We start from the raw sequence: 72089 nt of genomic DNA, 5'->3' as shown, positions 1-72089 counted from the left end.
TAGCTCATATTACTCTGGTGAGCGATCCAGGGTCATCATGACCCTCTTGTTTTTCATTTTTAATTTTCCATCAATATTTATAATCAACATGTGAAATTTTGTTTCCTCTCCCTTTCCCCCGCACCCCCACACCCTTAAAAAATAAATATATATACATATATATATTTCCATTCCTTTTTTTTTTTTTTTTAAATGTTCAAACCTTCAACATGTTAAGTTGTGACTGCACAAGCCTTGCCCTCAGTCATGTTCAAGACTTACCAGTGTTCTCATAAGGACATCAGTTTTTTAAAGTTCAAATGTACATGTTAAACAACAACACCTGGTGCCAAACCACTCAAAGACAATATTTCGTTCCAGTTAAAATTCAAGCTCATATTTCAATTAACTGCATTTAATTTTAAAAGCTAAGCTTATTACAGTAAGCATATCCCATTCAAAATAAATTCTTTAGTCAGGATCAAAGTATCATACATTTATTATGTACTCTTTAATTAAACATTTGTTTTCTGTTAAATTGATTTTGACTAATGGAATTATTTGCTTTTTATTAACATCCTTAACTTTTTGCCGGATATATTTCTTTGCCATTCCTCACCACAAACCCTTTCGGCGGGGGATACCAATTCATCGAATTTGCTTGTTCATTTTAAAATTTATAGGTGTTCCAATCCAAAGTATCTTGGGTCATGCTTTCGCGATATTTCTTACGACGTGGGCGTCTAAATCACGACTCAAAGGTGTGTCCATTTTATCCCTATGTCGCTTCAGATCACTATGCTTTTGTGACCGTCTTATTTCCGACCTAGCAATATCAACCGCTTGGGCTACGGGTGTCACAAGTCTTACTACGGGGAGATCTTCCCCTTTTTGTTCTTGTTTCATTGCTTCCCTTTCTTGTTTCTCTTTTAATTCAGCCATTTTTCTTCGATGTGCACCGCTACCTACTATGTAACGGCCCGTATGATCAGGATATACATAACCATCCCTCAAGTCTTTGAAGTGTTGTATCCATTTTGCCGGGTCCGGTTTATCCGGTACCCATTTTTCTTGTTTATAATCGTACACTTCTATGGAACCCATTTTGGCATGTTGAAAGTTAAAGCACGCCAATCCTTCTTACAGCGTTCATTCATCATCATCCGATTCTTGATCGTCATCACTTTCTTTATTATCCTCCATTGAATATTCTTCTTTGCTTTTATGATCGGGCCACAATTCAACAAATAGGTCTTTTCTAAGTGCAATGGCTTGCCGAATAGATTCTTTGACAGTCATGCCGTGCTGACTTCTTAGTTTCTTAGCCGACTGTAGAATCTGCTGCTGAGTAGGGTCATTTTGTAGCTCATAAAAGTCAATTAGAAATCGGGCATAATTTTGTCTCAGTCTCTTTCTTAATTGAGGTAATTCGTCATTAGCAGTGCGACGGAAAGCTTCTTCAAAAGTGAGCCCTTGTTCTGTATAGTTGTTAACTTTAGCTCTAAATTGTTCTTTAATAGATTGTCTGAGGGGATCCTGAAAACGCTTATCCCAAATCTCACGACGTGATCGCTCTTCTATCATCTCAACTTTTCTACGTTTACCGGGAGGTCCCTTGATCAAAGATCGTTTCTTTACAAAAGTTGTCATTATTCCTATTTTCTGTTTCATCATCACTACCATCATCATCATCATCATCATCATCATCATCATCGTCATGGTCATCATAATCCTCCTCCTCATCTTCATCCTTGTCATCATTTTTGTCAGATAAGTATCCTTCTCCATTGAAATAGTTTTCTCGTTTATATTCATCATCTGTTCGTTTTCTCTTTTTTGGATTGTTCGCCTCGAAAATGTTATCACGTAAACAGTGTTGTTCTGGGGTGCTCGATTTTAAGTCTACCACCAAATAACCGTGCGGTCTTGATGTCGCTCGTTCAAACCGTTTCATAAATATGTTACTAGACGAAGGATAAATTCTTCTTGCCAATGTAGCTGTCTACCAATAGGATTATTAAATAGCACCAGATACTGCGTATTCAAAGCGATATCTCTGCAGGCTTTACCTTGAGGGAACAAATTTTGGTTGAGATATACGACAGATATGTTCCTGTGGTGACTGCCCTTGGTAAAGAGATCAGCAATTCTTTGATCGCATTTAGCTTCAGTCATCAAGTCGTCAAAGACCAGCAGGTTCCTTTGATTGACATTTATATATTGGGAATCGTTTAGGTAGTCTGGAATACCGTGTACAAATTCGACCCCGGGGATATCACGCTGAAGTTCATCATACAATAGTTGCCATTGTCCAAAACACCATATGATACGCTCAGGCTGAGGTCTTACAAGATTTGATGATAACAGTTTTCTTGTCCATTCAGTTTTTCCACTACCACTCGGTCCTGAAACGACCATAGAAAATGGATGTTGAAACGTCGTCTCTCTTGAGATGTCCCATGTTTGTAATGGCGGTGAAAAACTGTCAGTGGCTTCGTCATTTCCGTGGACATAACGTTGATATCTCCGCATGTTGTCAATCCTAGAGAAAGACTGATTGCAAACAGGACACTGATGCATTTGTGAAACCGATGTAAATATCTTTTATCAAAAAGACACTGCTTTATTCTGTTAGCAATTCTTACGCTTTCTTGGGGCAGAGGAGAAGGAAGAGGAGGAGGAGTGGAGGAGGAGGAGGAGGAGGGAAGGTGGAGGAGGAGGAGGAGGAAGAGGGGAGGAGGAGGGGAGGAGGAGGAGGAGGAGGAGTGGAGAAGGAGGAGGAGAAGAGGATGAGGAGGAGGAGTGAAGGAGGAGGGGAAGAAGAGGAGGAAGAGGAGTGGAGGAGGAGGAGGGGAGGAGGAGGAGGAGGAGGAGGAGGAGGGGAGGAGGAGGAGGAGGAGTGAAGGAGGAGGAGAGGAGGAGGAGGAGAGGAGGAGGAGGAGGGGGAGGAGGAAGGAGGAGTGGAGGAAAAGGAGGAGGAGGAGGAGGAGGAGTGGTGGAGGAGGAGGAGGAGGTGTGGAGGAGGAGTTGTTGGTATATACAGTAGCTCGTAACACCTTCCGTCATGGCTAAATTTACTTTTGACTTATACTACATATATATGACTTATGCGTGTGATCACTGCGTGACCAATCAGAATGCGTCATATCGCTAGCCAATCAGAGCATTGCTATAAGCTTTACTGACTAATCAGAACGTTCGTTTGGCTTTATTAATTATATTTCTCCCTGTGAATTCGTTCATTGTCATTTTTGATCTCAAAGTGTATGGATCGGGTAAGCTTACTTTGACGTATTTCTCGCATGAGTGATTTGACTTCCGGTTTAAGTTTATTGCCTTATAGTACTTATCGAGACCTTTGGTTAGATACCCTACATGCCTAGCTTTTGTTCAATAATGAAGGAGTTAGCCGGGTTTTAACGCTTGAGTGATTTTGGCTCATTATTCGGTTCCTTTTGGAAACACGATGATCAAAGTATACACTTTACGAATCTTCTTGTGGAGACCTTTCCAACGATACCTTACTTGACCAGGTTCGCGTCCAGGAACTCGCAGATATGTGAATTTTACGCACGATTGAATTCACTTCCGGTTTGAGTATACCCACTTTTAGTACTCGTCGAGACCTTCGGTTAGATACCCAACATGCCTAGGTTATCTTTAATAATAAAGGCGTGAAGCCGGGTGTTTCCGGATGAATGATTCCGGTTTTAATTGCAATATCTGGAAAACGGATAGAGATAGACCCATAATAGTACATATTTTCCGAACCTACTCGAAAAGATCTTTCTAACGGTACCAGTCCCGAGTCTGTACGATGACTTTGAAATTTAATGACTTCATTTCCGGTTGGCACCTAGGTTACGGTAATGTGCACCCTAAAGGCTTTTCAAAAACGTCTGATACCCAAAATGTAAAAATGGACCCTTAAACGTCTTATTTTTGATGATTATTAAGCAGCCTTCTCAAAAAGTACCTTACCGGTTCTAATACTCTAGATGGTCATTGAAAATGTTGGCAAATATTTTAGAAAACTTTCAAAATCTTCTTTAACATCATATTATTGATGGTATGAAAGAGGCACTAATACCCGAGTTCCCAGTCAGGAAATTTAATGTGTTTTCCCCATACTTGCTCCGATAGGCATCGAGTACTTTGTCACGCGTGAATTCCAAGTCAGGAAACTTAATGAGTTTTCCACATGTATTCAGAGATGCAGAAAGTGCCCTATCACGCTTCAACGCTATTCCGAAAAAGATAATGAGTTTACCACATGGACTCAGAGATGCAGGAAGTGCACTTTCACGCGTGAGAGCCAAATGGAGAATTTAATGACTTTTTCATCCGGTATAAATTTACGCATGAATACCAAAGCTCAACCATCAAAGACTCGTTTGATTAATGACCATCGTTACGAGCATACAGTACCTAATAGCAGTTTCAGCGAGGCCGAAGTTCATTCTAAAATTAGACTATGTGTTCATTTGAATGACCTCTTGTTAAAACAAATACATGGTCATTTACTTAGTGAACGCCAAGGAGGAAACATCGTAAGCAAAAAAGTAGCCTTTTATTTTCAGTTAACGTTACTTCTAACGTAACTATCTTAAATAAAGATTTATGTTTTTAATTTAAAAAGTGATACATATTTTACTTTAGATTATTATTAATAAGTTCTTTGATTACCGTACAATGTATATTACGTTATAGATAAATCTATATGATTATTAATTCAACATTATTGATATATAGTTTTTGTTTTCGTGTATAATCTCCCCGTCTAGGGCTGAGCACCTGACCCTCAATGTGCGCGAACACGCCCTAGATAGGTATATAAGTCAGCTCTATATACTTCTGGGAGATATAAATAGCAAAGTGAGGTCATTCTAAAAATAATTCTAAAAATAAAATTCAAAATGGCCGCCGCGCATGACGTCATTCTTACGCATGCGCACTCGTGGGGCCAAAGAGACCCCTATACTACTACTGTCAATGAGAACATTTGCATTTACAGACGAATCTTATTACGCTTGTGTTCATACCCGCAGTTTAGCTCTCCGTTTGGAAGATGTTTCTTAGTGTTGACCTGTCAGACCAGCACCATCACAACTAAATCTAGATGATTGTGTAGTCATGGTGTAAATGCATTGTACCATGGTTTGTTAGAGAGCGCCAACTGGCATGGTACGTCTGTCTTCAGCTCTCTAGGTTTTATTTCGGGGTTACCTTTTCCTTAGATTCCAGTCAAAAGACCTACCCTGGAATCACAGGGGATCTGTTCATGGGCAAGCAGGACATACCCACGCACCGGTGTGCCTTGCATGCTGCATGTATTGGGACAGACCTCCTCCGAGTCTTATACAGTTCTGCCTGAGGCCGCAGGGTGCTCAATATCATGTGTCGCCACGAGAAGGCACTGCATATGGCTTGTCTACAGAAAGGCTATGTACTGGCAGGGAAGACTTACGCACTTGGCTTCCTTTTTGCCCAAGGGCTAACCGGCGACAGAGGCTGAAAGCGGAAGGTGAAAAACACACACCACACAGCACACCACACTAGACGCATCAGTAGACCATTCGACACACGGAAATGAGAATGCAGACAGATTAACCAAGCTTGGGGCTACAGATAACCAGCCGCCACAAAATGCCATTACGCAGGAGGAGAAGGTGACAATGATCAAAGCACTGACAAAGCCAAGGCCAACCAAGAACGACTACCACCTACTAGACAGATGGGAACAAGTCGTCATCTTTAGGCTTCGCACAGGACATAACAGGTCAAATGCCCACATGTGCACAAAGCTTAAATTGTCTCCTTCTCCGATGTACCCCTGTGGCCTGGAGCAGTAAACTTCTGAGCACCTTCTGCAGAGATGTCCACGTACGTCTGGAGGAGAACGGTTATTAATAAAACCCGGTCCGACCCGGACCGGCCCAAACCACGGAAAAAGCCGATTCCTATCGAACGGAAACCGCTGGAAACTTACGGATGGAAGGCTAATATAATTACGAATGATATTGTGTCGATATCACCTTACATTTTATCACATATATTTAGAAGATAAAGTAATTTGTTCATATTTATATATTAAAGCTTTATAATCACGTTCTCTTGTAGACCAATAGACAATATTTCTAATTTAACTGGAACTTGTTAAGATTACATATTCCACCTGCTTAAAAATTGAAGGACCGCTATTAATTATAGTTTCCTTTTTCCCCTCGCCAGTTTGTAGGATTATCGTCTAAAATATAAGATCTACGATGAACATAATCTTAAAATAAGTAGGGCTTCAAAGCTTCAGATTTTTACGAAACCGGACTTTCAGATTCACTAATCTTCATAATCGTCGCACTTTTCACATCAAATTGGAATAATGCAGAATCTTAGGACACTGTTTCCAAAGAAAGTATAGCGGATGAGACGAAAGTAGAAAGTGCACCAAGTATTATTATTACAATTTTGCATCTGTATGAGTCTGAGTATACATAGTGAAGCACTAAATGTTTTGCTGGGATACATTTTTTTCTGTGGTTTATAATTCTTAGGTCTTTGTTTTCAAATCACTGTCAATTGCACGTACTTAATATGCCATGCCCACCCATTACATCGAAAAAGCAATTTGTAATGGTCACCATATAGCGTGCCTGTTCTAAGAACGTATACATGAATGTATTTAAGAAATAATTTATAGCAAAACAGTGCTTTATCACTATTTATACACGATGGGCGGTTATAGCGAGCTCGAGAATCGAGCTTTACGGTAACGCAAGTATACTTTCACACTTAGTGATGGATTTGAAAAGTCGGAAGTTCTTAAAAAGCGCACCCTAGCGGACATGTGCTCACAGGAAATACTTCTTGCCGGAGTGAATAAAGAACTTCATTTAATTGCTAAAAATTATTCATCACTCAACAATAATGAAAGAATGATTTCCAGTTGTTTGAAAAAAATATTATTTTCATTTAAAAGATCAAGCATCGGCCAGAAAATGGAAAAAATGTCATTAATAAGCAGAAAGAAACGGGAACGCGGTAATGCCGTGACACCGCCTTCCCATAAATTTTGCAACGTATGATATTCACTGTTATAGGTATGGTGACACTAAATGTAGACCTTTCAAGTGAATAAGTTCTCCTGAATTCTTGTGACTAGTGAATAGTTTCTTTGATACAAATAAATGATGCATAATATTTTTAGCTAAATCCGATTTCTTTGAGCTCGCTTTGAGGCTTTGCCTTATTTCATATTAATATACATTCTAATATGGCTAACAATGCTTTAATCATCACAACGATGTTATGTTGACGTCACGTCAACGTGATATTTAGCGCCATGTACGCATCAAGAAATAACCCTTTTAAATTTCATGAAATATTTTACTTAATAACATGTTTTAAACGAAATGTCACATTGCACAAATGTTTTGATTAATTTATAGGGGATTTATCCACGGCGCGAAGCGCCTGGGATGAAAATTCCCTGAAACGGTAACGTCCGTATATAGTTATTCGTCTATGTTGTCTGCATATACTGAGGCAATGTTTTCGATGTTTTCCGGTTCCGGTTTATATACACACCGCAGACTGGTTGTCTGCATGAACATCCGAGCACCCCGAATCAGTCATAGAAACTCGTAAACCGCGCTAACATGATTACTTTACTTCTTTTTCGTAATGAAAACTGTACATGCAACTGAAAACACTTTTAAAACCGTAAGGAAGTGTAAAGGCCGTCAAGTTTCTGCGTGGAGTGCAAACAAACAAAAAAAAATCCTAAAAGCTAGTGCGAGAACGCTGAATGACGTCACCGTCACGGCTTCCATAAATTTTGCAAAATATGATATTTACTGTAAGAGGTATGATGACACTAAATGTAAACTACACAGTTTAGAGCAAAGTTTCACTTTCTTGAGCGTTGAATATTTCTTTCTTTAGAAGCGGATATATAAAAGATAAATCCCCAATGCTAGGCGTTGCCTTAATTCATATTACACATATTGAATTAGTTATTCGCATTGCTGAATATTTCGCAATAATTTTCGCTCGAACTGAATTCTGCCGCAAGACGTATTACCGTTTCCGGTCCTGGCGTGTTTTAACAAATACCTACTATTGGCGCCATGCTTGCGCGAAGAAACAGTTCCATCATATTTGATATAAATTTTACAATAATGAACATATTAGAATCGAAATAATTTATAGCCGCTGAAAACAGTGCTTTATCACTATTTATACACTCGGGCGGTTATACGTCGTCCGAAATAATTTCACTCGGGCTGCGCCCTCGTGAAATTATTACGCCCGACGTATAACCGCCCATCATGTATAAACAGTGATAAAGCACTGTTTTGCTATAAATTATTTCTTAAGTAAATCAGTTATTTTGTATCAGCTGTAGTGAATAAACATAGTGTTAAACAATCCCGTCTTGGGTCAGTCATTTAGACTGATACATATTTCTTTAAGTGTCCGAAATGTTCATATGATGATTAGAACATTACACCGTTGAAAACGGGCGTTGAACTCCGAAAGACTTTTTTAGTTTAATAATATTTATTGCATTTAATATATACAATGGGATTGGGCACAAGTTATATCAACATTATTAAAACCCTCTCCCAGAAAATTAACAAAACAATGGCAACTGCAAGAAAATACATGTAGTTACAAAATCAAAAGTATACATTGTATAATTTAAATAAACAAAAAAAAAACAAACAAAAAACGGTTGTCAATAATTACTGAAAGTAAAGGATTATTTATAGTGGGTGTGGACATTCTAGAAAACATCATACTCAGATAATAATAAAGTATACAGTTTTCTTAAAAGCGTTTTGAACTCTTCAAAAAACGATGCACTGTTTGGAAGATATATGCGTTTTCCTCAAGAGAGAGAGTTTCACAACCGAACAATAACAAATCAAGTGATATATCATACATAGACAAACTTCTCATGAGAGTAAATCTTTCATCATCATATAAACAACATTCAAAGAAATAATGACAAGCATTTTCACAAGGATTACCACATATGCACGACGGATCGTCTATAATATTGACTCTATATAAATCATAATTTAAACTACTACAATGATGTCTTAAACGTGTATGCCATATGTTACTTTTCCTTTCTCCAGTAAGATAAAATGGAGGTACATCATTTTTAACAGTATTAATAGAAGTTTTAAAGGAAGATAAGGTAGGTTTGCGTCTACAATCAATTTCTAAATTATTCCATAGCCTAATTGAAGACGGTATAAAGGATTTATTACTTAATGTCAGTCTGTTATTCGGTAAAATATAATCTTCGCTATTTCTTAAGGGATAAGCAACAGAATCCCTTACTTGACTAGGGAGTAATTCTATTAAATAGGTGGGTACAAGGTTGTTATGCATCTTATAGAAAGTACAAAGTTTACGCTTTTCTCGTCTAATAGAAAGTGGCTCAAAGCCTGATTCAAAATAAAGTGCATCTTTACTACAAAATATTGGCAAACCACATGCAATTCTGGCCATTTCTAACTGAACTGATTCTAGTAAGTTACTACTTTCGAGAGAGCAGCCATCCCATACCTCTGAAGCATACTCTAAAACCGGAAGAATAAAACAATTATACAATCTAAGAAGAGTTTTTCTATTCAAAATATATTTTAACTTTCTTAAGACACCCACTTTCTTCATGCAAGATGTATAGATATTTTCAACATGACAAGCCCACTTTGCATCGGATGAGATTGTGACTCCAAGATGTTTGTGATGGTCTGTTGCGCCGAGTTCAACATTGCCAAATTTGAGCGAAATATTTTGTCTTTGCATGGAATTTGTTATGAACAACATTTCTGTTTTATTAGGATTAAAATTTGTCAACCAGCTGTCTGACCATATTTTAAGTTTCTGTAAATCTGAATTAATATTTTCTTGAATATCAACTGATGAAGTGGAAGAGTAAGACAAGGAAGTATCGTCAGCAAACAACCTAGTTAGACTTTGGATATCATCAGCAATATCATTCATGAAAATTAAAAACAAAAGAGGTCCAAGCACTGATCCTTGAGGGACTCCATCATTTATTTTACCTACGGATGATGTCATATTATTTAGTAATACACATTGCTCCCTATTAGAAATATAATCACGTAACCAGTTAAATAAATTTCCACTGAGTCCATATGCTTTCAGTTTTGTCATTAATCCACGATGCCAAACTCTATCAAAAGCCTTTGATATGTCACAAAATATTAAACATGTATGTTCTCTCTTTTCAAGAGACTGACAAATATTATCATAAATTTCAATAAGCTGATATGCTGTGCTGTGAGATGGCATAAATCCTGACTGGTATTTGTAAAATAAATCGTTTCTTACAAAATAATTGTGTAAATGTTTGAATATTACTCTTTCAAACACTTTTCCAACGCAAGATAGAAGTGAAATTGGCCGGTAATTGGTAACATCATGTCTATCGCCTTTTTTGTAAAGAGGTAAAACTATAGATTCTTTCCACTGTTTTGGAAACATTTGTGTTTGTAATGAAAATTGAACAATATCTTAAGGGGTTTGCATACTGTAAATTTAGTGCCTCTTAACATTTGGTGACTAATCGTATCCTTTCCTGAGGCCTTTCCTAGCTTTAAGTTTTTCAAAACATCACATATTTCGTCAGATGAAACCTCTAAATCACTAAATGTAGCATTTGTTCTCTTTTCAAAAACTGGAACATTTTTATCATTATCGTTAATAGTAGATATAGAACAAAAATAATTGTTTAACAATGATGCTTTACACTTATCATCAACTATTACCTCTGAACTGTTGCTGTCAATTAGAGGAGGTATACGGCCTGTTTTACCAGAGGTTTTTGTTAATTTACCTATAAGTTTCCAATATGACTTTGGATCATTTGTCATAAAATTGTCAATAATTCCGTTAACATTTTCAAAAAAGTTTTGTCTAGCATACTGTTTCATATTGTTTACTTTATTTCTCTGATTTTTAAAAATAAGAATGTCATTTGGTGATTGAGAATGTCTGGCTTTTTTATGGAGTTTATTTCGCAAATGTATTTCTTTCCTCAGTTCAGAGGTCATCCATGGTTTATCATTTGGTCTAATTGTTACAAATTTTGTTGGTATGCATAATCGGGCAAAACTTAAGAATTTCTCCGTAAATTTTGGACAAGCTATATCAATATTACTATCTTGGAAGAGCAGATACGTATGCCAATCAAATGCTTCAATTAATCTGTTAAAGACTTTTATAACTATGTGTTGCAGCCGTATTATAGATTGATGAGACTATTTAAAATGCTAATTCGAATGATATTCAGTTATTATAAAATTATCTACAAACTCATTTATTAGATCTATTTCGTTTTTCACAGAAATAAATAGAGGATATTTGTTTGTTTTGAGTGAATATGGAATATATCTCACTGAGAAGTGAGAAAATGTGAACATTTTCTCAATTCGAGGTGAGATATATTCAATTTTCACGAAAAACAAACAAATTTTCTTTTTATTTTATACTCAATTACGTTGAGATGTGCATTTTGCAATTATTTTTAATCTCAGTGCGGGAAACAGACGCGCGTAAACTTGACGTCAGACATGTTGTGACGTTAGAACGTTCCATTTTATTTAAGAAATAATATATCTCATCGGTCATTTGTCGCTGAATAAATCACTGTTTGGAGTTCAGATGCGAAGGAATTATATCACGAGGGCGCAGCCCGAGTGATATAATGCTACGCATCTGAACGACAAACAGTGATTTATTCAAGAGCAAATCACTAAATGAGATATATTATTTCGATTCTAACACGTTATTAAGGACTTTAAAGTACATCCTTGTCGGCATGCATTAAATATTTGCCCGTTTTCAATCGGGTTCTTTTCCAGCGCGCCGCTACGCCGCTTGACGCTATGACGTAATAATTGTGACGTCAGAACAGTGAATTGTTGTTTAATAATTCACTGTTTCCAGCCTTCTTTGTTTAATAGGAAAATGAATCGGGTCGTGTTAGAACTTATTTTTTGCTGCATAACGTTATGAAATTCTTCTTAAGTAAAATTATTTGAATAACATTATTTTATGCTAACTAATGAAATACTGTATTTTATTTTATGCTAACTAATGAAATACTGTATTCTATCAGTTAAATATTTTCATATCTCATCGCTCACACTGAAAATATGAAATCTATATTTTCACACTGTGAGAGATATGAGCTCCGCCCCCTCATACATTGTGTATGAATTTTAAATTATTTGCTTAACAGGACGAAAATTATAGTCGCACTTTGTTCTTTATAGTATATTTCTCGATTCAAGTTATTTTACTTAAAGGGAATTTCATACCGTTATGCAGCAAAATATAAAACAAAATGGAACTTTATGCTGCATGCGTATTTATAACGTCACAGCACGTCTGACGTCATGCCTGTTTACGCGCGTCTGTTTCCCGCGCTGAGATTAAAACCGTTGCAAAATGCATTTCTCAACGTAATTGAGCATAAAATAAAAAGAAAATTTGTTTGTTTTTCGTGAATATGGAATATATCTCACCTCGAATTGAGAAAATTTTCACATTTTCCGAAAATATTGAAATTTTCTCACTTCGAAGTGAGATATATTCCATATTCACTCAATCTCTCTATCCTCTATCTATCAGTTAAATATCTTTTATATCTCATCACTCACACTGTGAAAATATGAAATCTATATTTTCACACTGTGAGAGATATAGCTCCGCACCCTCATACACTGTGTATGAATTTTAAAATTGTAGTCACACTTTGTTCTTTATAGTATATTTCTCGATTCAAATTATTTTACTTAATGAGAATCTTATAACGTTATGCAGCAAAAAAATAAAATGGAACTTTATGTTGTGTGCGTGCGTCTTTCTAATGTCACAACACGTCTGACGTCATGTCTGTTTACGCGCGTCTGTTTCCCGCGCTGAGATTAAAAATTGTTGCAAAATAACAACAACAACAATACAATTTATTGCGTAAAACATTGTACAATGCTTATAGCAAATACAAAATTACAATGTTACAAAGTAGGCAAAAGGCATTTTACAAGACCAAAATGTTATCAATGACATTTACATTCTTAATAAATTGGCGAAGTAGATAAATTTGGCTAAATTTCTTATTATTACTCTGGATTTTTCCGAAATAAGATTTGTAAATTTTTGGATATTTGGCCACGTATAATAATATCGTTTTAAATACTTGTTTCTGAGAATGCTGTATTTAGGACATGTGAGAAGAAAATGATACTCAGACTCAGTCATATCTGAATTACAATTATTACATATTCTTTGATTTCGAGGTTGATTTTGGTACCTTCCACGCTCTATAGATGAGTCATGTGATGAAGTTCGGAATTTTGTCAAGTCTATTCTAAATTTATTCCATTTGATGAATTCCAGGTGTTTTTCAAAAGAAAACGAGTGTTTAAATAGACAATATGTACTCAAACGTCCTGAATTATTGATACATGAGTACCAGCTTTGGTAATATGTATATATCAAGAATTCTTTGTTTTAACTGGTTATAATCTATTAACATATTGTACTGGTAAGATAATCCACATTCATCGATTATAACTTTTACCTGGTATGCCCAATTGTTTTTATTACACACGGAGTTGTTATCTACATCTATTTTAGCATATTATACGTTTTTAAATAGCAAAGATTGTCTGTTCAATTTAACAATTTTAACCAATATTTGACCATCAATAATTTTCTTCTAACAAACATAGGTGGTTCTACCAAGTTCTTCATAGGTGCATCTAAGTTAGTGGAACGTTTAACACATAATAGTTTTCTACAAAATTTAGAGTGTAGAGTTTCGATATCACGGTCCTCGTTGTATCCCCATACCTCGGCCCCATAGTTAAGGACTGGAACGACAGTGAATCGAATAATTTTATCTTATTAACTTATAGGCAAATCTAACTGGTTGTAAACCGTGAATAAATTATGAAGTGAAAAGGATGCATGTTGTGCTACTCTTTTTGTGTCGATTCCAGTTGCCATTTTTAAAGAGATGAACTCCTAGGTACTTGAATGATTTCAACTACTTCAATTTTAGAGTTATAAATGAAAAAATCATACTGCGCATGTCGCCCATGTTCAAATATCATTATTTTTGTTTTATTGACGTTTAGACGTAGTCCCCATGTATTACAATAAATTTCTAGATCATGCAACATGGATTGTAAAGATACTGGCTCATGAGAAAACAAAACCGCGTCGTCTGCAAACAGAAGTAAAAAAAGTTGAAGTTCATCTATTTGAAGAATATCGGTGTGAAGTGAGCAGTTAGCAGTTGCAGCAGTTCAGCAGTTAACTGCTAGAACTGCTAGCAGTTACAGCAGTTAACTGCTACAACTGCTGGCAGTTACAGCAGTTAACTGCTAGAACTGCTGGCAGTTACAGCAGTTAACTGCTACAACTGCTGGCAGTTGCAGCAGTTTACAGCTACTTGTATTATAGTCCATCAAAGGGAAATTAATCAGAAAGAATTCCTCAGAATTGCCTTCCCTTATAATTGTAACCGTTCCATCTGCTCAGACTTAAAATAGTGCCAACTTAAGCTGATCTTGTAAGATGCACTTAACTAGCAACCCTCAAGTTCACTCAAGTTTCACTAAGCATGCAACTTTCCAGCCATGCTATAGCTCCAAAGGGCAGATATTTCAGCGGGGTGGTTACTACCCTAGGTTCGTACACTGGGTATATCAAGTTTACTCTAAAGTTAGACCAAGTAAAAACCAAGCTGAATAGCAGTTTTCAAATATATTTACAAAACCCTTTACAATAGCGAACAGCTAAGTTAATACATCATAAAATAAAATGTGACAAGTAAAATCATGAATACTAGGTACAGTTCATAGATGAGGCTTTGCTAAGAACTTGCGGGTTGTGACGGAAGAGGGCCGTCCGTAACCCATAATGTACCATATACTATATAAGGGTTATGACAGAATTGGGCTGCCTGTACCCTTTTAGATGTAGAAATTTATGTGATCAGCTGGGTTATGACAGAAAATGGCTGCCCGTAACCCACGGATTGTGACAAACAAATAGCTGGACGTAGGGTCAGAGTTGCTGACCTGGTTGCTTCGATTCATTAGTATTTATGTAAACTTCAGTAACAGTTAAACTGGTATGAAATTAGCATATTAACAAATTGGTAAGTAATAAATATTTTACTCATATCATAATCAGAATTCTTTACATTTTAAAGAGAAATAAAATTGCTCTTAGAAATAATTATTAATATGTAATTCTAACAAACTGTATATATGCTATGAAACAAATGTAATTAAATTTTCAGAATAAAGGGGAATTAATTCATGTGATATTACAGAATTAAGTAAGAGTTACTAAACTTCATATTAGCATAAAGAAAGATCAAAACCATTATATATTAACTTCACTAAAACGAAAGTAGGGAATTCCAAATTTCAAAGTGGAAACTGAAAAGATTTTGATAGTTTCGCATGTGTCCCCGGGCAGTAAATTATAATATAATACGTATATGCATTTACATGCATAATATTCAAGTAGTTATTTATCATTATAATTGAACAAAGGAGAGGTAAAAAGAATAAACATAATGTATAACAAGAAACGAAATGAGTGGGGGTGCTTCAAAGTCTGGGCAGAACGTAAAATGGCGAGTTTCGGTGTCGGGGTCCAGTCCCGCAACAGTAGAAGAAACTGGGGTGCCACCGGGTGGTCGTTGTAGAGAGGGTGGGCGCCCGACACGCCCGGGTGGTGGCCATCCTGGTTAAGGTCTGGTTTCCGAGCAAGGGTGGACTTTGGTGTTTGGCCGGGAACGCTCGAAAACGCCATTTCGCCTCCAGCAGTTGATTGCCTGCCCGTAACCGTAGAAGAAACTGGGGTGCCACCGGGTGGGCGTTGTAGAGGGGGTCCGTGCATGCGGACCCGGCATAGCGGCCATCCCGGTTAAGGTCTGGTTTTTTCGTGAGCGTGCGTCAAAGTCTGGGCAGAACGTAAAATTAAAAGCTAATTTACGCACAGTGTATGGATTACTAGGTACGCAGGATAGAACTCACTCTACGCACTCCTACGTTTTTTCAGCGTTGTTAGCACAAATACACGTTGCACGGTGACGTGTCCACCTACAATATTTGGTGCCTTAAATGAGACGTGAACTAGTGCTTCCCCATTCTTCCATCTACGTTTTTACATAAAAAAAACATATTACAATCGATCGAAATAATAATCAGCGGAACCATGTTTTAAGTATCCAAACAATACTAGTCAGTTACACGCTGCGTGGATAATTCACTCGGACAAGACTCGTGGAATTCTTTCGCAGGTGTAGGCCCTACACTCTGCGTATTGTTTATATAATTTTTATGTTAAAATATGTTTATGCTAGATATTATTTCAAAAATAAACGTAGCTACATGTGGTTCGCCCTCAAAATTGGGAATACAGTAGTAACATGGATTCTGTTAATTTAATGTTTGTTGTTACAACAGTAATAGAATAAAGAATGTTGTTACCGTAACTGCTATTAAAACCTAAAAGCAGCAAAACTGCAAGTACTACTCCAGTGCAAACTTCCGGTGATCCGTAGGTTTATTCTACTTCAAACTGTATACATTGTATAGATGTTACATTCTTACTAAAAGCTTTATTTTTCAGCTTTGTAATTATTGACATTTCATACATTCGCAATGTTTAACTGCTGTAACTGCTAGCAGTTGTAGCAGTTAACTGCTGTAACTGCTGGCAGTTCTAGCAGTTAACTGCTTAACTGCCAGCAGTTGTAGCAGTTAACTGCTGTAACTGCTGCAACTGCTAACTGCCAACTTCCTGCTGGTTTGAAGAATACCATTTATGTTGCTATTGATATTACCTAGAACATCATTTAAGAAAAATAAACACAATAAACTACTGGCCGGATCTCCTTGTTTAACGCCAATATTTGAATTGATATACCGTATAGCGGGTTATTTCTACCGGGGGGGGGGGGGGGGGGGGGGGGGGGGGGGGGGGGGGGGGGGGGGGGGGGGGGGGGGGGGGGGGGGCGGATATGTCTGCGTTTCTGCGGTCTCTCGGTAGAATCGCGAAAATATTTCTAGCAGAATATTCATCCAGCAAAAATTTAAAACGCATTTTTCCGTATTGTTACACGCTATTTTACCCGAGGTTATCCAAAGTTCACAATTGCATGGTCTAATTATTTGAAATTACAGTCGTCATCTAACAATTACCGATAATAATTAGGTGTGATGGTCAATCTAAGTGCTAACTGATAATCCCTCAGAAGACCTTTTTTTGTTTAATTTTAATCTTTTTGTGAATGTAAAAGACAGAGTGAATTTCACTTGAGTTGTTCTTATTAATCCCTTGTGACATCTTCCGAACAATACCTAAGTAACCTTTATACTTGTGTAACCGTTATGCCGATATACCGTAGTTTGCAGTTGTAGTGTGTACACTTGTTGTTGATCTTATATTTGTTCAATTAACATGTTATTATATCCTACAATGTATTTATTAAAAGCAAAGCTACTCGATAACATGTGTTGCAACTTTCGAAGCAAAAGCTTTGATAGCTTAGGAGAAAAGCTGACCTAAACACAAAACTTAACCAGACAACGCTAACACCAACGCCGACGCCGATCAAGTCATGACAATAACTCATTTCTTTAAAAAAAAATCAGATGAGCTAAAAACTAAAATTATCATATACTTTTAGAATATTTTCCCCCTACCCCTATTCACGCGCAGTTATTGTATACGTACACATGCAAATCTGAATGTATTTTACACACAAACTGAAAGCGAAACGAAAAAATGATACTTCTTATTAAACATTTTACTGCTCGTTCTCCTCTCCATATATTTTTATTATCTGCAAAGTGCTCCTGAAATGTTTTTAATAAAATAAGATTATAAAATTTCTTGACAACCAGGTTCATTTTCGCGCTGCGGTGCTATGAAAAGGTTAGCTTTTTTTAACCTAGTCTGTAGCAATTATTTGCAGCCTTTATTTTAACGGCTTTTTGCATTATTAAATAATTTGTCGTATTTGGTTTGAGCCCGTTTCAACTGTTTCATAATTCTTTAAATACAATTTTCCATGGAATCGGAAGATATTAATTTGAGCCCGACTAGCTACAGCGCTCAGTGAAGTGAGAAAGTTGTCAATATCTTACAGGTTAAAGGTCAGTAATTCAAATCCTTCTTTGTTTCATATAAAAAACGACAACTTCAGGTCGTCTTTACGTATCTTTAGAGAACATCACTTTTTCCTACACCGATTTTTCATGAAGTTCTATCACAAATTAACGAAAAAATGAAAAGAAAATAGGGGGTAATGTAGTTCCTAGTGAAATGCCAGTCAGTTGTGGTCTGCTACCCTAACAATGGCGTATATTTAGGTAGCAGGGTACACTTAAATTCGAAAATTTTGGACACGGACAGTCTTACATGTAGCGAGTCGCAATACTGCGCTTCCCTTATGAGCAGAATCAGGGTGACCATTTTATAAATTGTGTGCATGTTTTGTGATTTTAATTAATAGCAACATCAGGATTCTCATACAAGAACAAAGAAAGTTATCAAAACATAATTACACCATCCATGAAAAATACATGCCAACATCATCAATTTTGTACTTTTTGAACATCCTACAATGATCCCGCTGCAAGAACAATGCCCAGTTTTATTGCATTTCTCAATTTAATAGTCCTTACTGAACTTCAGGATATAAACGGAATGGGGGCCAATCCAGCTCGTTTTTCACGAAATAGCGCAAATGTTCCTGAGTATCAATCAACAAGCACAGAACCCTTCCGTGATTTTGAATTTTCCGCGAAAAGGTGCCTCATTGATTAATACAAAGCTACCAGCAGTTAGTTTTATAACTGACATCAGAATTTTACATGTGTCGGCTGTATGAATTTTCTAAAGAATTAACAATCATTATCTCTCTACTTAATTTATAGACATCCAAAATCACAAAATTCTAATTATAAAAAAATATTGACGGGGGCCAAAATTCGAAGTGTACCCTGCTACCTTACTCTCGTCCGCGCAATAAACACCTACTTCTGGTTTCGATCTGCAAAACTTGCTATGAAAACCGTCTCATTTCATGCAGAATGTATTCCAGTAGTAAGAAACGGTGATTAAAGCACTCGTTCTACACGAATTTGCGCAAAAAATGGGAAAATTAGGATCTATTTATTATGGACTTCTTTCGATACACCACGGAAGCACATTTTCGACCGAATTACTGACCTTATTCCTACAGAGAGCCTGTGCCTACTTGTCGGCAGGTTGTGTGAGCAGACCGCCTTGACATAATTGTTAGGTGTTGAGAAACGGCGTAAACACAACACAATTAATGGTTATCTAATGTATAAGTACAATATTTTTTTTTTATTTCCGTGCACTTTTAACTTCGTGTCACTTTGACTTTGCATACTAACTTAAAGTTAAAAGTCAGAATTAGCCGGGAATAATTATTTCTTGTTTCGTGGTTTCACGCCCGTTTTCGTCAATATCATTTTTTTTACATAATGAGCTCTAAACTCTTTTTCTACAATAACTTACAACTGTCCCATTGAATATTATTAGTCACGGATAGAGTGACCAAACCTATAATCGCTCGATTGAAGGGCGAACGCTCCAACCCATGTGTCATTCGGTCCGACGTTGGTGGTGGGGGGTGGGGGTAATTTTTTACTTGATGAATCAAAAAAGAGACTATTTTCACAGGGTTAGTTGTATTTGAAGTTTCAGAACTGGAATTATTTTAAAATCTGAACTGCACACGTTTGTTAACAATGGTTCAAAATGTTCATTTGAAAAGGATGAAAGTCAACATTGTGTGAATGGTTGTATATGTTGAAATTAGCTTGTAGCTCGACCCGATCGTATTTTTTTTTAAATTCTGTGTTAAAAGATATGCTTGTATTGTTTAATATATGAAAGAAAGAACAAGCAAATATAATCAAAATTTAAAACATGAAGTAGTAATTTAAATTGTTGAAACGCGAAAGCTGATTGCTGTCACTAACATCCCAAGCAAGATGGAGGACCTGAAGAAGACGGCATCCTTCATTGCTGGATCAGGGGTGATAGTGTAGGCGGTGCATGAATGCCAAGAAGAAGAAGAAGAAGAAGAAGAAGCCATATCAGACAAAAAACTCTCCGAGAAGATAATTATATAACAGCCACTTTTCTTTGTGTTTTTGTGGTTTATAGGCCATTCAATCACATAAAGCTTGTAATTCTTTTTTAAAATGGACCTAGCTTTGTGCGATAGCTCTAAAAAGACTGTTAATTTTATACAGAACACATAGTAATTTGTTTTACTACTGTGCTAGCTCTAGTCAGTTTCAAAGTTTCATACTTTTCATGAAATCTCTAGTATAATGAGTCTGGCTTAGTTTTATTGCTTATTGTTTTGAGAAAAAATCTAGGTCATTTTCATTGTGAATTTTCATGTATTAGTTTTATTCATTTACAAAATGTGTCTACTTACGCGTAATTGCTAAACGTCTATTTTCACTGGAGCATGCTGTTTTTCAGAACGGATTATTTTTCTTATATGTAGCATAACATGTCAGTATAATCATTTCTATTTTTGATAAGAAGACATGTCATACTAAATGACCATGTATGGTTATCATATCATTGAAACGCTCTAAAGTACTGACATGTCATTGTTTATATGAAATAAAGAAGAACTCAATTGATATTGTGTAACCGTCACGCTCTAAAATTCCTACCGCGGAACAGAATACTTTGCAGACAAGTACTGCAGACACTATACACAAAGAAGGATTTTGCAGACAACATAGGTAAAGAAGGATATTGGATTTTGCAGACACTATACGTAAAGAACAAAAGGTGTGAATGTCTATATGGATGGTTGAGTGAACTGATAATGTTTTTATTATGTCAATGATTTTGTACTACATTTTAAGACCAAAATTTAAATGAGACTTATGGTTTATAAAATATTCAAAATATTATTTACAATTAATAATAATGATAATAGATGGTAATAATGATAGAAATTTAATATTAATAATATAATCATTATTTGTTCTTATTATTAATGGTTTTTATTATTAATTGTATTATTTGAAATAACATTTCGAATATAATCTATAACCATAATTCTCATTTAAATCTTATTATTAATAACAGATAAATATTAAATGGTATAAGGTCATATAAGGGAGTTACTAACACTTTGACATATTCAAATAACACAAGAAAAGTGAATGGTTTCTTTTACTCTGATATCATCTTTTTAAAACATTTATTCTTTATTCGGCATCTTATCTTTATTCTTACCTGTCTGCAAAATTCAACTGATTATCATTACATTATTATGTCTATGCTTTATTTCTACTTGTCTGCAAAATTCAACATTATATATACATGTACATTATTATATCAGTCTATAGATTTCTATTGTCTGCAAAATTCAACTGAAATCTGTCTGCAAAATGCAGTTACTGTTGATTGTACAGTATTCCATAACTTTATTCTTTATTCTCACTTGTCTGCAAAATTCAACCGCAGTCTGTTTGCAAAATACAGTAATGTTGCGGTTTTATTATTATATCAATTTATTCTTTATTTCTACTTGTCTGCAAAATTCAGCTGATATATGGTAGAAATACGTAGGTTTATTCATTCTTACTTGCCTGCAAAATTCAACTGATGTATAATATAAATGCCTAGGTTTATTTTTACTTGTCTGCAAAATTCAGCTGATTTATGATACATAGGTGTATTCTTTATTCTTACTTGTCTGCAAAATTCAACTGATGTATGATAGAAATGCATAGGTTTATTTTTACTTGTCTGCAAAATTCAACTGATTTATGATACATAGGTGTATTCTTTATTCTTACTTGTCTGCAAAATTCAACATTATATATGCATGTACATTATTATATCAGTCTATGCTCTATTTCTATTGTCTGCAAAATTCAACTGAAATCTGTCTGCAAAATGCAGTTACTGTTGATTGTACAGTATTCCATAACTTTATTCTTTATTCGGCATCTTATCTTTATTCTTACCTGTCTGCAAAATTCAACTGATTATCATTACATTATTATGTCTATGCTTTATTTCTACTTGTCTGCAAAATTCAACATTATATATACATGTACATTATTATATCAGTCTATAGATTTCTATTGTCTGCAAAATTCAACTGAAATCTGTCTGCAAAATGCAGTTACTGTTGATTGTACAGTATTCCATAACTTTATTCTTTATTCTCACTTGTCTACAAAATTCAGCCGCAGTCTGTTTTTGCAAAATACAGTTAATGTTGCGGTTTTATTATTATATCAATTTATTCTTTATTTCTACTTGTCTGCAAAATTCAACTGATATTATGGTAGAAATACATAGGTTTATTCATTCTTACTTGCCTGCAAAATTCAACTGATGTATGATAGAAATGCATAGGTTTATTTTTACTTGTCTGCAAAATTCAACTGATTTATGATACATAGGTGTATTCTTTATTCTTACTTGTCTGCAAAATTCAACTGATATATGATAGAAATGATAGAAATGCAAAATACAGTAACTGTTGTATTACTATATCACATCAGTTTTTGCATTATTTCTACTTCTCTTTAAAATTAAAAGTCATTGATAAAATAGGACTCTCCATATATGCATATTGATCACTATCTGACCTTATCAGACAGGACTTGTTTATTCCTGGGGCAATAAAGTTATTAAGTAATTAAGAGATTAGCTTATTTATGGTGGGTGCATCTAATTTAATTATAGTTGTCACACTTAAAGATGTTCCAGTAAGTGGCATACATGTCTCTTCTGTATATTTGAATAGCCTGGGGCAAACATTTTTAATCCTTTTATCTCTTATAGCCACTTGCAGATAAGAGTTTTTAACTGTCTCCACCAAATGTGTCTTGTTTGACTGATTTTGCAGACAAGTTAGAATAAACAGTAAAAACTTTTTATGTAATAGTGTACATTATATAAGTTGAATTTTGCAGACAAGTAAAAATTAAAGAATAAATGGATATAATAGATAAACCGCAACAATAACTGCATTTTGCAGACAGACAGCAGTGAATTTTGCAAAAGTAACAATAAAGAATATATATATATAAAAAGTTATGGAATACTGTACATATGTAACTGCATTTTGCAGAAGATTTCAGTTGAATTTTGCAGACAAGTAGAAATAAAGCATAAACTTAAATAATACTGTACATATATCAGTTGAATTTTGCAGACAAGTAGAAATACAGCATAAACTTAAATAATACTGTACATATATCAGTTGAATTTTGCAGACAAGTAGAAATACAGCATAAACTTAAATAATACTGTACATATATCAGTTGAATTTTGCAGACAAGTAGAAATACAGCATAAACTTAAATAATACTGTACATACATCAGTTGAATTTTGCAGACAAGAAAGAATAAAGAACAAACTTATGTAATACAGTATTTATATCAACAGTAACTAAATTTTGCAAACAGATTTCAGTTGAATTTTGCAGACAAGTAGAAATAAAACATAAACTTAAATAATACTGTACATATATCAGTTGAATTTTGCAGACAAGTAGAAATACAGCATAAACTTAAATAATACTGTACATATATCAGTTGAATTTTGCAGACAAGTAGAAATACAGCATAAACTTAAATAATACTGTACATACATCAGTTGAATTTTGCAGACAAGAAAGAATAAAGAACAAACTTATGTAATACAGTATTTTTATCAACAGTAACTAAAGTTTGCAAACAGATTTCAGTTGAATTTTGCAGACAAGTAGAAATAAAGCATACACTTGAATTTGAATTATAATAATGTACATGATACATCAGTTAAATTTTGCACACAAGTAAGACTAAAGATTAAACCTATGTAATTCTGTCAATTCTGAAGATAAAAATGATACAATATAATAAAACCGCAACATTAACTGCATTTTGCAGACAGACTACAGTAACTGTTGGATTTTGCAGACAAGTAATAATAAAGGGGAAAAAATGGAATGCTGTACATAAATCGACAGTAACTACATTTTGCAGACAGATTTCAGTTGAATTTTGCAGACATGTAGAAATAAATAAAAGAAAGATGGTATAATATAATAAAACCACAGCATTTTGCAGACAAAAGTAAGAATAAAGAATAAACATTTGGAATACTGTACATATATCAACAGTAACTGCATTTTGCAGACAGATTTCAGTTATATTTTGCAGACAAGTAGAAATAAGCATAGACTGATATAATAATGTACAAGATGTATCAGTAGAATTTTGCAGACAGGTAAGAATAAAGAATAATTGTTTTAATAGATGATATCAAAGTAAAAGAAATCAGAAACATTCACTTTGCTTGTCTTTTTTGAATACATCAAAGTGTTAGTAACTCCCTTATTTGACCTTATACTGTTTAATATTTATTTTTTATTAATAATAAGATTTAAATGAAAATTATGGTTATAGAATTTTCAAAATGTTATTTCAAATAATACAATTAATAATAAAAACCATTAATAATAAGAACAAATAATGATTATGATAATAATAATTATTACTGATATCAGATTTCTGTCATTATTACCATCTATTATCATTATTATTAATTGTAAATGATATTTTGAATATTTTATGAACCATAATTCTCATTTAAATCTTAGTCTTAAAATATAGTACAAAATCAGTGACATAATAAAAACATTATCAGTTCACTCAACAACCCCTTTATACATCTACACCTTTTGTTCTTTATATATAGTGTCTGCAAAATCCAATACCCTTCTTTACCTATGTTGTCTGCAAAATCCTTCTTTGTGTATAGTGTCTGCAGTACTTGTCTGCAAAGTATACCGTCCCTCCTACCGCTTTTTACATGAGCTGATTATTACAACACCGGGTTGAATTAGATAACGACTGACTGAGGGTGAGTGAAAGAAAACAAATATAAATGTATTTTTAAGTACTCCTTCATTTTGAACAACACATAATGTTGTTCTGTTTGAGTGAGACCAGGAGTCGAAATAAACGGAACATGGGCTCATAGAACTAGAGTCGTTTTACCTATGCTATTGACTCGTAATTTATATAATATTTGGCACTCGTTAATATTCGTAACAAATTAAACAAGGAAGTCAGAAAACTTTACATAATAACCTGAGCCCATACACATATGCTAGTGTGGGCACTTGATATCTGGCTTTTTATCCTGTATAAAACTACCAAACTTCACATTCTGTAGTACACATTAATACCTTTATAAAATAGGAGGTGTCTAGCCTCTAGGGGTACGGATCCGTACCTCTAGACAAGCCAGTTAGAGGTTTTCTAGGGGTACTGACCTCCGTTTTTCTAGAGATTAAGGGTCATTTATATTTCAAATTTTGTTGAAAATGAAATAACAAATAAGACCGTCAATATTCACCTAAAACTTGGATCTAAATGGTTTACAGATAACAGCGTTCATCCGATTTGTTACATTTTCTTTTGGAACGTATATAACCGAGGAACGCCAAATAAATCACGAGGATTCGAACTGGCAGAAAAAAAAGATATAATGATTAAAGAAAATAATGTTAAATATGTTGGGAAAAACTATTTTTAATTGATAAATAACCCTAAGTGTATTTATGTTTTTCACACATTTGGTAGCCGTTACGAGATACAAGGGATGTTTTCACAAACAGTTTCCTTTACTTAATGTCGCTTAATTGATTATTAAACAATCAGTTCTGTGCCTATTATCATTATACCTTGTTAAATAACAAAATAAATAGGTGCATATTATGCCTATTTTTTTTGTTGAATTTCAAATAGAATTCATGTAAGAGATAGATTCATTCATTAATCTAGCTGTTATCAACAGTTTATATTTTACAACAAACTAATCGGCACAGTGTATTCATTTGGAGTTCCTCGGTTATTTAGGTTTTGAAAGAGAAGGTAAACAATCGGATGAATGCTGGTATCTGTAAACCAATTAGATCCAAGTTTTAAGTGAAGACTGGTTAAGTCTTATTTGTTATTTAATTTTCAACAAAATTTAAGATATAAATAGCCCTAAATCTCTAGAAAAAGGAGGTCTGTACCCATAGAAAACCCCTAACAGGCTTGTCTAGAGGTACGGATCCGTACCCCTAGACACTTCCTATAAAATATTTTAAAGGTATTTTATGATGAAGAAAGTTGCTAGCAAACTAGAAATTTTCAACTTGTTAAAACGATTTTCTACCGTTTAGTGAGAGATAATTTTTAGGTAATGTAAAATACCTTTAAATCCAGGTGAAGTTGCCAACCTACATGTATTAAACTTAAAAGTCTGTCATGTCTGTTCTAGATTATTTTAGTGATGTCCTAGATTTTGACATAGGCATTGGCTACGATTACAGTATCGTAATCCTAGGCTGCAATTCTAGGATTACCAAGGCTTCGATTCTAGGATTACGGAAGTTCCGTATTCCTAGACACACCTACGAACATAGGCTAGGATTACTGAAGTATTTAAAGAGGCATCAGATATGTACATGTTATAGATCATTTATTGAACTTCTAATGCAATTAAGTTTGCCAAAGCGTAGCGTAGTGAAACAGGTGTTAAAATTCCACTCGCCTGCTCGCATTGGCGAGTTAAAGTCTGAATAGGACGAGTGGACCTTGTTGTATACTCAACCGATCGGGCGAGTGGTTTTTACGTCCTAACTTTTCCAAACTTCAGAAATTACATCTCCAAAAACGTTAACAAACTTTGATAATGGTTCAGTCACTACCTGCAGGGATCATCCTAGGTCAAAATTTTAGGGAGAAGTGACTTCTCCCTCCGCAGAATTTAGGGAGAAGTTGAGGAATTTAAGGAGAAGAATCGGCGTAGCATTCAGTTTCCTGCCTATATATATATCCACTTTCTATGGGTCTAGCTGTAACTTATAAACAGTAATTATTTAAGGAAATTGATTTTTGCACGATCATTTTCACGAATTTCTAAATAAAGTATAAACTTAGCTTTGAAAAAGTCGCCTTTAAAACTCGTAATTTAACAGGTGCACGATCGAAATGCTGTGAAATTTTTCATTTATATTTCGATTCTCGTGCTTTTATAATGCCTGATTTTTGCATCAATTTGTTCAAATTTATACATTTAATTCATTTATTTATTTATTTTTTTGAAAATAATACCAAACTCGTAGGTAATGGCGATCTTTTTACAATATTTTGTATGGCAGTTCTAACGTCCACAAAATCATTTTTTATCGGCAGTACCCGAGCAATTCGTTTACAGAAATTGACCGTAATCATGGTAATTGAAATAAATTTTGAAGTAATCTTTAATAAAATGAAAGAATAATATACAATTGTTGCATAAGATCATGCTCTCGTTAAGTTTATCAGCTTTTTACATGCCGGTTGAAAATTTTCAAAATGGCGGCGGCTTACAATATTATTGATTGACACTGTGGAATATTAACGCTGTGATTGGCTGAAGTTTGACAGGCGAGTAGGCGGGGTTGACTATGGATTTATCGATAATTATGTCTCCCCCAGGAGACATATTGTTTTTGCCCTGTCCGTCCGTCCGTCTGTCCGTACGTCACACTTCATTTCCGAGCAGTAACTGGAGAACCATTTGACCTAGAACCTTCAAACTTCATAGGGTTGTAGGGCTGTTGGAGTAGACGACCCCTATTGTTTTTGGGGTCACTCCGACAAAGGTCAAGGTCACAGGGGCCTGAACATTGAAAACCATTTCCGATCAATAACTAGAGAACCACATGACCCAGAATGTTGAAACTTCATAGGATGATTGGTCATGAAGAGTAGACGACCCCTATTGATTTTGGGGTCACTCCGTCAAAGATCAAGGTCACAGGGGCCTGAACATTGAAAACCATTTCCTATCAATAACTAGAGAACCACTTGACCCAGAATGTTGAAACTTCATAGGATGATTGATCATGAAGAATAGATGACCCTTATTGATTTTGGGGTCACTCCGTCAAAGGTCAAGGTCACAGGGGCCTGAACATTGAAAACCATTTCCGATCAATAACTAGAGAACCACTTGACCCAGAATGTTGAAACTTCATAGGATGATTGGTCATGAAGAGTAGATGACCCCTATTGATTTTGGGGTCACTCATTCAAAGGTCAAGGTCACAGGGGCCTGAACATTGAAAACCATTTCCGATCAATAACAGAGAACCACTTGACCCAGAATGTTGAAACTTCATAGGATGATTGGTCATAAAGAGTAGATGACCCCTATTGATTTTGGGGTCACTCCATCAAAGGTCAAGGTCACAGGGGCCTAAACATAGAAAACCATTTCCGATCAATAACTAGAGAACCACTTGACCCAGAATGTTGAAACTTCATAGGATGATTGTACATGCAAAGTAGATGACCCCTGTCGATTTTGGGGTCACTCCATTAAAGGTCAAGGCCACAGGGGCCTGAACATTGAAAACCATTTCCGGTCAGTAACTTGAGAACCACTTGACCCAGAATGATGAAACTTCATAGGATGATTGTTCATGCAGAGTAAATGACCCCTAACGATTTTAGGGTCACTCTGTTAAAGTTCAAGGCCACAGGGGCCTGAACATGGAAAACCATTTCCAATCAATAACTTGAGAACCTCTCGACCCAGAATGTTGAAACTTCATAGGATGATTGTTCATGCAGAGAAAATGACCCCTATTGTTTTTGGGGTCACTCCGTTAAAGGTCAAGGTCACAGGGGCCTGAACATGGAAAACCATTTCCGGTCAGTAACTTGAGAACCACTTGACCCAGAATGATGAAACTTCATGGATGATTGGTCATGCAGAGTAGATGACCCCTAACGATTTCAGGGTCACTCTGTTAAAGGTCAAGGCCACAGGGGCCTGAACATGGAAAACCATTTCCAATCAATAACTTGAGAACCTCTCAACCCATAATGTTGAAACTTCATAGGATGATTGTTCATGCAGAGTAAATGACCCCTATTGTTTTTGGGGTCACTCCATTAAAGGTCAAGGTCACAGGCCTGAACATTGATAACCAGTTCCGATCAATAACTTGAGAACCACTTGACCCAGAATGTTGAAACTTCATAGGATGATTGAACATGCAGAGTAGATGACCCCTATTGATTTTGGGGTCAGTCTATTAAAGGTCAAGGTCACAGTGGCCTGTTCATGTAAAATCATTTTTTGGAAATAACTTGAGAACCACTTGACCTACAATGTTGAAACTTAATAGGATGATTGGACATGCAGAGTAGATGACCTCTATTTATTTTGAGGTCACTTGATCAAAGGTCAAGGTCACAGGGGCCTGAACAGTGACTTGAGAACCACTAGGCCAAGAGTGTTGAAATTTAGCGGGATGACTGGACATGCCAAGTAGATGATCCCTGTTGCAGCTAACCATCAGTGTCTCTTTGACTTTCGCTCCTGACCCCTATTGACTTCTTGCCTATAGGACTTTGCATTGGGGGAGACATGCGCTTTTTTACAAAAGCATTTTCTAGTTTAATCTCGAATATGCATAAAGTTTTACAACTTTAAGTAAACAGATAATAACTCGCAGAAAAACTCGGCGATTCGGATTTCGCCCGGAGGCGATAATTAGGCGAAGTGGCCGAACTTTAAAGCGACGATATCGCTCAAATCGCCTTGTAGGATGATCCCTGACCTGGATTGACAGGAATTTACCAGCGAATCGTAAAGATATCAGAATGTCATACTGTTAATTTCCCATTCCACTAGCACGTACGACCTATCGTAATATCTAATTTACATCGCCGTTACTTTTGTTTATTGACATATACACAAAAATCGCATGTAGTGCATTCATTTTTTAACATTATCTCTTCAGTTTTTCAGCACCACTTGAGAAGTAATACAATTTGAATTCTATAATGATTTTAATAAGATATCGGCAGAAATATAGGCAAAATTCTGTAAAAACGGTTGAATTTTCATATAATCATTTTTAAAATTTCAAACAGCGCGATCTTAATTACTTATTTCTTTCTAAAAGTAAATAAATGATATGTACTCTGGGCATAAAATTAAGCCTTTTGACCAGAAAGTACAAAAAACAATAAAAAATCTTAAATAATGAAAAAGCGGCAGAAATTACATTACATGGCGTAAAACGATTTTTGGCAAACATATTTCTGTAGTGCAGCAGAATAGGTCACATGAACGTAAATAGAAATTATTATACTGTTTTGAAATAAAGCAATATGATGTTGTTGCGGTTTTTAATAAGTTTTAAATGAATCTTTGTACATGTATTTTTTTGACACGACAATTTAGAAGTTATTCTTGTCAAACAATAATGTAAATTCCTTGAGGGCAGATAGGTCACAGAGGTAGGATATCACTATTATCATTTGAGACACTTATCTTTTATATGGGATATAGCAACCAATTCGGCTTTTTTTTATCTACTCACAATTAAGACGAGTAGAACAACATGATTTATTGATTCCTGAATGATACCGACCCACTTCTTTTAGCATCTTTGTTGAGGGGGTGTTAATTGATGATGAAAACAAGGTCAATTACTTACGATAGTTTATCAACTGAATAATTACCGATCATCAATGTTTTTGTTTTTTTTCTTTTTCTCTGGGTTCTAGAGTTAAAATATGGCCCCTTAAAGGACCCAAATTTGCTATTTGGGCTTTTGCAGCCATATAGAGTCTTCATTTATTAATATAAGTCACTGAAAATTTCTAAAGTAGCAACATAGTTCTTTATGGGAATATAAGTCTCTGAAAATCTGATATGCTAGAAAATGTCGAAAACTTGTTTAAAGTGAGTGAATTTTATATAAAATAAAGAACAGCCGGATTTAGTAGTGTTCAGCCTATAAGGAGCAATACATGGGTTTTTGCCAAACTCCTCGAAATTGAATGGAAAGGCCATTAATCTATTCTAAACGATGTAAAATGGTGACAAATGGCTTAAAACTCTTTAATATGGCCCCTTAAAGTTAAAGGACCCAAATTTGCTATTTGGGCTTTGGCAGCCATATAAAGACTTCATTTATTGTTTGATTTGATACAAACTTGCAAAATATCTTCAACAACAGTTAATCTTGGATTCAATGATGAATCTGTCAGATCCAATCTTAGGTTCCAGAGTTACAGCCACTGATTGACCCCTGAAAGAGCCAGAATGTAATTTTTACCTTGTGAACACGATAGAAATGACATTTTGTATTTGATTTTAATTACACTTACTTACAACTTAAGTCACAATAAGATCTTGGTTCCTTTCAAAAACCAGCTAGACTGAATAGATTCCTTCGTGGGTTCTGGAGTTACTGCCCCTGAAAGGGGGCAAAATTTTCTAGTTTGGCCCTTTCAGCCATATAGAGGTTTCATTTATGCTTTGATTTGATACAAACTTGCATAGAATGATTATCTTGATGATTTCTAGGCCTGGATTGAAACTGGGTCATGTCTGGTCAAAAACCTAAGTCATCAGGTCAGGAAAAGCTTGTTAACAACCTAGAGGCCACATTTATGACCCTATCTTCATGAAACTTGGTCAGAATGCTTATCTTGATGATTCCTATGCTAAGTTCGAAACTGGGTCATATGGGGTCATAAACTAGGGCACAAATCAAAGGAAAAGCTTGTTTAAACACTCTTGTTCATTTGATTTGCATGAAACTTGGTCAGAATGTTTCTTTGCATGAAATAACGAATGAATTTTTATCTGGGTTGTGTAGGGTCAAAAACTAGGTCACTGGGTCAAATCAAAGAATAAGCCTTTTTACACTCAAGAGGCCACGTGTTTTGGTCCAATCTAAATGAAAACTGGTCAGAATATTAGTCTCCATGAAATCACTAGGTAGAACATGTTTACACTATTGTGTGTTACGCAGGTGGGCGACTTGGGACCATCTTGGCCCTCTTGTAGAGAAGTTTCTCTGCCATATTTCATTTTGGGAGAAAAAATAAGCTTGTTTTCAATGGGGAAGTGGCTGAAAATCTGTAAGCCTGGTATATACATGTAAGGATGAAAAACTCAGCTCTAGGTGTTTGCCTTTCCAAGCTGTCATTGTATAATCAGTGAATGAACATTACCCTGCTAAATTTCCAGGGTTCTCAGTAGCAATTTCAAGTTGCAGTCCTGGGACTCCCAAAGTTTAAAAAGTTGCAGTCCCAACTACTGACTAGACTGATGGACAGACTTTAACTTTTCGTCAAAACACAGGCCTCTATTGTACTGTCAAATTAAGTGTAGACCGACAGACATTTTGTAATCACAATTCTTCACCCAGATATTGTTCAGGTGAGATAAAAAGGTAAAATAGGTAAAATGTAGTCAGAAATTAATATTGATCTACACTGGTCACGAAGGCAGAATCGGTTGTGTCCAGCGTGATAAGGGTAAAGATGATATAAATATATACATTATGTTTTTAGCTCACCTGAGCACAAAGTGCTCAAAGGTGAGCTTTAGTGATCGCCCTTCGTCCGTCGTCCGTCCGTCCGTCGTCAACAATTTGACTGTTAACACTCTAGAGGTCACATTTTTGGCCCAATCTTAATGAAACTTGGTCAGAATGTTACCCTTAATAAAATCTTGGACGAGTTCGATATTGGGTCATCTGGGGTCAAAAACTAGGTCACCAGGTCAAATCAAAGGAAAAGCTTGTTAACACTCTAGAGGTCACAGTTTTGGCCCAATCTTAATGAAACTTGGTCAGGGTGTTACCCTCAATAAAATCTTGGATGAGTTCGATATTGGGTCATCTGGGGTCAAAAACTAGGTCACCAGGTCAAATCAAAGGAAAAGCTTGTTAACACTGTAGAGGCCGCATTTATGACTGTATCTTCATGAAACTTGGTCAGATTGTTAATATTAATGATCTTAAGGTCCAGTTTGAATCTGGGTAATTTGGGAAGAAAAACTAGGTCACCAGGTCAAATAAAAGGAAATGCTAGTTTACACTGTAGAGGCCACATTTATGGCCTTATCTTAATGAAACTTGGTCAGAATGTTAACCTTGATGATCTTTAGGTAACTAGGTCAAAAACTAGGTAACTAGGTCAAATCAAAGGAAAAGCTTGTTACCCCCTAAAGGGGCCATATTTATGACTGTATCTTCATGAAACTTAGTCAGAATGTTAAACTTGATGATCTTTAGGACAAGTTCGAATCTGGGTCATGTCGGGTCAAAAACTAGGTCACCAGGTCAAATCAAAGGAAAAGCTATTTAACACTTTAGAGGCCACATTTATGACCGTATCTTAATGAAACTTGGTCAGAATGTTAATCTTGATGATCTTTAGGTCAAGTTTAAATCAGGGTCAGGTGGGGTCAAACACAAGGTCAATAGGTCAATTCAAAGGAAAAGCTGGTTAACACCATAGAGGCCATATTTATGACTGTATCTTCATGAAACTTAGTCAGAATGTTAAACTTGATGATCTTTAGGACAAGTTTGAATCTGGGTCATGTCGGGTCGAAAACTAGGTCACAGGGTCAAATCAAAGGAATAGCTATTTAACACTTTAGAGGCCACATTTATGACCATATCTTAATGAAACTTGGTCAGAATGTTAATCTTAATGATCTTTAGGTCAATAGGTCAGGTGAGCGATACAGGGCCTTCATGGCCCTCTTGTTATTTAGATCTATGGTATAAGATTTACATAGTTTTGAACAGTATAATGATGTTTAATAATAATGCTATGTTATTGTAGAATAACCAGAGTTTTGAGTTCTTATGCGTAAGAATATATCACATATATGTAGGTTATTTGCTGGTCATGTTTGAATATAATTTATATACAACTTAATTTGGATAATCAAAGTGATCAAACATGTATCTCACAGCTGTAATATTTTGATATTAATTTTACTTAAAAGTTAAAATGAACTTCCACGCAATAGATTAGTTAAAAGTAAGTACCGTGCAGCTCGATTTTGTACCTGAAATACTCGTTAAGCATCATTAAGTACATAAAATGTTAATGGATGGTAATGTTATAATGTTTGTTACTGTGATATATAATTTTATTACACTGATTTTTATCTTCATTAATATTTTAGTGAGAGTTTGACATAGTACTCTAAGATAACTCGTTTTTCAAGAAAAACTAGCTATATCACTTGTAATATTAATATCATGTGCAGTTGAATATCCTTTTTTTTTTTTGACATTTCCTTTCTCACATGCAGACTGTGGCCTATCCTGGGAAATGGATTTAGAAAATAAAGTTTGTTTTAATATTTTGTGTGGATTACTTTTCTAAAACTCACTTTTGATAGTGGGTAATTTCCCACAAGTTTAGTATATTTTTTTTATATATAAATAAGTGTGGTGAGTTTATTACATTTGTATTTATTACATGTACCAGTACTTATATTAAGCTTCTTTCATGATTTTTGGTTTATTCAGTTTTGTATGGTTAAGAAGAAAGTAAAATAATGATGGTGTCCTGATTCTGTGTAAATTTGAGGGAATGGCTTTACCCTTACCCTGCTAAGTTTCTATAATGAACTTGTCCATCTTTCATTTTGGACAGAACCATTTACTGTTAAACGGGGTGCTTACCAAAGAGATTCTGACTGAATGGCCAACAGTGCAGATCTTGATCAGACTGCACGGATGTGCAGGCTGATCATGAGCTACTCTGGTCGCATAGGCAGAATCAGTCATGTCCAGCATGATAAGGGTTAAAGTGTGAGGTGGATTAAATTGTACATGGCATGAGGTACACAGAATAAATTTAGGGAAGCACCCTCTAGACAAAATGGGCCTTGTTAAATGAAACCAAGACAGATGAAAAAACTCTGTATATTTTTATACAAATCTTAATTTTCTGTTAGAAAATGGGTAGGAATTGTTACTTTTGTTTGAATTAAAATGTTTTTTAAAAACACGCATGAAACAGGATGTATTACTTGATCACCTGCTAAGGGTGGGTGTCCACTTTCTAACTTTAGCTTATTATCAGATGTTCACCAAACTTTGTCACAATGTTAATGGGCATACTGTGTTGGCCAATAACTAGACAGAGTGTCGGCCAATTACTAGACAGATTGTCTTAAAGACGGGAGTTATGAATTTATGGCCCTTAAATTACTAAAAATTGTGAAAATTGACAGTGTCTGCCTCTTATCCTGTGAGTGTCCACCAGTCTTATGGAGCATAATACCTGTATTTCGGTCAGTTTCGATAACCAGCCAGATAGTACTGTCCCAGTCACTGTTGAGTTATTGCCCTTGAATTACTTAAGGTTACAAATATTGACAGTTTTCACTTACGGTAATTACTTAAACAGTTCTTATCCAGTGTTTACCAAACTTTGAATGTTTAAAGGCATATTATATTGACCCAGCTTGATAACCAGCTGGATAGTCTTTGTTACTCTGGAGTTTAAAATAATAATAATGTTCCTTCATTTGATCGCAATAAAAAATATAACAAATTAGTCTGCACTGTAAATAGCATATGAAAATAGAAGTCAAAAGTAATTTGCTGTGACTAGGGTATATTGTAAGAGTTTGCCACTCCTGTTTTCATTTCAAATTTTTTTGTATTGATCATGTGTATTAAAAACAAAGACAAAATTTTGTCTGCCGTGGTCATTTTTAGTTGAGCTGGCGGTAGAGATTTTATCCTACATGTACACATTGAATTGTACTGTATTAGCCGTTGATGTTTTATATAGAACTCTGAAAAACAAATCATTCACTAGTCAGGATTTCCCAACTTTCATAAAGTGTATCATAACTATTGGGCTTGGTAATGTGAACTAATTTATGACTGTTCTTCAGTTTATACGAGATAGAAAAAAAGACAACAAAATGTTGTTTCAAGTATGATTTTTAACGTAATTTATGATATTTCGGAAAAAGTAATTTAAAAATGCATGTCACGTCATTAATGTCACATAGATTTTTATTTACTTGTACCATCCTGTAAAAGTGTTGTCCACTTTGTCATATGATTTCATTCACTATTATCCTGTATAAGAAGGATCTTGTTGACAAGTCATTCGTTGCACAAGCAGCGAATGAAAACAGGTTTGATAAAAAAAACATCAACAGGATTTGACCTTGACCCACAGGTATATGATGAAGCCCAAGATTGTTGTTGGTCAAACAAATGTAATATCCCGAACTGTTGGGAAAATGCTTTAGAAATTTGCTCCGATGATGAGTTACAAGCTTTTAATGAATAACTCTGTCCTAAGGTAGGGTTTTTATGAACTTGGTTCGCTATATGGAGTTATAGTTCTTTTGTTTCAAATTTCAAATTTCTGACTCAGATAAAAGCAGACAAATATAAACCATTTACAGAATATATATAGAAACTTTCAGAAAGAAGAAAATAGAAGTAAGTTTGATTTTTTATATTTTCTCCATTAGAAAGTTCTGCACAAAAGAGTTTTATAGTGTTGTCCTTACGTCTGTCAGTTCATTCCGCAATGTACGTTTTCATGTCATCATTCGTGTGAATCATACTTGGTAGAAAACACAGTTTCATGTCTATTTATTAACAACTGCCAGCCTGTTTTAGCTGACTCGGGTTTATCATATAATTATTATTGAACAGTTTTAACTTTTAGCCTTCTAAATTTCTAAAATGGACGGGTCCATCATTCAGTTTGGGCAGTATCACTTATCATTCAAAGTGGTGTTCACTAAAAATTTACAGACTGATTAGCGAACAGTGTAGACCATGATCAGCCTGCATAAAATGTGCAGGCTGATCTTGCAACGTGTCAGTCCTGCCAAGTATTATCTCAGTACATCAAGAGTTCGAATCAGGAGGTTGCAAGTTGGCTGCCTGGGTGAGGTGAATTAACTCTTTGTGACAACTTGACAGGGGACACTATGTTAACTTAGATCAGTTTTTCTCCATCTCTGAATCATGAAGGAGAATCAATTTGCTATCTGTTTTGAAATTTTGATATTTGTCCAGAGGCATGTCCTTTTAACCTTTAACCTTCTAGCAGCCAGGCTCATCTTGGTCTGCACTGTTCACTATATTCAGTTAGTAAATTTTCATTGAACACCCTTCGAATAATAAATTGAACTGCCCAAATTGAATAACAGACCAGTCCATTTTAGAAATTTAGCAGGGTAAAGGTTAAATCTACTCACTAATATAGGAAGCATGCTAATGAGATGATAAAATGCAGTAGATTTTTGACATTTACAATTTAGCTAGACTTTTGCAAAAAAAAAAAAGTTTAAAAGTTAGATTGTAAAATTCTTGTCTCTTAAGATAGATGCCTACCCCTAAGGGCTTATAATTTGTCAAATATATTGACATTTAGATGTATATGTGTTGTAAAGGACATATTTTAAGTATTAGTACTTTTTCTTATCACAGTAAAGCCTGAAATCAGTGATAACGTTTGTAGTTTAGTCGTGATCATAAGTCAAAAGGTCATCAAATTGGTCATGTTAATATTATATTAAGGCTTCCTTTTTGTTCCTTCATAGTTCTTGCGTGACACATTCATTTGGATAGTTTGGGAATATTAAATATTGGATACATTGTTGGTTATAAAGTAGCTGGTATTATGTTCAACAGGTAAATTTTTAAAAATCTGGCACTTTAAAGATATCCCATGTACATCTTCCATGACAACTACTGTGAGTTAAGTTATAGATAAGTACTTCAAAGGTAGATAATTGTCATTTAATTCATTTAATTTACTGGTTATATAAAACTACTGTTTTTATAGAGCGACATAATCACAAATAAATGTCATGTGTGACAGTCAATTTACGCATTTGTTAAAATAAAACAAATTTGAAATTCATTGTTTTAGTGGGTACACATTCATATGTTGCTTTAATAGCTGTATTAGATGTATGCTTTAATTTTAATTGACAGATACCGTTTATACACACAAATATGTTAATTTTATATTTCAAAAGTAATTGTTATTGTTTTCAAATATGATTTTGGTCTAATATCAATATCTTTTAGGATATTCATTAATATATGTTATAATCTTTTTATGGATCAGTCAGTCTTCTCCTGTCATAATTTCAAACATCTCGTAAATTTTTTTTTTACATATATCATCTAAGTTTAAAAAATCAATTATTATGTACCCGGAATAATCTAAAAATAATTAAGTAGTGAGAACATTTTGCCTACGCTTAAGTCTTCCTTATATAATAAAAGTCACGATACATAAAGGTGCGTGATATTTTTTCAGTGTATTTTGTTAACATAAAACGTCGAGAGCTGTATATCCTGTTGTAAAGGTAAATGAACCGGAGACAAATCTGTCACGTAGACAGTGCAAAAAATAGTCCACGACAAGCAGTTTAAGTGTTTGACGTAAACTTTGAAGGAATTAGGCAGATTGTCGAAGCCTTATCTTACTGAGACCACAACTGATTCAGCAGATACATTAGTGAGGAATATTGATTTTATATTACTAACAAGCTTCAGGGTTATAAGTGTCAAGTAAGCAGTGTAATTAGTTAGTTTATATGTGCTAAATTACAGACATCTGGTAAAGAAAATAGTTAAAACAGTGAAGTTTTTATGAATTTTAAAACTTTTCGTTGCTGGCTTACATCAAGGTAAAAATTTTCATTTGATTATATAAATTTCATTTTATACATACCTGTTTTGACAAAAAAAGACTGTCAAAATGAAATGCAGTATAAAGTTGTTTTGTAAGTTTAATATTTAGGATTTATTATATTGACTTAGGAGACTCCTGATACCAACATATTGTATGCAAATATTGACTGTGAGTAATTTCCTTATTATGTGTCCTGGTTTTTAACTGCAGATAACAGATCATTATGCTTACCTGTTCTTTGATAATAGGTCATTTATAAATAATTGTTATATAGGAGAGCAATTTTTTTTTGCGGGTGGAAAATTTATTAAATTTTACTTCTTCGATAATTGATTGCATCTTACATAAAAATGGCAGGATCCATGCTGCTTGCTTACGGTTTCTCTAATAATTGCAATTGGCTTTGAAAGTGAACTGCATGGATCCTGACCAGACTGCGGGAATGAGTAGGCTGGTCTGGATCCATGCTTGTCGCAAATGCACTATGTTGGTTTTCTTATGGTGCGGCTCATTAGGAATGTTTCAAATTGTGGAGCTTTTGTTGTCACTCCCGTTGTTGTCATACTCTGCATCACAGAAGTTTGGCATATAAGAAGGTTTTTCTAAAACTACTAGACCTAATGCTTTCAAGCTTCACATAATTATATGTTCGGCATCATGAGTTTACCTTGCAGGACAAGTTACATAACTCTAGCTTTTATTTTGTCAAAAATATGCCTCTCTTCAACTTAGAATTACAGGTTAAAGTTCCGCATGTAGACCAGTGTCTCAAAAACTGCTAATTCAAATGCTTGCAAACATCTCATGTCATGTCTTGGGCATCATGAGGTGACTTCCTATAACTTCATGTGGCAAGTTACATAACTCTTAACTTTTGTTTTTGCAAAATTATGCCATTTTAAGCCGGTCTGATTTTTTAGCTTACCTGAGCCAAAGGCTCATGGTGAGCTTTTGTGACCACTCAGTGTCTGCCGTCTGTCGTGCATAGTGCGTTGTGTGTCCGTCGACAATTTCTAAAAAAAATCTTCTTCTTCAAAACCACTGGGCAGAATTACACCAGACTTCACGTCAAGAATGATCCTTGGGTGGCCGCCTTTCAAAATTATTCAAAAAATTGAATTCCAAGTAGAACTCTGGTTGCTATGGCAACCGAAAGGAAAGACTTTAAAAATCTTTGTGTACTAAACCACAGTTCATAGAGCTTTTATACTTGGTATGTAGTATCATCTAGTGGTCCTCTACCAAGATTGTTCAAATTATCTCCCTAGGGTCAAATATGGCCCCACCCTGGGGGTCACATGGTTAACATACTTATATAGGGAAAATTTGAAAATCTTCTTGTCCAAAACCACATGTACTAGGGCTTTGATATTTTGTGTGTAGCATCATCTAGTGGTCCTCTACCAAGACTGTTAAAATTATCCCCCTAGGATCAAATATGGCCCTGCCCGGCCTGGGGGTCACATGGTTAACATAGACATATATAGGGAAAAACTTTGAAAATCTTCTTGTCAAAAACCACAGGGCCTAGGGCTTTGATATTTGGTATATGACATCATCTAGTGGTCCTCTACCAAGACTGTACAAATTATGCCCCTGGGTCGAAAAGAGGCCCCGCCCCAGGGGTCCCAAGTTTTACATAGACTTGTGTAGGAAAAAACTTTAAAAATCATCTTGTCTTTAACAAGAAGACATAGGCTTTTGATATTTGGTATGTAGCATTGCCTGGTGGTCCTCTGCCAAGATTTTTCAAATTATTACCCTGGAAATGGAAAGAGGCCCCGCCCAGGGGGTCCCAATTTTACATAGACTTATATAGGAAAAAAAACTTTAAAAAACTTCCTGTCTGAAACTACAAGACCTAGGCCTTTGATATTTGGTATGTAGCATTGTCTTTTGGTCCTCTACCAAAATTATTGAAATTATTACCCTGGGGTGAAAAATGGCCCCGCCCCAGGGGTCCCAAGTTTTACATAGACTTAAATTGGAATTTTTAAAAAGAAAAAATCTTCTTGTCTGAAAGTTCAAGGCCTAGGCTTTTGATTCTTGGTATGTAGCACTGCCTAGTGGTTCTCTAACAAAAATGTTCAAATTATGCCCTTGGGATGAAAAGAGGCCATGCTATGGGGGTCACTTGTTATAGGAGTGGGAATACTGTAAAAATTTTCTGATCAAATTTCCTATCCTGTTTTGTTATAATTACCTGATGAACCCAAGTAATTAGGGATCACTTGACTTTGACCTTGACCTACTGACCTATTTTTTTGTTTTTGTAAGATAGAGCCTTGAAATTTGGATGACAAATGCAGTTTTGCACACCAATCTTAAAACTGACTTCCAGTGACCATGAATGTGACCTACTGACCTACTTTCTTAGTATTTTAGCATCAGTTTGACATTTGAAACATGTAGCTCATATTACTCAGGTGAGCGATCCAGGGTCATCATGACCCTCTTGTTTAAAAAAATCTATGAGGTAAATATTTGTCGTCACTTGATTGTCGGTGTTGGTTTTAACTTTTGTTAAGGTCCGCCTTTTCTCAAAAACTATAACAAATATAGCTTTGAAACTTTGCACACTTGTTTATCATCATCATTTGATCAGGATTATGGTCCTTTTTGAACTTAGAAAATTAGATTTTCTTGGTTAAAATTTTTGTTAAAGTCCATCCGCTCCACAAAACATAAGAGCTACAGCTTTGAAACTTTGCGCACTTGTTTATATATTATAATCATCAGCTGATTAAGTAGACCAAGAACTATAACACTAACATACATTTTATCAGAATTATGGCCCTTTTTGTACTTAGAAAATTTGAAATTCTTGGTTAAACTGTTTAGTTTAGGTCCACTTTACTTGAATACTATAGGGACACAAGCTTAGATGCTTTGCAGACTTGTTAATCTCATTAGGTGAATACATAGGCAAAGAGTCATAAGTGTGATATGCATTTTGTATGAATTATATCTCTTGATGTACTTAGAAAATTTGAATTTCTTTTAATTAGGTCCATTTTTGTTGAATTCAATAAGAGCTGTAGCTTTGAAACTTTGTACACTTGTTTATTATCATTAGGTTAGTGAAGTAGGTTTTGTACTAAAAGTCTTGATCTTCATGTGATCTTGTTAGAATGTTTGTATTTGTAAAAATCTGGTTTTATTTGGTATATATTTTATCATAGTGAGGGTAGTGAGAGTGAGGTAAGCATGCAAGCACTTAGATGAATAACAAACTCCCAGTAGCTGAATATGCAACAAGATGTTTTTGAATTCAGTCCAAACGTGTTTTCTTGGATGAAGCTATATAAATGTTGTTTCATTTCAATGCATGTGACATAAATTGACTCCATCACAACACTTGGTTAGCTTTGATTCAATTTCTGTGTCTTAAGTGGACTGTCTTAATTGACAAAAGTAGAGTCTGCATAATTATTTGATTGATATATATTTGAAATGAAGCTTGGCCATGAACGTAGCTTATAGTAAGACCTATGTTGGGATTTCATGTGCGGTCAAGGTCACTGTTACTAAAAAAATCTTCAAAAAAAGCCTTCCAGGAAGCATAGAAAACAACCAACCAACATAATAACAGACCTGGTTTGACTGAGTTTGACTCCTCATACTCCATAACTCCAGCTCAAGTGGAATTCTATAAATAGTAAAATGAATGCTCTCCATGATCTCAAAAGACCAGAAAATTTAACAACACTGAGGGGCTATTTTTAGCAGCCACACAACACTTGAAGACTGTTGTTGTGATTATAGCTAATAAAAAAAATACAAAAACGGTGTCAGTTTGATAACTCATGTTAAGATAAAGTGAATAAAATGAAACTTAGACCGTAAGAAACCACATTTTTAACTGCACATGGGGCCTTCATTGAGTGGGGTGAAGGTCACTGTCTGTCACCAGAAATAGAAAAAATAGTATTAAAATTTTGCTAATTAGAAAAGAGCCATGTGCATATTTCTATAAAGTTTTTAATGTGTACTTTTCGAAACCCCTTGTTTATTAAAAATGGATAATCTAAATTTATCAACATTGGTAAATTTTTTATGTACTGTTACTACTATATAAAAAAATTATAATTGTCATCAATATCCTTTTTAATGATGGACATCCTATTACAGAGGACGTGTTGTGTATTCAGCCAATGGACTGTCTTTATAGCCAGTTATTTGGAAAACCATTACATTGTGTTAGCATTCTGTGGTTAATTTAGTGTAAAGACCATTGAAAAAATTCCATCTTAGCTGTTGATATATATAACTGGACAGATGAAACTGAAATTCCTAGAAAAAATAATGTTGTCATTATTATAATTTATGACTCTATATAAACCCTTAGACTTATTATTAATCAAATTATATGAATATTGTGATGATAGTAAATAAATATACAGTGCAAAATTATGTTTTTCAACCTTAGTAGGTACTGAAATGTTTTTAGCCATTAAATATTCCTACAAACTTATTAAAGAATTGAAGAGGTTTTATTTAAAAACAGAAAAAAAGGAAAAATAGAAGGATTTCAACTGAAATTAAATATTGAGAAATGGATATTTATATTGTAAGGTTCTGTGGATAATGTATTTAATATCATGTACTATATAAAAAAAATAAATTAGTTTGTTATTTGCATTATAGCATTGGAAACATTGCATAAGCATTCTTTCATAATTGTATTCAATAGTTGCTTACAATTAAGAATGATCGTGTCAACTTGGGACTATCTGGAGATTTCTTGAAATGTAGGATTTATACAAAATACAATATGTATAAGAAATGTGCAGAATTAAATGTGTTTTCTGATTATGATGTAGGGATTAACAATGTTGCTATAGTAACTTTTTTGTACTGTTAGCTCAATCATTGTCAATAGGGAGAGTGTCAATCTATGGACTGCGGGGTCGTGAGTTTGATCCCTGGGCGGGGCGTATGTTCTCATTGACTATTTGATAAAAGAAATTGTGTCTGAAATCATTTGTCCTCCACCTCAGATTCATTCGGGGAAGTTGGCAATTACTTGCGGAGAACAGGTTTGTACTGGTACAGAATCCAGGAACAATGGTTAGGTCAACTGTCAGCTGTTACATGACTGAAATACTGTTGAAAAACAGTGTTAAACCCAAAACAAACAAACAAACAAACCAGTGTTGTCAGATATATTGATTGTTTTACTTCAACATATTTTGTCGAATAATGAAATTCTTTATTTTGATGTTAAGTTTCATGATGATCCACATTATCTGATACTGTATTTTGAAAAAGAGATTGCTAGATTCAATTTAATTTCTCTGTAAAATTGAAAGTGCAGAAAACTTTATTTGTAGCAAACATTCCATAGTATAGCCTACCATCAGTGCTTTAAGTACTTTGATTTTACTTACAGAACAGCTATGAAGGCTCTCCGCTGTCCATTTTTGACGCGTGTCTCTGTGAACCAGATAACCCAGAATGCAAAAAGTCTGTTGAACAATCATGTAGGGAGTTGTCCCATCATGACCAGAATGATGACATCTGTTCAACTGGAAAATATCACCCAGTCGCAAGGTATGGTTTCTTGCTTTTTGTTATTTCCATTTCTTGGGAGCACAGTTTATGATATTAACCCATCAAAGTAAACTTGGAAAAACAATTTTATACAATGAAAATGTAGAAAAGTAACAGACTTAGTGTCTAAGAAAATAGAGAAAATCTGTTGAATTTTTCCTACATGGTTTTATTAAATTGTTTTTATGTTGAAAACTTCTGATTAAGGGAAGTTTCTATTTAAATTGTAGAAAATGAAAGTTTTTAAAAGATTTGACAGAATATAATTAATTATCTTTAGCCTGCTAAATTTCTAAAATGGATTGGTCCATCATTCAATTTGAGCAATACCATTTATCATTTGAAGGGGTGTTCAGTGAAAATTTACTGACTGAATAGCGAACAGTGCAGGCTGATCTTGGTCTGCACTGATCGCCAAGGCAGAATCACTGGCTGCCAGCAGGCTAATGGTTAATTAATCTTTATGTTAGTAAGTACCAGAGGGATGCTAATAAACCAATTTCAGTGATTATCTTGATATATTTCCATTTTTGCAAAACACTGCATTTGAGACTTAAATTTTATTTGATCTTAGTCTGAATTATGAGTGCATTGCACTTTAAACTTTGTCAAACGGGGACCTTAGTGGCAGAGTGGTTAAGGTTGCTGAATCTGAAACAGTTGGCCCTCATCTGTGTGGGTTTGAACCCTGATAACTAGGCCATTATGTGAGGAAGTCATCGAGCTGACTTGCGAAAGGTTCAGAGGTCCTTCCCAGGTGTCAGCTGGTGTCCAGAGGGGTTTCCGGTGTTTTCTTCTAAAGCGGGAAAGTCTCCGATGATTTTGAGTTGTTTGGTGTGACTCACTAACCCATCAAAACATAACTTTTTTACAAATGTAAAAAGATCGAGTTGAGTAAAATGACAGCAATTGAATACTTATGTAAATTTACACTTAAAAGGTTACTTTAACATTTGAAGCAGTTATTATGCATTGTTATAAGAAAATGAACAACAGTGAGAAATGTCATGTCGACATATAATTCAGTCTTCTTTTACATACAGTTATAGCAAAAAAACATACTTTGTATGATTGACAATATAGTGAACATGATGGGTTGTTAAATTATTTGAAATAACATCTGCATTCAAAATAGTGACAGATGGCAAGTTGTAGAATTATAAAATGTAATGTTCATGTTTTATTGTAGTGAGTGAACCAGAGAGAAGCAAGTGCCCCTTCCTGGCCAATGAGTTGAAGACTGTAGCACCAGTTAGTGATGAGGTACAGGAAGATATTATACATGTTCAAGGTATGTTCTTGCCTGCTCCAGTTATGTTCTGGCCTGTTCCATGTATGTTTTTGCCTGCCCCAGGTATGTTCTTGTCTGTCCAAGGTATGTTTCTTGCATATTTAAGGTTCTTGCATGCACAGTGTATGCTAATATGTTAAGGGTATGTTCTTGCTTTCCCAAGGTATGTTCTTGTCTGTCCAGAGTATGTTCTTGTCTGTCAAAGGTATGTTCTTGTCTGTACAGGGTATGTTCTTGCCTTCCCAGGGTATGTTCTTGTCTGTCCAAGGTATGTTCTTGTCTGTACAGGGTATGTTCTTGCTTTCCCAGGGTATGTTCTTGTCTGTCCAAGGTATGTTCTTGTCTGTCCAAGTTATGTTCTTGCCTGTCTGAGGTATGCTCTTGCCTGTCCAAGACAATTCCAGTCTGTTAGAGGTATGATGTTGCCTGCCTAATGTATATATTTCAAGGTTTGTTCTTAATGTTTTAAGGTATTGTATTACCTGTCCAAGGCATTTTCTAGTCTGTCAAAAGTACTTTTTGTCTGGTCTTAAGATATACAGCTCCTTTTCTGAATGTAAGATTAAATTCTAACAGGTTAAGTCACATTGCTATTAGTGTTAGACAGTAGTTTTCTGTGTATGCTTTGCCCTTACAGTAATAGTTAGCCTATACCTGTTTCATGCTATTGTACAGTAAAACTGTTAGAGTTATGAAAATTATTATGCAATCAGTATTTCTGATAAAACCTAACATGAGGAAAACAGCTGATCTTTTATGCAATTATGTGAAGACGACAAATAATTACCAGATGAAAATTTTGTATACCGGTAAATTGGTGGGAGTAAAATCCAGAATTGGCATATATTATCTTCTTAACTGTGAATGGCCGACATTTAGTAGTAAAGCTGTCAGAGAGAGAAAAATACAACTTGCAGTTTATATGTATTGATGAATATACATTATTTTATCATCTGTCTGTGGAAGTGGCATTTACATTTGAATCATTATTCCTTGAGTTCGCAAGCTTAGCTCAAAAGGAGAGCACAGATCTGCTGATTGTGGGGTTGTGAGTTCTTTGCCTGGGCGAGGCAAATGACCTCTGTGACTTATGATGAAGCACGTGTCTGAAACCATTTGTTTTCCACCTCTGATTTATGTGGGGAAGTTGTTGGATACTTGCAAAGAACATGTTAATAGTGGTACAGAATCCAGGAATACTGGTTATGCTAACTGTTCCCCATTTTATAATTGAAATGCTGTTGGAAAAAATGGGGCTAAATCCATAACAAACATACAATATTTTTATCTGAATGATTTTATTGCTTGATAGATAAGACAAGAACACTGGAGAATGAGAGAAAGGACAGTACAGTAGAGGGGGCACAGATGTCTTTGAAGACCCAGGAGAAGCTCAAGGAGTTTATGAAAGTTTCTCCATTACTCGAGAACTTGACAGAGGTGGAGACAGAACCTGCCGGACTGACCCCAGAGAGAGAAGAAACTCCAAAGAAGAAATCCTCTTATAGAGGTGGAGGCCCTACTAGTGTGTATTATGCACACAACACTAACATTGCTTATCTATCATACTGCTTCTAATTAACACTTTACCATTGCAAAATTTGTATCCATTCAAATTATTTTGCTTCAAAATTTGTAAGAAAACTGAAAGGAACATGACACTTCAAATACTTTATCGTGCTTTCCATTATCAGAAAGTAGAATTGATTCATTACCAGAATTTAATTTGCAGGCATTGTGACACAATTATTTAGCTCTAGTCCATATATTAGAGACAGTCAATATATTAGAGACAGTCCATATATTAGAGGCAGTATGGTACTAAGGTTTTTTTCCCCCATTTACAATGATAAGTGTTTGTATCCTGTTTGGGATGTATTACCTGGTATAAGTTAACATTCAATCCCTATTTAAGTATTTTGGGAGAGATTTAACTTGCTTTTATTGAGTTGAAATTTAAGTATCTTTCTTTTGTTGACATTTACATGTATAACTCTGATAGCAACTACAATGTACAGTCAAACCTGTCAAAAAAGGAACACTTGTAAACACTTGTAAACAGAGAAAGCCTTGCTTGAAAACCACTGGTTTATTTATGAGAGAAGATATCCCAAACAGTTTTGCTATTAAATAAAATCATTGTTTGGCATTTATATGCATGGGAATTTCATTTTATACCTATGAATAATTTACAAAGAATACTGCTTATATTTAACAAATAAAATACAAATGGACAAATTTCAAATTCCATATTTAGATCTACTAGGTGTAACTTGGATTTAGTACTGGTATGAAACCTGTGCCAGGACTACTTTCATTTATATTCATTTATATTCATGACCCCACAGGGATCATCCTAGGTCAAAATTTTAGGGAGAAGTGACTTCTCCCTCCACAGAATTTAGGGAGAAGTTGAGGATTTTAAGGAGAAGTATCGGCATAGCATTCAGTTTCCTGCCTATATATATCCACTTTCTGTGGGTCTAACTCTGAGCTGTAACTTATAAACAGTAATTATTTAAGGAAATAGATTCTTGCATTATCATTTTCATGAATTTCTAAATAAAATATAAACTTAGCTATGCCCGATTTTTGCATCAACTTATTCAGATTTATACATTTAATTTATTTATTCATTATTTTTTTTGAAAATAATATCAAACTCGTAGATAATGGCGATCTTTTTACAATATTTTGTACGGCAGTTCTGACGTCCGCGAAATCATTTTTTATCCACAGTACCCGTGCAGTTCATTTACAGAAATTGACCATAATCACGGTAATTGAAATATTTTTTGAAGTAATTTTTAATAAAATGAAAAAAATAGTATAAAATTGTTGCATAAGATCATGCTCTCGTTAAGTTTATCAGGTTTTTACACGACGATTGAAAATTTTCAAAATGGCGGCGGCTTACAATATTATTGATTGACACTGTGGGATATTAACGCTACGATTGGCTGAAGTTTGACAGGCGAGTAGGCGGGGTTGACTATGGATTTATCGATAATTTTATCTAGAATATGCATCAAGTTTTACAACTTTAAGTAAACAGATAATAACTCGCTGAAAAAATCGGCGATTTAGATTTCGCCCGGAGGCGATAATTAGGCGAAGTGGCCGACTTTAAAGCGACGATATCGCTCAGATCGCCTTGTAGGATGATCCCTGCCCCATAAATAATTAGTTCTTTGTTTCAAAGCTTCTTGTTATATTGTGTTCAGAATAGTATAGGTGGGGTAGCTTGATCTGGGATATATCGACTGGATTTTACAGGGCCAGATCGTACTTGGTGCTTGTGCATCTTAGTGATCAAGGTCTGGTAAAATCTGTTGTGATAATGTTTTGAGCCGCGCCACGAGAAAACCAACATAGTGCGTTTGCAACCAGCATGGATCCAGACCAGCCTGCACATACACGCAGTCAGGTCAGAATCCATGCTGTTCACTTTCAAAGCCTATTGCAATTAGAGAAGCATGGATCCTGACCAGACTGCGCGGATGCGCAGACTGGCCTGGATCTATACTGGTCGCAAATGCACTATGTTGGTTTTCTCATGGTGCGGCTCTTTAGCCTCTTACAGGCATCGCCAAAACAGTGATTTTGTTCAGTGATAAAACCACTCTTTAGGATATAGCATTTAAATTCTAACACTACATTCACCAAAAAAAGAAAAGCGATGCCTGTTCTGTACAGTACTCCTCTTCACTGCATCATTCACAATGTAGGTCATTTCATGGAATATCAATTTGCTATAGCAGCATATTGGGTGATGTTACATTATCAGTTAAACATTTGTTGTGTATTTAGACCATCTTCAAGTCATCTTCTTTATCTTGAAGCATGAACTTTTTATACAGGTTAGATTTTATATATATAACTTGAAAATATGATCAGAGAATTTACTGATGGTTTGATAAAGATGACATGTTTAAAAGAAAGTGGCATTTATAATTTTCAGCTCCTACTGAAAACCTGTTCAACTATGACAAGTTCTTCAATAATCAGATTGAGAAGAAGAAACGAGATCATTCTTACCGAGTGTTCAAGAAGGTGCTTCGTAAAGGTCCCATGTTCCCCCTTGCCGAGGAACACACAGACCGGAAGAGGAACATTAGCGTCTGGTGCAGCAATGATTATCTTGGAATGAGTTGGCATCCAAAAGTCACTGAGGCGGTCAGGTAATACAGGGCCCAAAGGTTATAAAGATAAATGCGCAAACCAGTCACAATGCAGCTTTGCCATTGGTCGGTTTTGAAATGTAGTTTGAAATTAGCCAGTCAGAAGATAATGGTTTCCAAACATGGTTGTGTTAGCTCGAATTCTCTCCCTTTATGTCCAGTTTGAATATTGCATTTAAATAAAGGTAGTTTGAAATCAACTGAAAATTGATACTGATTTCATTTTAATTTCCTGTTGTATATCAAGTACAGTTATTTTATTCTTGTTTCATAGATTCTGCCATTGAGGACCTTAGTTTGTTTAACTCGAAATGCTAATTGTCTTTGGTTTCATAGGTTTTAGTGCAGTCAGTTTCAAAATTTGTTTCTGCCTTTGGGACCAGTGTAGATCTTGATCAGCCTGCACATCCATGCAGTCTGATCAAGTTCTGCACCGTTTGCTGTTTAGTCAGTATCTTGGTAAGCACTCCTTTTAATAGTCGATTTTATACTGTCCAAATTAAAAGATGGACAAGTTCATTATATTGAAATTTAGCAGGGTAAGGCTTAAAAACAGTCTACATTGTTGTAAACTATTTGACTGTTATACATCACTTCTTTTGCTATCCCAGCTGTTGGTTGTCTGATATACATTATTTTAGTTAAACCTTACCCTGTTGAATTTTTAAGAACGATACTGACTGAATGGCGAACAGTGCAGATCATGATCAGACTGCATGGCTGTGCAGGCTGATCATGATCTACATTAGTAGCTAAGGCAGGATCTGGTTGTAAGCATGGGAAGGGTTATTATAGTGTTGTATATTTCATGAAATGAGATTATGATGTTCATTAATAAATGATGGCCTGAGCACTAGGGAGAGTGCAGATCTACAGGTCATGGTGTCTCAAATTTGATACCCAGACTAGGCATCTTGTGATGATTTGACAGAAGAAACTAACTGAAATCATTCATCCTGCACCTCTGAGTCATGTGGGGAAGTTGGCAGAATCCAAGAAAACTGGTTTGGTTAACTGCTTGCCATTACGTAAAGCTTAAATACTGTTGCAAAATGGCCTTACCCCTCCCCACCCCCACTCACACACACAAAAATCTTTTAATGAATAAAAAACCAAACAGGAAATACGATAAATTTGATGCTGTTTTGTGACTATTTTCATTTATGTAATGTTCCAGTTAAATATGTGGTATAAAACGGAAAGGAAATGTCTCAAAACAGCAGTCTTGATAGTAATAGTAGTCTGTGCTAGAAAGAATTTAGGATCACAAGACTTGTATTTTTCTCAAATACTGCATTTTACTGTTGTGTCAAATTGAATTATTCAATCTCTGTACCAAGTTTTACTTGAGGTTATATAAAAGAAGAAATCAGATCTTCCTCTATACTGAAAAAATCGCAACTTTCTTGGAACTGCAGTTGTGTGGCTTAGTGGTGTGGTGTCGGTGGTAGAGCGTACTCCTCACACACTGGAGGTGGTGGTTTGATCTCCAAAGACTATAAAAACAGGCCTGGTAGCTTCCTGTCTTATTGCTCTATGGTAAAAGAATGCTGCAGGATTGGTTAGCCCAGTATCAGTATTTTCTAATTGTCATTTTTTTGTGGCTTCATTTTCCAGTGAGGCAGCACTTCCTCACAGCATGTAGACACCATTGCTAAATGACTATAATTTTCAAGAAATACATGTTATTATAACCAAGACTTTATCCCTCAACTTCGGATGTAACAGTAGACTGGAAATTGAGGAACATAAATGGCAAGGCAATGCTAACAAAATACATTTTATAACTGTCACAGGAATGCTTTACTAGAGCATGGAGCAGGGGCTGGTGGGACGCGGAATATATCGGGGAATTCTCCCCTGCATGAAGATCTTGAGAAGGAAATAGCATCCCTCCATCAGAAAGATTCTGCTCTCATTTTCACGTCTTGCTTTGTTGCGAATGATTCAACCCTGTTTACTCTCGGAAAAGCATTACCAGGTAATAAGATGTTTTCTGATAAATTAATGAAAAAAAAGAAACAAACTGAAGTAGTTTTTATATATTCTTGAAAATGAAGGAGTTTATTTTGACTGAAAATTAATCCAGGTCAGAGTGTATAAAGTTTTATTAAGGGACCCATTGATCTTCCAGTTCGTCACCTTAGCGCAAAAAGTGAATAAGTCCTTTAAGTCAATGCAGTTATCCACTTCTTGGACTTAGGTGACGAGTTGTATTCTCAAAAGAGTTATGTAATCTTCTATTTCAACGAAAAATAATATCTAATATGTATTTAGTACATTAAAAGTAGTGATAGTGTTTTTACAAGTTTATTTCAATTTGAGAATGATTATCAAAATCACATATTCATTGACAGAAGTACAGTGCTTGATATGAGTGAATAGTAGCAGCACTGAACAAAAAGATAAAATGAGCTGTGCCATGGGAAAACCAACATAGTGGGTTTGCGACCAGCATGGATCCAGACCAGCCTGCGCATCCGCGCAGTCTGTTCAGGATCCATGCTGTTCGCTAAGGGTTTTTATTGTAGGCATTGAACAGGTGTCTGATCCATGTGGCCAACCACATGTTGATTCTCGTGCATGGTCTAATAAATATCAGTAAGTGGGGCAAGTTTACTGAACACTATGTTTGTAATATTTTTCAGGGGTGCATATATTCTCGGATGCAGGCAATCATGCCTCTATGATACACGGCATCCGGACCAGTGGTGCACCAAAGCATATATTCCAGCATAATGATCCGGACCACTTGGACCATCTGCTGAAGCAGGTTGATCCTGCTTTACCTAAAATTGTGGCGTTTGAAACTGTACATTCTATGGATGGTAAGAAGACTTGTCTTGTGTTTTATTTTTGTGGCACTTACGGGTAGTTTATACCAATTTAATTAGCTTCAGCCTTATTTGAATCAGTAAATTTTCCTCTTCCTTGAAAAAGTCAACCACTTCTCATTAAGCAGGGACATTCATGCCTGATGACTTGAGCAAGGACATTTATGTCTGATGACTTGAGCAAGGACATTTATGTCTGATGACTTGAGCAAGGACATTCATGTCTGATGTCTTGAGCAAGAGCATTCATGTCTGATGACTTGAGCAAGGACATTCATGCCTGATGACTTGAGCAAGGACATTCATGGCTGATGACTTGAGCAAGGACATCCATGCCTGATGCCTTGAGCAAGGACATTCATGCCTGATGACTTGAGCAAGGACATTCATGTCTGATGGCTTGAGCAAGGACATTCATGTCTGATGGCTTGAGCAAGGACATTCATGTCTGATGGCTTGAGCAAGGACATTCATGCCTGATGACTTGAGCAAGGACATTCATGCCTGATGACTTGAGGAAGAACATTTATGTCCCTCAATTTATTCCTTGTCAGGTTAACTCAGTAGGTAAAGCACACAGCTGTGAAGCATGAGGCCATGACTTCCATTCTTTGGGGAAGGCAGTATTCTGCATGACTATTTTTAAGAGGACAATCTGTTTGAAATGATTTAGGCCGAAGCAAGGAACCTTTATACCCTCAAATTGAAGGGATTTGGCTAAAAATGATCTTTCCTTAGAATAAGTTTGGTCATATAATGAACATCAGAACATGAGTTTTTGTCCCTAAACTATCTTAAAAAAAGTGCAAAATCAAGAAAAAAGACATGTCAGTTTGGAATTAAACCTAAGCTGCCTCAGCAGTTAAAACTTTCTTATCTTTTAGACCAATACACCATAGAGGAATTCTGTACATAATGGCTGTTAAATATGAGGATGTATAATTTAGTCAGTCTACCTCTGGTACTCTGTTACAAACATTTCAATTGTGAATGGAAAAATTAGTGAAATAAATAATTCTCATGTTTTTCCATATCATATAATTTGTCAGTAACTAAATTTCAGATTCCTGCCTTTAAAATGTTTTTGCAGCAAAACATTTAGGAATTAATCGATATGAACTTCAATAAAGTAAGAATGGAAATAATCAAAATATTTATAACTTTTTCAGGAGCTGTGTGTCCACTGAAGGAACTTTGTGATGTCTCACACAAGTACGGGGCCTTGACCTTCGTTGATGAGGTGCATGCTGTGGGTTTGTACGGGAAGAACGGTGCTGGGGTTGGGGAACGGGATGGCTGCATGGATGATATTGACATCATTACTGGGACTCTAGGTGAGGACATATTAATTATATTTCATATCGTTTATTCGATAAAGAATATACGAAAGCAGAATTGGTATTTTAATATTTGTTTTGGAATACCAGTTTATTGATATTTGATTTTACCGTCATTTGAAAGTGCAATATTATAAGCGGACTTAATTCAACAGAATATATATTTATGTTTAATCCATACTTAAGCGTAGTTGATCTGGATTTTAATGAAAATTTGTATATCCCTTTGGTTAGGGGAAATGGATATCTTAAACTTCCTTATGGTGTTTGGACAAGATAATGCAACCTGTCAGAAAGGTAGCAACTGCTTTAGCAAAAATTCTGTTCCTTGCTTTGTCATAGATAGGTAATAGACTGCTAGACTGCCAAAGATTGTAGAAAAACTAATTATAATTAGTATTAACTATTCTAAGAAATGAATTATGACTTGGACCAATTTTTTCTTCTCCAGGAAAGGCTTTTGGCAATATAGGAGGTTACATAGCAGGATCGGCTAGTACCGTTGATATGATACGAAGCTATGCTGCTGGATTTATATTCACAACATCGCTGCCTCCTACCACACTAGCTGGGGCCCTAGCGTCTATAAAGGTATGGTTTTACTTCTGGTCAAGGTACCTCTAAAGAGCAGACACAGGGGTTACACAGACCTTGTAAAGTCCTGGAATCAGTTGCTCGTCTTTGACAATAATAAAAACTCAGAATCAGTACTTAAAAATTTAACAAATACTGCTTGAACTTCACCAAAACCTTGAAAAATATTCCATCAGCAGCTGTGTGGATATCAAATATAAAAAAAGAAAAATGCTTAAAACCTTAAAACCACATTATCAATGCATTTTAACCCTTATCATGCTGGACACGATTGTTTCTGCCTTTGCGACCAGTGTAGATCTTGATCAAACCTGAGAGCACAAGAACATACTAAACATATCACATTGAATATTGAGCTTTTTACAGACATAACAATGTAAGTCATTATTGATTTGCCATTTTCACAAAAATTACAAAATCCTAAACAATGAATTTTTATTACATCTATTAAAATCAAAATGTTCATGAAAAGTTAATGTCTTAAAATAAAACATATCTGGGAATTTATTTTGGAAATTGAAACATTGAACGGACTAAGGAAACTTTTTCAGGCCCAGATTTATCATTTGCGATGCAGTTAAGTTCTTAAGATTAATTAAGCTGCATTATAATCTATCAAAACAATATTTAATTCTGTACAGGATAAACTGAATCATAGACTACCTGATAATATAAGTTGTAAAAATCTTAAAAAACATGCAAACAAGAAAGCCCTAAAGTCCCTGTATCGAACACCTGTTTCAGTTTTTACCACATATGACTTAGTATCTAATTTGGCCTACCTTTCATTAAAACAAACACTCTGACCATGTTTCATAAAATCAGGTAGATCCTTAACAAACTATTTACGTAACTGACTTTAAGTTAGTGATCTAGATTTTTACCCACTGATCCAGTTAAAAATTTTCTTAAACAAATGTGCTGACCAAGTCTCATGATGATCATAGAAAATATGGCATATTCAGTCTTAACTAGGTTTTTTAGCTCGACTATTCGAAGAATAAGTAGAGCTATCCTACTCACCACGGCGTCGGCGTGGGCGTGACACCTTGGTTAAGTTTTTCGTACCAGTCCACATTTTGACAAAGTCTTTTGAGGTAAAGCTTCGAAACTTTCAACACTTGTTTACCATCACCATGGCCAGTTATAGGCAAGAGCACATAACTCCATCAAGGATTTTGGCTGAATTATGGCCCCTTTTGACTTAGAAATCATGGTTAAGTTTTTCGTACCAGTTCATATTTTGACAAAGTCTTTTAAGATAAAGCTTTGAAACTTTCAACACTTGTTTACCATCACCATGGCCAGTTATAGGCAAGAGTACATAACTCCGTCAAGGATTTTGGCTGAATTGTGGCCCCTTTTGACTTAGAAATCTTGGTTAAGTTTTTCGTACCAGTTCGTATTTTGACAAAGTCTTTTGAGATAAAGCTTTGAAACTTTCAACACTTGTTTACCATCACCATGTCCAGTTATAGGCAAGAGCACATAACTCCATCAAGGATTTTGGCTGAATTATGGCCCCTTTTGACTTAGAAATCTTGGTAAATATTTCGTACCAGTTCATATTTTGACAAAGTCTTTTAAGATAAAGCTTTGAAACTTTCAACACCTGTTTACCATCACCATATCCAGTTATAGGCAAGAGTACATAACTCCATCAAGGATTTTGGCTGAAATATGGCCCTTTTTGGACTTAGAAATTGGTTCTGTTTTCATACAAGTCCACGTTTTGTAAAAACTATTTAACATATGGCTTTTAAACTTTGAACACCTGTTTATCCTTATGATTTCCATTTGTAGGCAAGAGTACATAACTATTTTGACTGAATTATGGACCTTTTTGGACTTTGAAATTGGTTCATACATTGCCATTTAGTGCAAGACTTATCGAAATCAAAGAAATACAGGAACATTGTTTGTCTAATCTATTTATTTCTTTTGTCTGAATATCTGTGGAAATATGTTGACCCCATTCTTCAATCAATTCTTCGAATAGTCGAGCGCTCTGTCATCAGACAGCTCTTGTCTACGATATGATTTAGTGACCTAGTTGTTGAGTTTAAATAATCCTGTTTCAGACATGACCTAGGTTTGATACCGACACACATTCTGATAATGATGATTATGATAATAAATTGAGCCATGCCATGAGAAAACCAACATAATGGTTTTGCGACCATCATGGATCCAGACCAGCATGCGCATTCCCGCAGTCTGGTCAGGATCCATGCTGTTGGCTAACAGTTTCTCAAATTCCAGTAGGCTTTGAAAGCGAACAGCATGGATCCTGACCAGACTGCGCAGATGGTCGCAAAGCCACTATGTTGGTTTTCTCATGGCACAGCTCAATTAGAAAATGTGACTTAAGGTTAACAATGTTTTTCTATGACCGAATCAGTGACGTAGTTTTTTGCCACTATTAATCCAATTTCAATATGGAAACAGACTCAAATAAATTTTTCCAGTCCCGTGGAGTTTGAGCGAACAAAGTTAGACTGTATTTCCAAAACAGAAAATGAAGATTGGTTTGTTTTAAAATCTTGTTGTACTTGTTATATTTAGCTTGTTACGGTTCTTTATCTTTGTTCTTGTTGTGTATTACAGGTTTTGAGAAGCGATGAGGGGAGACAGTTAAGGTTTCGTCATCAAGAAGCAGTGAGATATCTACGTGAACGATTGGTTCAAGAGGGAATACCAGCCTTACACTGCCCCAGTCATATTATACCAGTTCATGTAAGTTGATGTGTATTAGAGAGGTTGTGATTTTGAATGTATGCATCGGTGTAGTGGATATCCATTTTGTAGTTCTAGAAGTCAGCCCAAATTGTCCAACAGCTTTATAAAAACTGTTTACTACAGGTGTATCTGTGCATTTTAAACATGCTTTCAGGTACAGTTAATGTGAAAATCCTGCAATGTTTTATATCTTTAAACCTTAATTACATCCATTAGTCAGTACCTATAACTTGTAACATCTCAAATACTGTTTGGTCAGTACCTGTGACTAGTCAGTATCAGTGACTTGTAAATATCTATTAATGTTGGTCAGTATATCTGACTCATAGCATCTCTTTTTACTTCCAGTAGTCGGTACCTGTGACTTAAATCATCTGTGTTACTTCCAGTCTTTACCTGTGACTCATATTGTCTCTGTTACTACCTTTGACTTGTAACACCTTGGTTACTTCCATTAGTCATCACCTATGGCACATAAGATCTCTGTTACTACCTGTGACTGGTAATACCACAGTTACTTCCATCAGTCAGCACCTGTGACTCATAACATCACTGTTACCTCCATCAGTCAGTACATGTGACTTGTAATATTTCTGTTACTTCCAGTAGTCAGTTCCTTTGACTTCTAACATCTCTTGTTACTTTCATTTGTCAGTATCTGTGACTCATAACATCTCTGTTACTGCCTTGTAATATCTCTGTTTTGTCTATCAGTTAGTACCTGTTATTTGTGTTATTTTGATAAGAGCTTTAATGCTGTATTTGCAAAGACCATTTTGGTTTGGGTTTGAATCTTGGGTGAGACATACATGTGTATGTTCTTTGTGACAACTTGAAAAAGACACCATGTCAAAGTCATAAGTTCTCCACCTCTGATTTGATGCTTGCAAAGAACATGTTAATACTGGTACAAAATCCAGGAACACTTGCTATGTTAGATGCCCACTGTGACATATATATATTACAGTTGAAAACAGAACGAAAGTGTAAATAAACAAAACAGTAGACTACAAGCTGTGACATATATGACATTTTATTATCTGTCAGATTGTCACTAAAAACATTGCTTTGCACAGGAATCAAACTTGCAGCTCTTATTTGTATGCATATTGTGTAGTGTTTTCACAGTAAAACTATGTAGGTTTGCCTTAAGATCAGATTTAAAACTCAGTATCACAAAAACTTATATAGGCCTTATCAAAGACTTAGGTAACAAAAATTTTGATGAATAAATTTTGTGTCAAGAAGTGAGTCAATAGATCTATATTTCGGCACATTCTTGTTAATGTTGGAGTCATCATATTTGAACTGTATGTAACAGTGTTATAGAAGGTAAATTGTGTTTGCAGGTAGGGGATGCAGCCTTGGCAACCAAACTTAGCAATGATTTGATACAAGACCACAACATCTACATTCAAGCGATTAATTACCCGACTGTTGCCCTGGGCGAAGAACGTCTACGTATAGCACCAACACCCCACCACACCATCGAAATGATGGACAATCTGGTCGAGAAGCTTGTTAGCGTATGGAAGAAAAATAAGCTTGAACTACACAAGAATGTCTGTCCCAAGTCCTGCGAGTTCTGCCACAAACCCCTTGAGTTTGAGCGCTTCTTTACCCGTGAACCGATCTGCAGCAGGTCAAACTGCACATATTCCTCGCTTCAGTCCACACTCGTTGCTGCTTAAACCCAGATAACTCAGATAAAAGAAAACACGGCAACATGACAAAATACTAGTAACATGACATTTGCATTTTAGTATCCTGGTAGCATTTCATTGTTGCTTTATTTGTATAGCCTATATTTACTGAAATGAAGACAGCTATACAGCTTTGCTTAGATATTATATATAAAATTGTATGCTTGATAAACAGAAGACTAGTTTTGTAACAATTATATTTTTGTAGCTGAAAGGTTGTTTATTAATTATATAAATGGGCCGCACCATGAGAAAACCAACATAGTGCATTTGCGACTAGCATGGATCCAGACCAGCCTGCACATCCACGCAGTCTGGTCAGGATTCATACTGTTCGCTTTCAGTTGCAATTGGATAAACCGTTAGCAAACAGTATGGATCCTGACCGGACTGCGCAGGATGTGCAGGCTGGTCTGGATCCATGCTGGTCGCAAATGCACTTTGTTGGTTTTCTCAAGGCACGGCTCACATGCATTTCACTGAGTTTTTTCTAACTTTATTTTTATTTTATAAAAACTTTTTTTTTCTCTGTGTTCAGTTTTATAGATGGAAGTATTAACCCTTACCATGCTAAATTTCTATAATGAACTTATCCATCTTTCAATTTGGACAGTACCATTAACTGTTAAAAGGGGTGCATACCAAAAAGATACTGACTGAATTGTGAACAGTGCAGATCATGATAAGACTGTATGGATGTGCAGGCTGATTATGATCTCCACTGGTCGCAAAGGCAGAATCAGTCGTGTCCAGCTTGAGAAAGGTCGAGGAATTTTTGGTTAAGAAATCTATTTAGTCACCAAAATATAATAAATAAATGTCTAACATTGTTTAAGGCTGATATTTTATTTCGTATTTCAGTAAAGCTACATTTTACATATTGTAGGAATAAATAATTATAACTTTTCCATGGAACGATAGTGTGTAACTGAAATGAGATATGAATAGAGCTTGTTAGAGAACTGTGATATTTGGTGGCTGTATAGAATGTGAAGTGTCTGTTAGACAGCAGATATGGGTTGACACTGTAAAAAATTTGGGAAACAAAATATCTAGCACATTGTATTCTTATTTTAAAGGGTTCAGGGGCTTATTTCAGCTTAGTTTGCTTGATGAATGAAAGGTTTAGACTTACACCAGGGGTATATACAGACAACTTCCAAATGGGACTATGTCATTGGTCAATTTTAAAATTGTACCAGTCAAATGATTAGTATCTAAAGTTTTGAAACCCAGACAGAGTTTTGTAAACAAGGTTTTTTTCACTGGAAATTATTTTGATGGCAATCCAGTATGATTTATTATGTGACTATTTTTAGAATTGTCATTTAAAATTATTGAATTTGGCCAGTGTGTTTTTCACTTAAATTTCAGAGATTAAGAAAGTTTCTTTTTCCCCAGCATTTTCTCTTGCTACATTATGTTTGCAAGAAATGGTTTATAAATAATTTTGAAGTTATATTTACAGTATAATACTGGATAAATCCAGACTGTTGTTTAGTTCTGGCATTTTGAAGGTTCAAATGAAATAATTAATTTATTGTAATTTATTGCTCGTGTATGTTTAAAATCTGTGTTGATCACGTTAATTTGTTATAAAACAGAGATATTAAGTTTATTTGTTAAATTAAATTATTTTGAAAGAGTATTTTGTTGAACCCGGTTATGTAGTTTGTAGGTCATTATGAAAGATTATACAGTGATTTATTGTGTGTCTGATTTTATTTTAATGGTAAGAATGTCAGAGTTTTTCTTGTACAAGCTAAACATCAAAATAACAAAATTTACCTTTGTTAATTTCTCAAAAAATCAAGTGAGCCATGCCGTGAGAAAACCAACATAATGGGTTTGCAACCAGCATGGATCCAGACCAGCCTGCACATCTGCGCAGTCTGGTCAGGATCCATGCTGTTTGCTTTCAAAGCCTATAGCAACTAGAGAAACTGTTAGAGAACAGCATGGATCCTGACCAGACTGTGCGGATGCGCAGGCTGGTCTGGATCCATGCTGGTCGCAAAGCCACTATGTTGGTTTTCTCATGGCACGGCTCAAGTGCTTTTTATCACATGGTGATCTATAAGAAATGGGAAAAAGGAAACATAGTTACTGCAATGTATAAAGTTTTGAAAGAACATTTTCAAATTCTTGGTAATTTTTCCTGATTGTTTTGTAATGTATTTTATTAGACAAGCACATATCTGTAACTTTGGCTGATGTATGTGTTTTTGATTTAAGAAATATGGGAGTCTTCTTAAATTTGATAACTTGTAGATGAAAGAGCTCGAGTTGATATGAGTGGCTGTTGACTGATTTCATGCACTGTTGATTTTAGCTTTTTACGACTATTTTAACTGTTGTGGTGTTCGGTTGTTTTTTGTTTGTTTTTGTGTAAGTTATGTTATAGGCAGAAGTAGCAACACTTTATTAGCAATATGAATATTTTTTACCCTCTTTACTTACTGTTAAATGAGTGAGCATACAGACTAACATTCTTTTTGCATGGTTCTATCTGTATACTTGCCCTGAAAAGCTTTTGTGTTCTGTTCTTCTTTCAAAAAAATCAGACATCAGAATTTTAAATATTTTACACTCAACAAATCAATAGTATGGTTGAAATTTTCCAATATACAGCCTTTATCATTCATCATTTATTTGTTTATGACATTATGTTAAAATAGGCTGCTTCATTAACTTTTAGAGAAACTAGAGTAATACTGTTTTCAGGTTTAAGGTCTTTTCATTTTGAACCTTTCCATGCACAGTACATAGATTCTAAATTTTATAACAATTTCATTGGGTTGTTATTGTACTCTGAAATGTGAACAGAATGTTAAATGAGCCGTGCCATGAGAAAACCAACATAGTGGGTTTGCGACCAGCATGGATCCAGACCAGCCTTGGCATCTGCGCAGTCTGGTCAGGATCCATGCTGTTCACTGTCAAAGCCTATTGCAATTAAGAAACCATTAGCGAACAGCATGGATCCTGCCCAGACTGTGCGGATGCCCAAGCTGGTCTGGATCCATGCTGGTCGCAAACCCACTATGTTTGTTTTCTCATGGCATGGCTCAAATATCAAATATAAATCAGGACAGCCTAATTTACTTCTGCTCCTTAAAAACAAAATGTTTTGGGACAGACTATAAATTACTTGTCAGATTAGCTCAATGGGATAGTACAAGACTATTTCATGACAGGTCAGAGGTCATTCTTCATGTACAAAGTATGTTCTTTATGGGGATTGGACAGAAGATGGTGTGTCTGGTCATTCATCCACCACCTCTGAAGAAAGTGTGGAAGTTATCAGTTGCTAGTGGGGACAGTGTTTAAATTGGACAAATGCAGTTTTACTTATTAATCTGTCTTGTGGCACGATTTTTTATTCCTGATAAAATACTATTCCTTCTATTGCTGATGCATTTTCATAAATTGATTATTATATATTAATCAGAGCATTTTTATATATTTTAGTACAAATGTTTTTAATGTAAACAGCTGAAAAATGAAATAATAGTGATGCACGGTGGTGCAGGGGTAGGGTATTGGAGATGTCATTCAGCATAGCTAACATAGAATAAGACTGAGAATTGGATTTTTTTTTTTTTTTTGTACATCAGTCATTTGTCATCGAGTTTCTATAATTTATTTCCAGCAGAGTAATTATTATGATATTTATTTATTGCTTCAAGTGATAGATTTGTATGGACATGAAAGTATCACTTACAAATTTTTCCCATGCAGAATTTTGGAATTATTTTGATTTAACAAGGAGACTTAAATATTTGAAATAAAAACTTATTTCACTTGCAGACCTTTTTTTTTTAAAAAAAAGTAAAACCTCAAGTTGTTATTAATGAGAAACAAAATTTAGGCAGAATGTTAAATTTTTGTAACAGAATCTAAAACTTAAAGAAGAATGTAGGTCTTATGGTACATATTATGTAGAACTTAAGAATAAATATAGAACATATATAAGGATGTAAAACTCAAGGTAGAAGGTTGAACTTAAGGTAGAAAGTGGAACTTAAGACACAATGTAGAAATTCAGACAGAACTTAAAATTTTAGGCAGAATGTGGACTTAAAATGTACGTAGAAGGATGGAATGTAGAACTCTTGGTAAAATATTTATGAAGAGGTAGAAACTACTACGAGACTGGAAATAATTTATGATTGAAAGTGGATGTGTTTGAGGGTGCCAAAAAAAATTTTGATATTTATTTGGTGAAAAGGTGAAAGAAAAATAAGGTTGTGAGATGGTAGGGAGATCAAGTATAGTTTGGGGATTGAATAACAGTGTTTCTCCAAAATGCTATACACACAGTCATGTAATCAAGGTGTTTGAGTATAAAAATCTAAACTAGAAATATAAAGATGTTGGAAATTGTATTGAAAAAAATCTGGAAAAAAAACACATTGAGAATTTCTTTTTTTGGACAATTTCGATCCAGATGGATGAATAAAAAGGAAAATCTTTTGTACAGTAACATCTATGTACATACAATAAATTTATGATAAAAATTTCTGTGTTTGTTATAATTATATTATTGCATTGCTTTAAATATGTTCTTACATGTTCAGCATATTACCTTTCTGTCATGTAAATACTGTTATCTCATAATTAATGTTTGTAGGGAAATAATTTCTGTGGATTTCGTGGCTTTGTCAATCCAAAACAAGTTAAATTTGCTTCAACCTAAAAATAACTATCCCCAAGAAGGTGGGTTATTTTTGCCCAAACTAGGAAATTTCATGCCCATGTAATGATTTCACAGAAATTGGTTTATGCACACTGTACCAAAAAACCTTTTGGCAGATAATAAAATAGTGCCTTGATGTTATGTTTTTTAAAACAACATAGACATATATATCGTAGGATAATTTCCATTAAGGCTAGGTTGAGACCTTGTGTTTTGTGTTTGTTTTATCACCAATCTCTGCCTTACAAGTTGAGATGCTTTCATATCATCATCTTTTCAGCTCACCTGTCATTGTGACAGGGTGAGTTTTTGTGATCGCCCGTCATCCGTCTGTCCACAATTTCTTGTGAACACGATAGAGACCACATTTTGCAAGCAATTTTGTTCAAACTTGTACAAAACTTGTATTGGCATGATATCTCGGTTCCTTTCAAAAACTGGCCAGATCCCAATATAGGTTGTAAAGTTATTGCCCCTTAGAGGGCCAGAATTTGCTATTTCAGCGTGCATCAACAATTTCTTGTCTACATGATAGGGGTTTCATTTATAATTTTATTTCAACAAAACTTGCACACAACTTGTATCATCATAAGATCTTGGTTCCTTTCTTGAACTGGCTAGATCCCATTATGGGTTCCAGAGTTATGGCCCATGAAAAGCGCGAAATTAGCTATTTTGACCTTGTCTGCACAATAGCAGCTTTATCTATGATTTGATTTTTACTGGACTTGCACACAACTTGTATTACCATAAGATCTTGTTTCCTTTCTTGAACTGGCCAGATTCCATTATGGGTTCCAGAGTTATGGCCCCTGAAAATATCAGAATTAGCTGATTTGACCTTGTCTGCACAATAGCAGCTTCATTTGTGATTTTATTTTAACCAAACTTGCACACAACTTGTATCAATATAAGATCTTGGTTCCTTTCTTGAACTGGCCAGATTCTATTATGGGTTCCAGAGTGATGACCCCTGAAAGGACCAGAATTAGCTATTTTGACCTAGTCTGCACAATAGCAGCTTCATTTATGATTTGAATTGATTCAAACTTGCACACAACTTGTGTCACCGTAAGATCTTGGTTCCTTTCTTGAATTGGCCAGATCCCATAATGGGTTCCAGAGTTATGGGCCCTGAAAGGTCCAGAATTAGCTATTTTGATCTTGTCTTCACAATAGCAGCTTTATTTATGATTTGAATTTAATCAAACTTGCACAAATCTTGTGTCACCGTAAGATCTTGGTTCCTTTCTTGAACCGGCCATCCCATAGCCCCTGAAAGGGCCAAAATTAGCTATTTTGACCTTGTCTGCGCAATAGCAGCTTCATTCATGATTTTATTTTAACCAAACTTGCACACAACTTGTATCCCCATAAGATCTCGATTCCTTTTTATACGCTCGAAGGGACGTAGTATGTTATCGCCTCGGTGTCCGTCTGTCTGTCTATCTGTTGGTTAGCAATTTCCCTTCCGCTCTGTAACTCTTAAACCTCTTTAAGGATTTCAAAGAAACCTGACACAAATGTTCACCTCATCGAAACGACGTTTAGAGCGCATGTTTCAGATGGCTCACTTCAAGGTCAAGGTCACACTTAGGGGTCAAAGGTCATATGACTTTGTTTTCTGTGTATACTGCTCTGCATTTGTGTTGCATTGCAGTGCTCTTGTTTTTAGCTCACTTGTCACATAGTGACAGGGTGAGCTTTTGTGATCACACTTCGTTTGTGGTCTGTCCATCCATCCACAATTTCTTTGTGAACACAATAGGGACGACATTTTGTATTTGATTTCTATCAAACTTGCACTCAACTTGTATGGGCATAATATCTCGGTTCCTTTTGAAAACTGGCCAGATCCCATCATTGGTTCCAGAGTTATGGCCCCTTAAAGGGCCAAAATTAGCTATTTTTGACTTGTGAACAAGATAGAGACAACATTTTGCAATCAACTTTAATCAAACTTGCACACAACTTGTATTGGCATAATATCTCAGTTCCTTTCGAAAACTGGCCAGATCCCATCATAGGTTGTAGAGTTATTGCCCCTAAGAGGGCCAGAATTTGCTATTTCAGCGTGCGCCAACAATTTCTTGTCTGCACGATAGTGGTTTCATTTATGATTTTATTTTAACAAAACTTGCACACAACTTGTATCATCATAAGATCTTGGTTCCTTTCTTGAACTGGCTAGATCCCATTATGGGTTCCAGAGTTATGGCCCATGAAAACCGCAAAATTAGCTATTTTGACCTTGTCTGCACAATAGCAGCGTTATTTATGATTTGATTTTTACCAGACTTGCACACAACTTGTATCACCATAAGATCTTGGTTCCTTTCTTGAACTGGCCAGATTCCATTATGGGTTCCAGAGTTATGGCCCCTGAAAATGCCAGAATTGGCTAATTTGACCTTGTCTGCACAATAGCAGCTTCATTTATGATTTTATTCTAACCAAACTTGCACACAACTTGTATCACCATAAGATCTTGGTTCCTTTCTTGAGCTGGCCAGTTTCTTTTATGGGTTCCACAGTGATGGCCCCTGAAAGGGCCATTATTAGCTATTTTGACCTAGTCTGCACAATAGCAGCTTCATTTATGATCTGAATTTATTCAAACTTGCACACAACTTGTGTCACCATAAGATCTTGGTTCGTTTCTTGAATCGGCCAGATTTCATAATGGGTTCCAGAGTTATGGGCCCTGAAAGGGCCAGAATTAGCTATTTTGACCTTGTCTGCACAATAGCAACTTCATTATGATTTGAATTTAATCAAACTTGCACAAAACTTGTGACACCATAAGATCTTGGTTCCTTTTTTGAACTGGCCATCCCATAATGGGTTCCAGATTTATAGCCCCTGAAAGGGCCAAAATTAGCTATTTTGACCTTGTCTGCACAATAGCAGCTTCATTTATGATTTGATTTTAACCAGACTTGCACACAACTTGTATCACCATAAGATCTCGATTCCTTTTTATACGCTCGAAGGGACGTAGTATTTTATTGCCTCGGTGTCCGTCTGTCTGTCTATAGACTGTTTGTTGTCAATTTCCCTTCTGCTCTGTAACTCTTAAACCTCTTGAAGGATTTCAAAGAAACCTGACACAAATGTTCACCCCATCAAAACGACGTTTAGAGCGCATGTTTCGGATGGCTCACTTCAAGGTCAAGGTCACATTTAGGGGTCAAAGGTCATATGACTTTGTTTTGTGTGTATATTGCTCTGCATTTGTGTTGCATTGCAGTGCTCTTGTTTTTAGCTCACTTGTCACGTAGTGATCACCCTTCGTTCGTTCCCGCCCGCTTAGCTCAGTAGGTAGAGCGTTGGTCTATGGATCGCGGGGTCGTGAGTTTGATCCTCGGGCGGGGCATATGTTCTCCGTGACTATTTGATAAACGACATTGTGTCTGAAATCATTAGTCCTCCACCTCTGATTCATGTGGGGAAGTTGGCAGTTACTTGCGGAGAACAGGTTTTTACTGATACAGAATCCAGGAACACTGGTTAGGTTAACTGCTTGCCATTACATGACTGAAATACTGTTGAAAAACAGCGTTAAACCCAAAACAAACAAACAAACCCTTCGTTCGTGGTCTGTCCATCCATCCACAATTTCCTTGTGAACACAATAGAGACCACATTTTGTTTTGATTTTAATCAAACTTGCACTCAACTTGTAAGGGCATAATATCTCGGTTTCTTTTGAAAACTGGCCAGATCCCATCATTGGTTCCAGAGTTATGGACCCTTAAAAGGCCAAAATTAGCTATTTTTGACTTGTGAACAAGATAGAGACAACATTTTGCAACCAACTTTAATCAAATTTGCACACAACTTGTATTGGCATAATATCTCGGTTCCTTTTGAAAACTGGCCAAATCCCACCATGGGTTCCAGAGTTATGGTCCCTTAAAGGCCCACAATTTGCCATTTTGGGCTTGTGAACATGATAGAGACCTTATTTTGCAATCAACTTTAATAAAACCTGCACACAACTTGTATTGGCGTAATATCTCGGTTCCTTTCGAAAACAAGCCAGATCCCTTTATTGAATTTAGAGTTATGGCCCCTTAAGGGCCAAAATTTGCTATTTTTTACTTTCGAACACGATAGAGACAACATTTTTGCAATCAACTTCAATCAAACTTGCACACTACTTGTATTGGCATAATATCTCATGCAGTACCTTTCAAAAACTGGCCAGATCCAATTATGGGTTCCAGAGTTATGGCCCCTTAAAGGTCCAAAATTTGCTATTTTGGTTTTTGAAGCTATCTATAGACTTCATTTATGGTTTGATTTGATACAAACTTGCAAAATATCTTCTACAACAATAAATCTTGGATTCCATGATGAATCTGTCAGATCAAATCATAGGTTCTGGAGTTATTTTATATCTCCCCTGAATTTAACAATTTTTTATTAAAATGGATTTATATCACTAAGTACTTAAAGGACTCATTTGAAATTTCATTATTGTCATTAGTTGGACTCAGACAATCAGGGCAGATAACTATGGACTGATTTTATGTCAAATTACCTCCCTGTATTTCAAATTAAAATGGGTATATCTCCGTAACGAAGATACTGATCTGAAATTTCATTTATGCCATCAGATGGACTTGGACAATCAGTGAAGATACATACTGACTGAATTTATGACAAATGACCTCCCTTTATTTTCTATGTAAATGAATATACCTAGCAGCTTCTAATGAGATTGGTTTGAAACGTTATTTATGTCTTTCATGGTAAGACATTTCTACTTTTACTTATTTTTCTAGTATTTTGTTGTAAAGGCTTGACAAATGTACTCTGTATCTTCTAAATGCATAAACCAATACATGATTACCTCCCCTGATTTTGATAAAAATGGATTTATTTCAGTCAGTATTTATAAGACTCATTTGAAATTTCATTATTGTCATTAGTTGAACTTAGACAATCAGGGTAGATGACTATGGACTGATTTTATGTCAAATTACTTCCCTTTGTTTCAAATTAAAATGGGTGTATCTCAGTAACCAATGAAGATACTGATTTGAAATGTCATTTATGCCATCAGATGGACTCGGACAATCAGGGTAGATAACTTTTGACTGAATTTATGACAAATTACTTCCCTTTATTTTATGTAAATGAATATACCTCAGCAGCATCTAATGAGATTGGTTTTAAATGTTATTTAAGTCTTCCAGGGTTAGGAATAGTCATGCTAGTACAAAAATGCACCATTTGAGCCTAGGACCCTAAAACTTGGTATTGAGTTTGGCTATGACTAGTACATGACCCATAGGTCAAAAGGGACTGTTACAAGAAAATATTTATCCTGATGATATTTAAGTGTATCCTATGTGATCTATGTCAAAACTTGATCTTATTATTTTCAAGCATTTTTCAGGAGACATGTGTCGTACAATGTTGAGATCTTTCTTGTTTTACCTTATCTTTCAAGAGACTGAAATAAATCTTCTAATACTATGTTTGTATTAAAAAGAACTGAAATTATTTTAACAATTAAAATGATATGAGTGTTTTAAGTTCATGAGTTTTCGAAAAATTTACATACTTTGCGGTAATCTTAAATATTTTTATACTAAGGTTACCAACACATGCCATGTGACTTGAGCAGGATACTGTCGTGATTTGCTAAAGTACAAACTTATTTTAATGTGGAAATACAAATTATTTTATTACATACTGGATTAAAAACTCTGTTAAGTTACTCTGGAATCTGTACCCAGGTAAGTAGATTGGTAGGTAGGTAGGTTCCTAGGTAAGGTAGGTAAGGCAGGTAGGTAAGTAGGTAGATAGGTTCCTAGGTATGGCAAGTATGTAGGTAAAGGTAGGTAGATAAGTAGGTAGATAGGTTCCTAGGTACGATAACTATGTATGTAAGGCAGGTAAGTAGGTAGGTAGATAGGTTCCTAGGTAAGGTAAGTATGTAGGTGAAGCAGGTAGGTAAGTAGGTAGATAGGTTCCTAGGTAAGTCAGTATGTAGGTAAGTAGGTAGATAGGTTCCTAGGTAAGGTAAGTACGTAGGTAAGGCAGGTAGTTAAGTAGGTAGATAGGTTCCTAGGTAAGGTAGTATGTAGGTAAGGCAGGTAGGTAAGTAGGTAGATAGGTTCCTAGGTAAGATAACTATGTATGTAAGGCAGGTAAGTAGGTAGGTAGATAGGTTCCTAGGTAAGTCAGTATGTAGGTAAGGCAGGTAGGTAAGTAGGTAGATAGGTTCCTAGGTAAGGTAAGTACGTAGGTAAGGCCGGTAGTTAAGTAGGTAGATAGGTTCCTAGGTAAGGTAGTATGTAGGTAAGGCAGGTAGGTAAGTAGGTAGATAGGTTCCTAGGTAAGATAACTATGTATGTAAGGCAGGTAAGTAGGTAGGTAGATAGGTTCCTAGGTAAGTCAGTATGTAGGTAAGGCAGGTAGGTAAGTAGGTTCCTAGGTAAGGTAAGTACGTAGGTAAGGCAGGTAGGTAAGTAGGTAGATAGGTTCCTAGGTAAGGTAGTATGTATGTAAGGCAGGTAGGTAAGTAGGTAGATAGGTTCCTAGGTAAGGTAAGTATGTAGGTGAAGCAGGTAGGTAAGTAGGTAGATAGGTTCCTAGGTAAGTCAGTATGTAGGTAAGGCAGGTAGGTAAGTAGGTAGATAGGTTCCTAGGTAAGGTAAGTACGTAGGTAAGGCAGGTAGTTAAGTAGGTAGATAGGTTCCTAGGTAAGGTAGTATGTAGGTAAGGCAGGTAGGTAAGTAGGTAGATAGGTTCCTAGGTAAGGTTAGTATGTAGATAAGACAGGTAAAGTAGGAAGATAGTTTCCTAGGTTAGGTAAGTATGTAGTTAAGGCAGGTAGTTAAGTAGGTAGATAGGTTCCTAGGTAAGGTAAGTATGTAGTTAAGGCAGGTAGGTTAGTTGGTGTGTTGGTCATGTAAGTAAGGTAGGTAGTTTAAATATGTCATTACATATGTAAGTAGGTTAGGTAGGTTTGTAGATAAGGTAGGTATGTAGTGAGGTAGGTTAAAAAGGTAAGTTTGCAAGGCTTGTATGATGGTAGGTATGTATGTTGATACTCAGGCAAGTAAGTAAAATAGGTAGGTAAGTAAGGCACGTAGGTAGGTAGGTACATAGGTATGTATGTTGGGTAGGTTGTTAAGATATGTAGGTAAAGTAGGTAAAGCAGCTATGTAGGTTATACAGGTAAGTATGTAGGTAAGGTATATAAGTTTGGAAGGTAGGGAGGTAGGTAATAAATGTAGGTAAGGAAGGTAGGTAGTTAGGTGGTAGGTAGGGTAGGGTAGTTAGGTAGGTAGGCAGCTAAGGTAGTTAGAATGGTAGGATAAGTTTCATTCGCCCATGTACAAGGTCATTTAGGTAGACGCTTACTGAATGGCGAATATTAAAACTATTGATACATCTGCCGCGTACGGGATCAGTCTGTTTGATCCACCTTATATGCCGCATTAAGTGTGGTAATTGGAATTTTTCAAAATATCATGTCTGAATTTGAATTCCTCTTAAAAGACGCTAGTGACATGGGTATTTCCCACATATGTACATTTCAGCAATTTTGGACACAAGATGAACATTTTAAATTCAGCTGTATTTGTATATGGTTTCATGATAGCTTAGCTACTAAAAGCATAAAATGACATTCCCTTGGATGTATAAAGTTAGAATTTTACACTTGGAAAACATAATTAGCTCGACTATTCGAAGAATAGTCCAGCTATTCTACTCACCCTGGCGTCGGCGTCACACCTTGGTTTGCATGTAAGTACATACAGCTATCATTTAAAGGCATATAGCTTTGAAACTTATTTTTTCTTTTTCAATGTCAATTACCAACCTCACTGGGTCAAGTTCCATAACTCTGACATGTATTTTGAGCAAATTATGCCCCCTTTTGGACTTTAAAAATCCTGGTTAAAGTTTTACATGCAAGTTACTATTTCCAAAACTATAATGCAGATATTGAATTGAAACTTCACATGTGTCTTTGGGGTTATAAAACTAGTTGATAGCATCAAGTCCCATAACTCTGACCTGCATTTTGGCCAAATTATGCCCCTTTTTGTACTTAGAAAATCCTGCCGAGTGGTTAAAGTTTTGCGTGTAAGTACATACAGCTATTACTAAAAGGCATATAGCTTTGAAACTTATATTTTATATTTCTAGGTCAATTACCAACCTCACTGGGTCAAGTTCCATAACTCGAACATGTATTTAGAGCAAATTATGCCCCCTTTTGTACTTAGAAAATCCTGGTTAAAGTTTTACATGCTAGTTACTATCTCCAAAGTTAATGCAGATATTGAATTGAAACTTCACATGTGTCTTCGGGGTTATAAAACTAGTTGATAGCATCAAGTCCCATAACTCTGACCTGCATTTTGGCCAAATTATGCCCCCTTTTGGACTTAGAAAATCCTGGTTAAAGTTTTGTGTGCAAGTACATACAGCTATTACTAAAAGGCATATAGATTTGAAACTTATTTTTTCTTTTTCAAGGTCAATTACC

The 72089-nt window shown here is 35.4% G+C and overlaps 1 protein-coding gene across 9 annotated transcripts; it reads left to right on the top strand.

Moving 5' to 3' along the window:
- The first annotated feature begins 24970 nt into the window (after positions 1–24970).
- Positions 24971–63392, top strand: LOC123528624 (5-aminolevulinate synthase-like). Of its 9 annotated transcripts, XM_053521738.1 has the most exons (12): positions 24973–24991; positions 36339–36419; positions 44033–44193; positions 45383–45484; positions 46797–47009; positions 49446–49665; positions 51462–51646; positions 52314–52493; positions 53669–53833; positions 54288–54427; positions 57038–57166; positions 58519–63392. In XM_053521738.1, exons 3-12 carry the CDS (start codon positions 44040–44042, stop codon positions 58858–58860), a joined length of 1830 nt encoding a protein of 609 aa, XP_053377713.1. In that variant the 5' UTR covers positions 24973–24991; positions 36339–36419; positions 44033–44039; the 3' UTR covers positions 58861–63392. The 9 variants fall into 9 exon arrangements, with proteins under 9 accessions (XP_053377715.1, XP_053377713.1, XP_053377709.1 ...); XM_053521740.1 differs by lacking the exon at positions 36339–36419 and having other exon boundaries at positions 24971–24991; XM_053521734.1 differs by lacking the exons at positions 24973–24991; positions 36339–36419 and adding an exon at positions 36158–36276 and having other exon boundaries at positions 46797–46994.
- The last annotated feature ends 8697 nt before the right edge of the window (positions 63393–72089 follow it).

The sequence above is a fragment of the Mercenaria mercenaria genome, chromosome 13 (genome assembly GCF_021730395.1).
Source record: "Mercenaria mercenaria strain notata chromosome 13, MADL_Memer_1, whole genome shotgun sequence".
Classification (NCBI taxonomy): domain Eukaryota; kingdom Metazoa; phylum Mollusca; class Bivalvia; order Venerida; family Veneridae; genus Mercenaria; species Mercenaria mercenaria.
Note: the sequence above shows the minus strand (reverse complement) of the source record. Positions and strands in the feature narration are given on the sequence as shown.

Excerpts from the sequence above, each read along its gene's own strand:
- LOC123528624 (XM_053521732.1), top strand. The coding sequence starts at position 36,236 with ATGATGAGTTACAAGCTTTTAATGAATAACTCTGTCCTAAG. Across the intron at positions 47,010-49,445 it reads TAGAGGTGGAGGCCCTACTA|CTCCTACTGAAAACCTGTTC; the intron begins GTGTGTATTATG and ends TATAATTTTCAG. Across the intron at positions 57,167-58,518 it reads GTCATATTATACCAGTTCAT|GTAGGGGATGCAGCCTTGGC; the intron begins GTAAGTTGATGT and ends TTGTGTTTGCAG.